General features: G+C 48.4%; 4 protein-coding genes across 6 annotated transcripts; all 4 read left to right on the forward strand.

Annotated features, from left to right (window-relative positions):
- Positions 1 to 24711: 24711 nt before the first annotated feature.
- On the forward strand, positions 24712 to 30410 carry LOC123150091 (O-fucosyltransferase 15). Of its 2 annotated transcripts, none has more exons than XM_044569890.1 (10): positions 24712 to 25175; positions 26046 to 26135; positions 26242 to 26356; positions 26477 to 26538; positions 27144 to 27232; positions 27351 to 27471; positions 27562 to 27705; positions 28062 to 28390; positions 28585 to 28825; positions 29356 to 30410. In XM_044569890.1, the coding sequence occupies exons 1-10, from the start codon at positions 24915 to 24917 to the stop codon at positions 29665 to 29667; spliced, it is 1764 nt and encodes a 587-aa protein (XP_044425825.1). In that variant the 5' UTR covers positions 24712 to 24914; the 3' UTR covers positions 29668 to 30410. The 2 variants fall into 2 exon arrangements, with proteins under 2 accessions (XP_044425825.1, XP_044425826.1); XM_044569891.1 differs by having other exon boundaries at positions 25006 to 25175; positions 26050 to 26135.
- Positions 30411 to 34107: 3697 nt separating this feature from the next.
- Positions 34108 to 38579, forward strand: LOC123149751 (glutathione gamma-glutamylcysteinyltransferase 1-like). Its single transcript, XM_044569472.1, has 6 exons — positions 34108 to 34700; positions 34797 to 34960; positions 35933 to 35984; positions 36067 to 36294; positions 36381 to 36887; positions 38173 to 38579. Exons 1-6 carry the CDS (start codon positions 34230 to 34232, stop codon positions 38251 to 38253), a joined length of 1503 nt encoding a protein of 500 aa, XP_044425407.1. The 5' UTR covers positions 34108 to 34229; the 3' UTR covers positions 38254 to 38579.
- Positions 38580 to 42785: 4206 nt separating this feature from the next.
- On the forward strand, positions 42786 to 47374 carry LOC123151400 (uncharacterized). 2 transcript variants are annotated; one of them, XM_044571123.1, is made up of 2 exons: positions 42786 to 43056; positions 43174 to 43680. In XM_044571123.1, exons 1-2 carry the CDS (start codon positions 42786 to 42788, stop codon positions 43476 to 43478), a joined length of 576 nt encoding a protein of 191 aa, XP_044427058.1. In that variant the 3' UTR covers positions 43479 to 43680. The 2 variants fall into 2 exon arrangements, with proteins under 2 accessions (XP_044427058.1, XP_044427057.1); XM_044571122.1 differs by lacking the exon at positions 43174 to 43680 and adding an exon at positions 46726 to 47374 and having other exon boundaries at positions 42922 to 43056.
- A 3319-nt stretch (positions 47375 to 50693) lies between these two features.
- On the forward strand, positions 50694 to 54510 carry LOC123152646 (uncharacterized). The gene is made up of 5 exons (XM_044572144.1): positions 50694 to 51176; positions 52661 to 52785; positions 52862 to 52953; positions 53901 to 53987; positions 54146 to 54510. Exons 1-5 carry the CDS (start codon positions 50842 to 50844, stop codon positions 54260 to 54262), a joined length of 756 nt encoding a protein of 251 aa, XP_044428079.1. The 5' UTR covers positions 50694 to 50841; the 3' UTR covers positions 54263 to 54510.
- The last annotated feature ends 15429 nt before the right edge of the window (positions 54511 to 69939 follow it).

Raw genomic sequence — 69939 nt, forward strand, 5'->3', positions numbered from 1 at the left:
ACCGAGACTTGCCAAGCGGCCTTGGTTTACTACCGGTAGACCGCCTGTCAAGTTTCGTGTCATTTGGACTTCGTTTGATACTCCAGCGGTTAACCGAGGGACCGAAAAGGCCTCGTGTGTGTTGCAGCCCAACACCCCTCCAATTTGGCCCAAAACCCACCAAACTCTGCTCCATGTCCTAGAGCGTTCGATCACGATCGCGTGGCCGAAAACCGCACCTCATTTGGACTCTCCTAGCTCCCTCTATGCCTATATATACACCCCCATTCCAAATTCCGGATCCCCCTCTCCCTAACCCTAAAAATCCAGATCCGCCGCCGCCGGACACGTCTGCTGCTCCCCGCCGCCGCCACATGGCGCCTACCCATACGCCCTCCGCCTCCCTCCACGCGTCGGCCCGCCGAGCCCAGGCAGGGCCCCCGCGGCCCATCGGCGCGCGCCGCCGCACTGCTGCTCCACGCCGCCTCTTCTCCGCCGCCAGCGTCGCGCCCCGCCGCCCGCCGCCACCGCGCCAGCCACCGCCGCCTCTGCGCCGCACCGCCGCCGCCTCCGCGCTGCGCCGTCTCCGCCTGCCGCCGTCGCCGCCGCCTCCGCGCCGCGCCGCGCTGCCTCCGCCTCCGCCCGCCGCCGCCGCCGCCGCGCCGGCCGGAGCCACTCCGGCGAGCTCCGGGTCAACTCCGGTGAGATCCCGGCCGGATCCGGATCGAGACCAGATCCACTGGTCCCCGATCCAAACGCCATCGCCCATCCCCGCACCGCTCCGTCCCGATCCGCGAGATCCACTTTTTCCGGAGGTTGTTTTTTTTCTCTAAGTCCCAGAATTTTTAGTTCTTATGCCCATGTTTGCGGCTCCGTAAGTTTGCATCCGTAGCTCCGATTCATGCATATAGCATATCAAAATGTCCATCTTAGAGAGTACATCATTCCATTAAATTGCATCATTTTCATTTGAGCTCATCTTGATGCCCGAAATGCTGTTAGAAGAGGGCTACTTGAGTTAATTGTCAGATCTGCTACTCCGTTTAGCACTTTTGTCATTTTTGCCATGATTAATGTGTGCATGATATGCCCGTGAGTTCTTCGTATGTTTTGTTAAGGGTTTTGTCATCTTTCCAGTGGTGCAACCCATGTATTTTTAGGATGTGTGTGGTGACTTGTGCAAGCTTGCAAAGAGGTGCACTTGCTAATTCTGTTTTCAGGGACTTAGTAATTTCACTAAGTCCTGGGATTGTTTAGTTCATGATGCCATATGCTCTTGTTGTTTCCTAGTGATCCGTGCCTCTTTTGAGGATGATCAGTAAGGGAGTTTTGTTAACCTTGTAGTGCTCTATCCATCCATGTATTTGTTTGCAATTGTGGAGCACCCTAGCTTGAGTCAATCGAGCTCTACTTTTGCTTCGTTGCGAATCTGGGCAGATCGTCAACTTGTTTGCGATTTTGCCGATGTTATTGTAGTTGATCCGTGCATGCTATGCTATTGTTCTTGCCATGTCTAGCTTGCATTTTGTGCCTTCTTAAGGGATGTATGCTTGTCTTGCCATGACTTGCACCGTGGTGAGTGCATCGAGCTCGTAAACATGCCTTCGTGAGTTATGTTTCAGCATGTCCCAGTTTTCACTAAGTCTGAAAACTGATTATGTTTTTGCTATGTTCGTGTGCTTGTTAGTATATTCTGTGATCCCTTTTGGCTCAAGGTCACTAAGGGACTTTTGTTAAGCTTGTTGAGTAGCTCCATGCCATGTCTTTCTTTGTCATGTTCAGGTCCTGTAGCATGTTGTTTTGTTGCTCCGAAGAGGGCTATATGATCTGAAATTGCAGACAAGTGTTAATTTCACTAAGTCTGAGATCTGTTTTACCATTTGCGTTTTTGCCATGCTTGTTTGAACCTCCTAATGGATGATTTGGCCGTAGCTCAGTGCTAGACTTTTGTTAAGCATCTTGAATGCTTCCCTGCCATGTATTTTGTTGTCATGTTTGGGTGCTGTAGCATGTTCATCTCATTGCATTTAGATGCCTACTTGCTGTAAATCGCAGACCGGTGTCATTTTTGAATCGCTTGCCATTTCCAAACCGTAACTCCGATTCCGGCGTTCTTTATATCGTTTTCAAGCGATTTCATCTCATCTTTCCAGTGGCACACTTGGTTTCCAAGTTGAGGCCAGGTTCATGCATTTCCTGTCATATCTTGCATTTTGCATCCCGCATCGCATCCCGCATAGCATATCTTCATTTCATCATATTGCTTGGTCTTGCACGTGGTTGATTGTATCCTTGTTGCTTGTTTGTCTTGTTTGGGTAGAGCCGGGAGACGAGTTCGCTAACGAGGAGCCCGTTGAGTTTGCTTTTGAGGATCCAGTCAACTCTGACAACTGTGCAGGCAAGATGATCATACCCTCGAAATCACTACTATCTTTGCTATGCTAGTTTGCTCGCTCTTTTGCTATGCCATTGCTACGATGCCTACCACTTGCTTGCAAGCCTCCCAAATTGCCATGTCAAACCTCTAACCCACCATGTCCTAGCAAACCGTTGATTGGCTATGTTACCGCTTTGCTCAGCCCCTCTTATAGCGTTGCTAGTTGCAGGTGAAGATTGGAGGCCGTTCCTTGTTGGAACATCTTTATTTACTTGTTGGGATATCATTATATTGCCTTGTTATCTTAATGCATCTATATACTTGGTAAAGGGTGGAAGGCTCGGCCTCTCGCCTAGTGTTTTGTTCCACTCTTGCCGCCCTAGTTTCCGTCATATCGGTGTTATGTTCCCGGATTTTGCGTTCCTTACGCGGTTGGGTTATAATGGGAACCCCTTGACAGTCCGCCTTGAATAAAACTTCTCCAGCAATGCCCAACCTTGGTTTTACCATTTGCCACCTAGCCTTTTCCCTTGGGTTTCGCGGACTCAAGGGTCATCTTATTTTAACCCCCCCCGGGCCAGTGCTCCTCTGAGTGTTGGTCCAACCTAGAGCACCGTGCGGGGCCGTCCCTTGGCAACTTGGGTTACGTTGGCTCCCGTACGCTTAGCTTATCCGGTGTGCCCTGAGAACGAGATATGTGCAGCTCCTATCGGGATTTGTCGGCACAGCGGGCGGTGTTGCTGGACTTGTTTTACCATTGTCGGAGTTGTCTTGAATTACCGAGATACCGAGTCTGATCGGAACGTCTTGGGAGGAGGTCTATTCCTTCGTTGACCGTGAGAGCTTGTCATGGGCTAAGTTGGGACTCCCCTGCAGGGATTGAACTTTCGAAAGCCGTGCCCGCGGTTATGGGCAGATGGGAATTTGTTAATGTCCGGTTGTAGATAACTTGAACCTTAATTTAATTAAAATGAATCAACTGAGTGTGTTACCGTGATGGCCTCTTCTCGGCGGAGTCCGGGAAGTGGACACGGTGTTGGAGTAATGTTTGCGCAGGTTGCTCTCTAGTTCTCGCTCGTGCTTTGCCTCCTCTTCTCGCTCTCTTTTGCGAATAAGTTAGCCACCATATTTGCTAGTCGCTTGCTGCAGCTCCACTCATATTTTACCTTGCCATTCCTATAAGCTTAAATAGTCTTGATCGCGAGGGTGCGAGATTGCTGAGTCCCTGTGGCTCACAGATTACTATTACACCAGATGCAGGGCCTGATGATTCCGCTCCAGGAGACGCGTACGAGCTCAAGTGGGAGTTCGACGAAGACTCTCAACGATACTATGTTTCCTTTCCCGATGATCAGTAGTGGTGCCCAGTTGGGGGTGATTGGGACCGTGTCGCATGTTGGGTTCTCTTTTATTTTGGCGCCGTAGTCGGGCCATGAGTGTTTGGTTGATGTAATGTTATTTATGTACTTGATTGACATGGCGAGTGTAAGTCAACTATGTTATCTCCCCTTTATTATTCATATTACATGGGATGTTGTGAAGATTGCCTAACTTGCGACATATGCCTTCAATGCGATTATGTCTCTAAGTCGTGCCTCGACACGTGGGAGCTATAGTCGCATCGAGGGTGTTACAAGTTGGTATCAGAGCCTTCCCCGACCTTAGGAGCCCCATTGCTTGATCGTTTTTAGCGGCCGAGTTGTGTCTAGAAAAATGTTTTGAGTCATTTAGGAATTATATATCGGAGAGATTAGGAATTCTTTTTACTTCCCAGTCTCCTCATCGCTCTGGTAAGGCATCCTGACGTAGAGTTTTGACTCTTCTCTTCTCAAATTTCACTAAAAAAATTTAGGATCACGCGGGTATCTTGGAATCGTTCCGATGGTTTTATGATGAGAACATTGTCTTGGTGCCTCCTGTCAGGGGTTTAGTGGAAGTGTCCCGGGGAGTTGAGCTCTGAGGTGTTGTCATCATAATTTTATCGTTGCAGTTCTGGAATACCTGAGTTTAGTACGCCGACATCGAAAATCTCTTTTATGCAGTTCGTTGGTGAGATAACCTCGACGCCACCCAGTACTGGGGCGGGAGTTCGGGAGTATCGCCATAACTTGTATAACGGATGCTTTTCGAAGGTTGAGGTAGATGGTTTCCGAAGGTTTCTTGGTTATGTGTTGAAGGATGGATACAGCTGGATGTAGGATTTGCTAGTTTGGGTGAGATATTATGCTTCCCCTGTATCCCCAACACCTGATTGCATAACCGGAAAGGTTCGGGAGTTTCATAGGTGGGAATTCTAGTAGCTCTAGTTTTTCTTCCACGGATATTGGTTTGAGATTGGGATTTCTTACCGATTATTCGTTCTTGATCCGTACCTTGTTGATTTATTTCTCTACCTTAATTCTACGTGGCTTCTCAATTTATGGATATGTGACCATTTCAAGAGGAATGCATTCGTTCATTTTGTTCGGATGTGAAGACTATATGTTGCAATTTTCATTCCGTTGGATTCAGCTTCAATATTTATCTGTCAATGTGCTAATGGTGGTCAACCTCTTCAGGATGGCTCCTCCAACGCGCACGACTCCGAATCCTGATCCGCCACCACCTCCACCTCCTCCAGAGGCATGGCAAGCTGTGATGGCCGCAACCAATGCAAACACACAGCTGATCATGCAAATTCTTCAAGAGCGCAATCAAGGCAGTCAAGGGAATCAAGGCAGCAATCAGAGTCACTTTGCTACACTCAACCAGTTCCTTGCTAACGGGCCAAAGACTTTCAGCAATTGTGTTGAGGCAACCGATGCTGACGATTGGCTTGTGGATCTGTGCAAGCATTTCGAGTGCAGTAACGTCAGGCCTGAGGACTTTGTTAAGTTCGCTTCCTTCCAACTCAAAGATCAAGCTGCAGAATGGTTCCAGCAGTACAAGGACTCCAGAGGTGGACGTGTTATCACTTGGGATGATTTCCGTCGAGATTTCCGAGCTCATCATATTCCCCAGAGCGTGGTTGAAAGCAAGCGTGAGGAATTCCGCAATCTGAAGCAAGGCTCTTTGTCTGTCTATGACTACAACAAGTTGTTCCAGAAGCTCGCCCGCTTTGCCAAGCAGGACGTCCCTGATGAGAAGAGCATGATATATCAGTTCAGGGGTGGTCTCAGAGAAGAAATTCAGCTCGCTCTTGTCCTCTTCGAGCCCTTGAGATACGATGAGTTCTACAACATGGCACTGAAGCAAGAGGCTGCTCAGTTGAGGTGTGATGCTTCCAAGAAGCGAGTCAGAGATGCTACTCCTTCTTCCTCTACTCAAGTGGCCAAGCAGCAGAAGTTTTGGCTTCCTCCTCCTCCGTTCCGTCAGCCGTATCAGCAGAAGAGCAAAGGTGGCAGTGGTTCTTCCCACCCACCCAACCCTGGCTTTCAGAACAAGACTTCGTCTCAAGCTCCAAGATCGAGTGCTCCGTATCACCGTCCGCTTTCAGAGGTCACGTGCAACAAGTGCCAACAGAAGGGTCACTATGCCAACAAGTGTTTCAACCAGAGGCGTCTTCCTCCTCCTCCTCCTGTCAGATCGACAAGTACAGCTGTGGTCAAGCATAACCCCAAGCATGCCAAGGTCAATTTGATGAATGCAGCTCAGGCAGAGGACTCGTCAGATGTGATCATGGGTAACTTTCCAGTTAACTCTTTTCCAGCAAAAGTTCTTTTTGACACTGGTGCATCGCATTGTTTCATGTCAAGATCATTTGTTTCCAAGCATGACTTCGTTTCACAAATGTTGGGTAAACCTATGGGAGTGGTTTCTCCGGCTAAGTCTATGAGGGCTACTTCAATAGTCCCGGATGTTTCTATCATGATGGGTGATTTCAAGTTTCTGGCTTCTCCAATGGTTCTTGGTAACTCGGATATTGATCTTATTCTCGGAATGGATTGGCTTTCTAAGCACAAGGCTCAGCTTGATTGTGCAGCCAGGCAGATTCAATTGACTCATTCGTCTGAGGATGTAATTGTCTTTGCCGCTCGTGATGATACTATCCGTCTGTTTTCTCTCAATGAGAAGGGTGAATTGGATGCCATCTCTCAAATTCCAGTCGTTTGCGAATATCAAGACGTCTTTCCAGAAGAGCTCCCAGGAATGCCTCCGCACCGGCCAGTTGAATTCGTTATTGATCTTGAGCCTGGCACGGAACCTGTGTGCAAACGTCCTTACAAGCTCGGACCTGAAGAGTTGAAGGAGCTGAAGAAGCAACTCGATATGCAAGAGAAAATGGGTCTCATCCGGCCTAGTTCTTCTCCGTGGGGTTGTGGTGTTCTTTTTGTGAAGAAGAAGGATGGAACGGACCGACTTTGTGTTGATTACCGTCCAGTGAACAAGAAGACCATCAAGAACAAATACCCACTTCCCAACATCAATGAGCTGTTCGAACAACTCAAAGGTGCCCAAGTATTCTCCAAGCTTGATCTCCGTATGGGTTATCACCAGATTCGCATTCGTGAAGAAGATATTCCCAAGACAGCATTCAGAACAAGCTTTGGTTCATATGAATACACTGTCATGTCTTTTGGCCTCGCCAACGCTCCTCCGACGTTCTCTCGCATGATGAACTTCATCTTCAACGCCTACACCAATGACTTCGTTTTGGTCTATCTCGACGACATTCTGGTTTTCTCCAAGAACAAGGAAGATCATGCCAAGCACTTGCGTTTGGTTCTCGATAAGCTCAGAGAACATCAGTTCTACGCCAAGTTCTCCAAGTGTGAATTTTGGCTTGATGAGGTTCTTTATCTTGGTCATATCATCTCTGCCAAGGGCATTGCCGTGAATCCTGAGAAGGTGTCTGCAATTGTGAATTGGGAACCTCCTCAGAACGTGAAGCAACTCCGCAGTTTTCTCGGTCTCGCAAGCTATTGCCGAAGATTCGTTGAAAACTTTTCTAAGATCGCGAAGCCTCTCTCTAATCTTCTTCAGAAGCACGTCAAGTACGTTTGGTCTCCGGAGTGTGATATTGCTTTCAACACTTTGAAAGAGAAATTGATCACTGCTCCAGTTCTGACTCCGCCTGATGAATCCAAGCCGTACGAGGTCTTTTGTGATGCCTCTCTCCAAGGTCTTGGCGCAGTATTGATGCAAGAGAAGAAAGTTGTTGCTTATACATCTCGCCAGTTGAAGCCTAATGAGAAGAACTACCCCACTCATGATCTCGAGTTGGCGGCAGTTGTGCATGCTCTTTTGACTTGGAGACATCTTCTATTGGGAAGAAAAGTGGACATTTTCACTGATCACAAGAGTCTCAAGTACATCTTCACTCAGCCTAATCTCAACCTCAGGCAAACTCGATGGGTCGAAATGATTCAAGAGTATAATCCGAGTATTGAGTATACTCCAGGCAAGGCCAATGTGATTGCTGACGCTTTGAGCAGGAAAGGCTTACTGCAACAGTCTGATTCTCAAGCCTTATCAACCCGAGCTTTGTGAAGCTTTCCGCAAACTTAATCTGCAAGTTGTTCCTCAAGGTTTCCTCGCCAACCTTCAAGTCTCTCCTACCTTAGAAGACCAGATTCGCCAAGCCCAGCTTCTTGATGCTATGGTGAAAAAGGTGAAGATTGGGATTGCCAAGAGTCAGTCCAAGTACAAGTGCTACCGCCTTGATGACAAGGACACTCTCTTCTTCGAGGATCGTATTGTTGTACCCAAAGGTGACCTTCGTAAAGTGATCATGAACGAGGCTCACAATTCTCTCCTCTCCATCCACCCTGGGAGCACGAAGATGTATCAGGACCTTAAGCAAGCTTATTGGTGGACTCGAATGAAGCGCGAGATCGCTCAATTCGTGAATGAATGTGATGTCTGCAGAAGAGTGAAGGCAGAACACCAAAGGCCAGCAGGTCTCCTCCAACCTCTTGCCATTCCAGAATGGAAGTTTGACCACATTGAAATGGACTTCGTGACTGGGTTTCCAAAGTCCAAGCGTGGCAATGATGCTATATTCGTTGTCATCGACAAACTCACCAAAGTGGCTCACTTTCTGCCTATCAAAGAGTCGATCACTGCAGCTCAATTGGCGGAACTCTATACCTCTCGTATTGTCTCTCTGCACGGTATTCCTCAAGTGATCTCTTCAGACCGTGGCAGCATCTTTACCTCGAAGTTTTGGGATTCTTTTCAGAAGGCCATGGGCACCAACATCCGCTTCAGCACAGCTTTCCATCCTCAAACAAGCGGTCAAGTCGAGCGTGTCAACCAGATTCTTGAAGATATGCTCAGGGCTTGTGTGATCTCCTTCGGCATGAAGTGGGAGGATTGTCTTCCTTATGCTGAATTCTCCTACAACAACAGTTTTCAAGCAAGTTCGGGCAAGGCCCCTTTTGAAATTCTGTATGGCAGGAAGTGCCGTACCCCTCTCAACTGGTCTGAAACCGGTGAACGTCAGCTTTTGGGTAATGACTTAATCACAGAGGCAGAAGAAATGTGCAAAGTCATTCGTGATAACCTCAAAGCAGCCCAATCCCGCCAGAAGAGCTACTATGATAGTAAGCACCGTGATTTGGCTTTCGAGATCGGAGATCATGTTTACCTCCGTGTCTCTCCTATGAAAGGTACTCGTCGCTTCGGTATCAAAGGGAAGCTTGCCCCTAGATACGTGGGACCTTTCAAGATTGTCAGCAAGAGAGGCGACCTCGCCTATCAACTCGAGCTTCCTTCAAACTTTGCAAATGTTCATGACGTGTTCCATGTCTCTCAGCTTCGAAAGTGCTTCAAGACTCCTGACCGCACCGTCAACTTCGAGGACATTGAGCTCCAAGAAGATCTCTCTTATCGTGAGCACCCAGTTGCTATTCTTGAAGAGACTGAACGCAAGACTCGCAACAAGTCAATCAAATTTCTCAAAGTCAAGTGGTCACACCATTCCGACCGTGAAGCTACCTGGGAACGCGAGGATCACCTCCGTTCTGAGTACCCGGCGTTCTTTCAGTCCTAGATCTCGGGACGAGATCCTTTCGTAGTGGTGGAGTGTTGTAACACCCCGGATGTAACTTTCCCTATTTGTACTCCAACTCTTGCCGTTTCCGGCGTTAAGTTATTTTATTTCCTCGGGTTCGGGTCTTTGTCTCCGTGTGTTGTTGTCGTTGTCATGCATCTCATATCATGTCATCATGTGCATTGCATTTGCATACGTGTTCGTCTCATGCATTCGAGCATTTTCCCCGTTGTCCGTTTTGCATTCCGGCGCTTCGTTCTCCTCCGGTGGTCATTTCTAGCTTTCTTTCGTGTGTGGGGATTAAACATTTCCGGATTGGACCGAGACTTGCCAAGCGGCCTTGGTTTACTACCGGTAGACCGCCTGTCAAGTTTCGTACCATTTGGACTTCGTTTGATACTCCAACGGTTAACCGAGGGACCGAAAAGGCCTCGTGTGTGTTGCAGCCCAACACCCCTCCAATTTGGCCCAAAACCCACCAAACTCTGCTCCATGTCCTAGAGCGTTCGATCACGATCGCGTGGCCGAAAACCGCACCTCATTTGGACTCTCCTAGCTCCCTCTATGCCTATATATACACCCCCATTCCAAATTCCGGATCCCTCGTCCTAACCCTAAAATCCAGATCCGCCGCCGCCGGACACGTCCGCTGCTCCCCGCCGCCGCATGGCGCTCCCATACGCCCGCCGCCCCTCCACGCGTCGGCCGCGGCCCAGGCAGGGCCCCGCGGCCCATCGCGCGCGCGCGCCCGCTGCTCCGCCGCGCCGCCTCTCTCCGGCCGCGTCGCGCCCGCCGCCCGCCGCCGCCGCGCCGCCACCGCCGCCTCCGCGCCGCGCCGCCGCGCCTCCGCGCCGCCCGTCGCCGCCTCCACGCGCCGCCGCCGCCTCCGCGCCGCGCCACGCCGCCTCGCGCCTCCGCCCGCCGCCGCCGCCGGCGCCGGCCGGAGCACTCCGGTGAGATCCCGCCGGATCCGGATCGAGACCAGATCCACCGGTCCCCATCCAAACACCCTCGCCCGTCCCCGCACCGCTCCGTCCCGATCCGCGAGATCCACTTTTTCCGGAGGTTTTTTTTAGTCATAGCTATGTTCGCGGCTCCGTAACTTTGCATCCGTAGCTCCGATTCATGCATATAGCATATCAAAATGTTCATCTCAGAGAGTACATCATTTCATTCCATTGCATCATTTTCATTTGAGCTCATCTTGATGCCCGAAATGCTGTTAGAAGAGGGCTACTTGAGTTAATTGTCAGATCTGCTACTCCGTTTAGCACTTTTGTCATTTTTGCCATGATTATTGTGTGCATGATATGCCCGTGAGTTCTTCATATGTTTTGTTAAGGGTTTTGTCATCTTTCCAGAGGTGCAACCCATGTATTTTTAGGATGTGTGTGGTGACTTGTGCAAGCTTGCAAAGTGGTGCACTTGCTAATTCTGTTTTCAGGGACTTAGTGATTTCACTAAGTCCTGGGATTGTTTAGTTCATGATGCCATATGTTCTTGTTGTTTCCTAGTGATCCGTGCCTCTTTTGAGGATGATCAGTAAGGGAGTTTTGTTAATATTGTAGTGCTCTATCCATCCATGTCTTTGTTTGCAATTATGGAGCACCCTAGCTTGAGTCAATCGAGCTCTACTTTTGCTTCGTTGCGAATCTGGGCAGATCGTCAACTTGTTTGCGATTTTGCCGATGTTATTGTAGTTGATCCGTGCATGCTATGCCATTGTTCTTGCCATGTCTAGCTTGCATTTTGTGCCTTCTTAAGGGATGTATGCTTGTCTTGCCATGACTTGCACCGTAGTGAGTGCATCGAGCTCGTAAACATGCCTTCGTGAGTTATGTTTCAGCATGTCCCAGTTTTCACTAAGTCTGAAAACTGATTATGTTTTTGCTATGTTCGTGTGCTTGTTAGTATATTTTGTGATCCCTTTTGGCTCAAGGTCACTAAGGGACTTTTGTTAAGCTTGTTGAGTAGCTCCATGCCATGTCTTTCTTTGTCATGTTCAGGTCCTGTAGCATGTTGTTTTGTTGCTCCGAAGAGGGCTATATGATCTGAAATTCCAGACAAGTGTTAATTTCACTAAGTCTGAGATCTGTTTTACCATTTGCGTTTTTGCCATGTTTGTTTGAATCTGTTAATGGATGATTTGGCTGTAGCTCAGTGCTAGACTTTTGTTAAGCATCTTGAATGCTTCCCTGCCATGTATTTTGTTGTCATGTTTGGGTGCTGTAGCATGTTCATCTCATTGCATTTAGATGCCTACTTGCTGTAAATCGCAGACCGGTGTCATTTTTGAATCGCTTGCCATTTCCAAACCGTAACTCCGATTCCGGCGTTCTTTATATTGTTTTCAAGCGATTTCATCTCATCTTTCCAGTGGCACACTTGGATTTCCAAGTTGAGGCCAGGTTCATGCATTTCCTGTCATATCTTGCATTTTGCATCCCGCATCGCATCCCGCATAGCATATCATCATTTCATCATATTGCTTGGTCTTGCACGTGGTTGATTGTATCCTTGTTGCTTGTTTGTCTTGTTTGGGTAGAGCCGGGAGACGAGTTCGCTAACGAGGAGCCCGTTGAGTTTGCTTTTGAGGATCCAGTCAACTCTGACAACTGTGCAGGCAAGATGATCATACCCTCGAAATCACTACTATCTTTGCTATGCTAGTTTGCTCGCTCTTTTGCTATGCCATGCTACGATGCCTACCACTTGCTTGCAAGCCTCCCAAATTGCCATGTCAAACCTCTAACCCACCATTGTCCTAGCAAACCGTTGATTGGCTATGTTACCGCTTTGCTCAGCCCCTCTTATAGCGTTGCTAGTTGCAGGTGAAGATTGGAGGCCGTTCCTTGTTGGAACATCTTTTATTTACTTGTTGGGATATCATTATATTGCCTTGTTATCTTAATGCATCTATATACTTGGTAAAGGGTGGAAGGCTCGGCCTCTCGCCTAGTGTTTTGTTCCACTCTTGCCGCCCTAGTTTCCGTCATATCGGTGTTATGTTCCCGGATTTTGCGTTCCTTACGCGGTTGGGTTATAATGGGAACCCCTTGATAGTTCGCCTTGATTAAAGCTTTCCAGCAATGCCCAACCTTGGTTTTACCATTTGCCACCTAGCCTTTTCCCTTGGGTTTCGCGGACTCAAGGGTCATCTTATTTTAACCCCCCCCGGGCCAGTGCTCCTCTGAGTGTTGGTCCAACCTAGAGCACGTGCGGGGCCGTCCCTGGGCAACTTGGGTTACGTTGGCTCCCGTACGCTTAGCTTATCCGGTGTGCCCTGAGAACGAGATATGTGCAGCTCCTATCGGGATTTGTCGGCACAGCGGGCGGTGTTGCTGGACTTGTTTTACCATTGTCGAGTTGTCTTGAATTACCGAGATACCGAGTCTGATCGGAACGTCTTGGGAGGAGGTCTATTCCTTCGTTGACCGTGAGAGCTTGTCATGGGCTAAGTTGGGACTCCCCTGCAGGGATTGAACTTTCGAAAGCCGTGCCCGCGGTTATGGGCAGATGGGAATTTGTTAATGTCCGGTTGTAGATAACTTGAACCTTAATTTAATTAAAATGAATCAACTGAGTGTGTTACCGTGATGGCCTCTTCTCGGCGGAGTCCGGGAAGTGGACACGGTGTTGGAGTAATGTTTGCGCAGGTTGCTCTCTAGTTCTCGCTCGTGCTTTGCCTCCTCTTCTCGCTCTCTTTTGCGAATAAGTTAGCCACCATATTTGCTAGTCGCTTGCTGCAGCTCCACTCATATTTTACCTTGCCATTCCTATAAGCTTAAATAGTCTTGATCGCAAGGGTGCGAGATTGCTAAGTCCATGTGGCTCACAGATTACTATTACACCAGATGCAGGGCCTGATGATTCCGCTCCAGGAGACGCGTACGAGCTCAAGTGGGAGTTCGACGAAGACTCTCAATGATACTACGTTTCCTTTCCCGATGATCCGTAGTGGTGCCCAGTTGGGGTGATTGGGACCGTGTCGCATGTTGGGTTCTCTTTTATTTTGGCGCCGTAGTCGGGCCATGTGTGTTTGGTTGATGTAGTGTTATTTATGTACTTGATTGACGTGGCGAGTGTAAGCTAACTATGTTATCTCCCCTTTATTATTCATATTACATGGGATGTTGTGAAGATTGCCTAACTTGCGACATATGCCTTCAATGCGATTATGTCTCTAAGTCGTGCCTCGACACGTGGGAGCTATAGTCGCATCGAGGGTGTTATACTCGGCCAAATTGCTCTTGATGTGGTTTTCGGTGATTCCAAGAATTACCGCAAGGAAAAGTTGACATTTGAAGTTGTGGATTTCCAAAGTGCTTATCACGCTATTTTGGGCAGGCCAGCTTATGCACGCTTCATGGCTCGACCATGTTATGTGTATCTCAAATTGAAGATGCCTGGTCCAAAAGGTGTGATCACTGTTACAGGCAATCGGAAGAAAGCAGAAGAGTGTTTTCAGAAAGGCTCAAAGATTGCTGACGCTCAGATGGCGGTGGTCGAGCTGCAAGAGTATCAGAAGACTGCATATCCGAGTGAGTTGCTACGAGCTAAGAAGCCTGCTTCAGAATCAGCTTTTCAGTCGTCCGGTGAAACGAAGGCAGTTCACATTCACCCGACTGATCCAAACGCTGCTTCGACTCACATCTCAATGACGGTCGACTCCAAATAGGAAGAAGCGCTCATCCAGTTCCTCCGTGAGAACTGGGACATCTTCGCATGGAAGCCTGCTGACATGCCTGGAGTTCCCAGGGGGCTGGCTGAGCACCGTCTACGAGTCGACCCAAAATTTAAACCTGTGAAAGAACATCTTCGACGGTCCGCCGTCCAGAAGATGAAGGCCATTGGCGAGGAGGTGGCTCGGCTCTTAGCAGCGGAGTTCATCCGAGAAATTTACCACTCCGAGTGGCTTGCCAATGTTGTCATGGTCCCCAAGAAGGACAAGTCACTTCGCATGTGCATTGATTTCAAGCATATCACTGACATTGCTGAAACCTTTGCCAACCTCAGTAGGTATGATATCAAGCTCAATCCGTCAAAGTGCACGTTCGGAGTTCCAGGTGGGAAGTTACACGGTTTTCTCGTTTCCGAACGGGGAATCGACGCCAATCCTGAAAAAAATGGTACTATACTCCGGATGAAACGTCCTGTGCGTGTGCATGACGTCCAGAAGCTTACAGGATGCTTGGCCGCTTTAAGTCGATTCATCTCTTGCCTCGGTGAAAAGGCATTGCCTCTTTACCGACTGATGAAGAAGTCTGACAAGTTCGAGTGGACTCCAGAAGCTGATGCAGCGTTTACAGAGCTCAAAGCTCTGCTCTCCACCCAGTCGGTGCTTGCTGCCCCAATCAGCAAGGAGCCTTTGCTGATTTACATTGCAGCCACAGGACAAGTTGTCAGTACAGTACTTACAGTCGAGCGGGAAGAAGAAGGAAAGGCCTTCAAAGTTCAGCGCCCAGTATATTATGTTTCTGAAGTTTTGACTCCTTCAAAGCAAAGATATCCTCATTACCAGAAGCTTGTATATGGGATTTATATGACCACGAAGAAGGTTGCACATTACTTCTATGATCATTCCATTACAGTCGTCAGCGACGCTCCACTATCAAAGATTTTGCACAACAGAGATGCAACTGGTCGAGTGGCCAAATGGGCGATTGAACTTCTTCCCCTAGATATCAAGTTTGAGGCAAAGAAAGCTATCAAGTCCCAAGAAATTGCAGATTTCGTTGTTGAGTGGATCGAACAGCAACTTCCGACTCAAGTTCACTCGAAGCACTGGACCATGTTCTTCGATGGATCTAAGATGCTGAATGGTTCCGGTGCTGGGGTAGTATTGGTTTCCCCCCAAGGAGATAAGCTCAGATATGTTCTCCAGATTCACTTTGATTCCTCCAATAACGAAGCAGAATATGAAGCACTTTTGTATGGGTTGCGCATGGCCATTTCACTCGGCGTCCATCGCCTCATGGTCTATGGCGACTCAGATTTGGTGGTTAATCAGGTGATGAAAGAATGGGACGTCAGAAGTCCAGCTATGACTGGTTATTGCAATGCAGTGAGAAAGTTAGAGAAGAAATTCGAGGGGTTAGAGCTTCATCACATCCCCCGACTGAAAAATCAAGCGGCTGCTGATTTGGCAAAGATAGGCTCCAAGAGAGAAGCCATCCCCGGCAATGTGTTTTTGGAACACATCCACTCGCCATCAGTCCAAGAAAATCCTTTTACAGATGAAGCCCCGCAGCCAAAGAGTGCCACAGATCCGACTGAAGTCGAAATTCCCGCAATGGTCGACCTAATCATGGAAGTTTTGGCAATCACCCCTGACTGGACGATACCGTACATCGCGTATATCCTGAGAAAGGAACTCCCGGAGGACGAAGAAGAGGCTCGACAGATCATCCGTCGATCCAAGGCCTTTACAGTCATAAAGGGACAGTTGTATAGAGAAAGCGCAACTGGAGTCGGTCAGAAGTGTATAACACCAGAAGAAGGTCAGATAATCCTTGATGATATCCACTCGGGGACCTGTGGTCATCATGCATCCTCTCGGACCATTGTGGCTAAAGCATACCGAGCGGGATTTTACTGGCCAAGAGCGAATGAAATGGCAAAAGAGATAGTCGACAAGTGTGAAGGGTGCCAGTTCTACTCCAACATGTTGCACAAGCCTGCATCAGCCCTGAAGACCATTCCACTCGTCTGGCCCTTCGCTGTTTGGGGATTGGACATGGTTGGCCCATTGAGAACAGGCAGGAGCGGTTTCACACATGTGCTTGTGGCAGTCGACAAGTTTACCAAATGGATTGAAGCTAAGCCTATCAAGAATCTTGATGCTTGCACTGCTATCAGTTTCGTCAGAGAGTTAACATTCAGATATGGAGTCCCGCATAGCATCATCACCGACAATGGGTCAAACTTTGATTCAGACAAGTTCAGAGCTTTTTGCGCCTCTCAAGGCACACGAGTCGACTACGCATCGGTCGCCCACCCCCAGTCGAATGGACAAGCAGAAAGGGCAAATGGTCTGATTCTCAAAGGACTAAAGCCTCGGCTGATGCGTGATCTCAAGCACACAGCAGGCGCTTGGGTTGACGAGCTTCCGTCAGTTCTGTGGGGATTGAGGACCACCCCAAATCGGTCGACTAGAAGAACTCTGTTCTTTCTGGTTTACGGAGCGGAAGCAGTCCTGCCGAGTGATCTACTTCACAATGCACCCCGAGTCGAGCTTTATACCGATGATGAAGCAGAACAAGCCCGGCAAGACGCAGTCGACCTCCTAGAAGAAGAAAGAGAAATGGCTATGATCCGATCAACCATTTATCAGCAAGACTTGCGTCGATTCCATGCCAGAAATGTGAAGAGTCGAGCCTTCCAAGAAGGAGATTTGGTCCTCCGAGTGGATCAACAGAAACCACACAAGCTCGCTCCTACTTGGGAAGGTCCCTTCATCGTCACCAGAGTCCTCCACAATGGAGCGTATCACCTTTAGAATGTCGATCGCCAGATCGATGAGCCACGAGCTTGGAATGCAGAACTGCTCCGCCCCTTTCACACTTGAATTCTCACTCGGATGAGATGTAATAAGAAAAACTTCTGTAGTCTATTTATCAAAGACAAGAGTGTTACAAATTTTCCTATAATTGTTGTTGCTTTTGTTTGCGTGTGAAATCCCCCAGTGCATGGCTTAGCTGCGAATCCGTTTCACCTAAGTTTGTAAAAAAATCCTACCGAGTGGTGAGCCAGACTCCCACTCGGAGGCTTAGCTGCAGCTCAGTGCTCGCCTAAGTGTTTAAAAATCCTACCGAGTGGCGAGCCAGACTCCCACTCGGAGGCTTAGCTACAGCCCAGTGCTCGCCTAAGTGTTTAAAAATCCTACCGAGTGGTGAGCCAGACTCCACTCGGAGGCTTAGCTGCAGCCCAGTGCTCGCCTAAGTGTTTAAAAAGCCTACCGAGTGGAGAGCAAACCTCCCACTCGGAGGCTTAGCTGCAGCCCAGTGCTCGCCTAAGTGTTTAAAAATCCTACCGAGTGGTGAGCCAGACTCCCACTCGGAGGCTTAGCTGCAGCCCAGTGCTCGCCTAAGTGTTTAAAAATCCTACCGAGTGGCGAGCAAGCCTCCCACTCGGAGGCTTAGCTGCAGCCCAGTGCTCGCCTAAGTGTTTAAAAATCCTACCGAGTGGTGAGCCAGACTCCCACTCGGAGGCTTAGCTGCAGCCCAGTGCTCGCCTAAGTGTTTAAAAATCCTACCGAGTGGAGAGCAAACCTCCCACTCGGAGGCTTAGCTGCAGCCCAGTGCTCGCCTAAGTATTTAAAAATCCTACCGAGTGGTGAGCAGACCTCCCACTCGGGGGGCTTAGCTGCAGTTCAGTACTCGCCTAAGTTTGAAAAAATCCTACCGAGTGGAGAGCAGACCTCCCACTCGGGGGCTTAGCTGCAGTCCAGTACTCGCCTAAGTTTGAAAAAATCCTACCGAGTGGAGAGCAGACCTCCCACTCGGGGGCTTAGCTGCAGTCCAGTACTCGCCTAAGTTTGAAAAAATCCTACCGAGTGGAGAGCAGACCTCCCACTCGGGGGCTTAGCTGCAGTCCAGTACTCGCCTAAGTTTTTAAAATCCTACCGAGTGGAGAGCAGACCTTCCACTCGGAGGCTTAGCTGCAGCCCAGTGCTCGCCTAAGTACGGAACACATCCCAATCCGCAAGGACAACGAGGTGCAAATCAACTGCTACCTTCTCCTTCGGAGTTGCACCACAAATACAGAGTTATTTCGAGTGAAGAACAAGTTCCACTCGACAGATAATTCATGAAGATATTCAACGATAAATCAAGTTCAGATAAGATCCAAAGGTTCTATACCGCAGATCAAAGTACTCGAGCCTCCAGCTCGACAGAGTTTAACGGTTACAAAATCCACTCGGCATTCCGAGGAGAATTTAAAGTGAAGCATAAAAGTTTTTATTCCTCATGCGGAGGACTGGAAGGGGCGACGAACTCGTCCAAGTCGATATGTCTGCAATGCGAGTGGCAGCAGCAATGGAAGTCTCCATGAAGTCTTGAAAGTTGTGCTTCCTGGTATTGGCAACTTGGATGGCGGCCAACTTTTCTTCTCGCGCCTCCTTGCAGTGGACGCGGACCAGAGACAGAGCGACGCCAGCACCACATCTAGCAGAAGATTTCTTCCATTCCTCCACTCGACCTGGGACTTCATTCAGTCGAGTCATCAGGGACTCGAGGTCATTCTGAAGCGTCGTCCTAGGCCAGAGCGACGTGTCGATCCGTGACATCGCAACCTTCAACCGAGCAAGATAGTCAACAACGCCGGCAACACGAGATTCCAGTCGGAGCACGTTCATAGCAGCCTCGTCCTTCACTGGAGAATTGATGGGGTCCAAGTCTGTCTCCACTCGATTGGTCTCCTCTTCGAAGTTCTGGCAGAATTCTGTAAACACAATTCAAGGATAAGTCAGTGGCTCTACGCAGATTTGGTAACTGGAAGTCAGTCGGGCCGGAGTAATTACCCTCGAGCATGATGAACAGCTTCTTGGCGAGTCCACCGAGATAAGCCTCCAGATCGTTCCTCTTCCCCACCAGTTCACTTGCCTTGTCATTCAGAGCTATATTGCCATTCTTCAGACGGCTGACCTCTCGATTAGCCGCGTCGAGAGCAGTTTTCAGCCTGGAGTTTTCCTTTTCAAGAGTACCGACTGAAGCCAGTTTTTCTTCAGCAAGCTTCGTTTTGTTCAGGGCCTCCTTCTGCGCTTCGGCAAGGTCTTGATCCTTCTTCTTCGGAGCCTCCTCCATTTTGTCTGCGAAACAGCAAGTGAGATCAACATCGAGGACGGCCAGAAAGAAAGGACAGTTGACAAAAGCTCACCAGCCATACCTTTTGCTTCGTCCCTCGCCTTCTGCAAGTTCTCCTGTGCAAGCTTCAAGTCAAGGTTCAGCTGGATCTGTTTGTTCTCCAACTCAGTGTAGCGAGCCACAAGTTCGCAGGATTTCTGCAAAAAAATCAGTCGACAGACATCCAAGATAAGTTGCTTCCGAGTAACCAAGAGACAATGATGGCGTTTCTAAGACTACAGCCAAATCAAAAACATTCGACAGTAGTCTCGGGGACTACACCCAGTGGGTGCACTCAGCGTGCCCCCACTGGTTCGACCCAAAAAAAATCGACTGCCCGCAGCCGACCGTGTACAGTTCCATTCAACATGGCCTGACCAGACCGAGTGAAGAAGTTTAGCTAAAGCAACACAATATAAAGACTACAGTCGACTGCCAGCAGTCCACCGTAGTCTCGGGGACTACACCCAGTGGGTGCACTTAGCGTGCCCCCACTCGTCAAAAAGATTAATAGACACACCCGGTGGGCGTACAGATATAAAGATCTTCGGAAAAGAGATTCTTCAGATAGCATATCCTAACAGAACAAGCGGTGAATCGACTGACCTGGACGTTGCTCTGAAGAGCTGAGCTCGCGTCATAAGCTGCTTGGCTGGCTTCCCGAACCACCTTCACTTGCTCCATCATGATCCCCGCCTGGCGTATAGCCTCTTTAGCGGCACCCACTTGGTCCTCAGGGACGTGGTGTGTGGCAAAAAGCGAAGGCGGATTTGCAGTCAACGTCGAAGGCCGGACACTCGTCAGAGGTTCAGCGAAGGTCACAGAAACCCGAGTGGTATCACCACCCTCCCGGACTGCGGCCTCAGGCGCCGGAGTAGTTTGTGGGGTCTTGCTAGCCGGCGCCCTCCTGTTCCTTCGCGCCCTCAGCGGCACTTCGTCGTCATCATCAGGGAGGTCAATGACATGAGGAGGAGCTACAAGAAAAATCCAATCGACCAGAATTATAAGAAATCATCAGTCGACTAAAAGCAGAGCATCAGTAATCGTACCGGGGTTGGAGGTAACAGCGTCTTCCATCTCTTGATCATCGTCCTTGGCGGAGATCTCCGAGGTGGCAGCACTGCAAATTTCGAAAGTCAGTCAGCTTATTCAATGAGTCGACCAAGAGTCCGTCACGTTCGACAAAGGAAAACAAATTCTACTATTACCCAGAAATGGTGGGGACAGTCATCTTCATCTTGGGCAGAGCCTTGGGTGGCTTGGACGGCGTCGCGCGTGGGTGCTTGGGAGCTTTTTCTGTCAGCGCTGGAGATGAGGTCCGAGGGCGCTTCGACGACTGCCCAACAGGGACAGTCGCCTTACCACGTTCCCGCGCAGGGTCGTGTGTAAGCTTGGATCGCCGTTCTGAGCGGGGAGGTTCGACTTCTTCCTCCTCCTCTTCACTAGAGTCGTCGTCGTCATCCCCCTCTCCTTCGCCGTCAGATTCCCACTCTTCTCCCTCGTCTCCACTTTCGCCTCCGCTCGCCTCTCCTTCCTCGGCCTGCTCCTGTGCTCCATTGGGTGTCGAGTACATCTCAGTAGTGGCCTAGAGGACAACAAACGAGACAAAAGTCAATCGACTGATCCAAAAAGAACAAATAAAGAAAGCAAGATCACAGTCGGAAACGCAAGGTCAGACCTTGTCCACTTCTTATGTTTGGTCGAGTGGAGGAATCCTCCTGGCTCCTCGGGGGTTGTCCTTGCTCCCTGTGATACTCGACAGCCACCCTTCCAACATCTCGTCAGTGACCTCCTCTGGGTGAATCCGAGTGGTGTCTTCGAGACCCGAGTACAGCCACATCGGGTGGTCACGAGCCTGAAGCGGTTGGATGCGCCTCCGAAGGAAGACTTCCAACAAGTCCATGCCAGTCACACCCTCGCGGACAAGCTGAACCACTCGACCGACCAGCACCTTGACTTGCGCCTTTTCCTCCGGCGTCACTTTCAGATAGGCAGGTTTTTGTGCTCGATTCAGAGAAAAAGGGGGAAGCCCAGTCGACTGTCCTGGGGTCACCTGGTCTTTACAGTAAAACCAAGTCGACTGCCACCCACGGACTGACTCGGGAAAAGTGATAGACGGAAAGGAACTTTTTCCCCTCATCTGGATCGCCAGGCCCCCGCACAGTTGGATCACCCGCGTCCGTTCGTCACTCGACTTGGCCTTCTTAACCGACTGAGAGCGGCAAGTGAAGATGTGCTTGAAGAGTCCCCAATGGGGGCGGCAACCCAAGAAGTTTTCACACAAGGAAACGAAAGCAGCAAGATACACAATAGAATTGGGTGTAAAGTGATGGAGCTGCGCTCCGAAGAAGTTCAAGAAGCTCCGGAAAAAAGGATGAGGAGGCAGAGAGAATCCACGATCGATATGGGTGGCGAGGAGGACACACTCACCATCAAGAGGCTGGGGTTCGACTTCTTTCCCCGGGAGGCGCGCAGATTCGTGGGGAATGAATCCCCCCTCGACCAGATCATCGAGATCATCCTGTCGAATCACCGACGGCATCCAGTCGCCCTGGATCCAATCCTTGGGCAGAGCAGTCCTCGAGGAAGATCCGCCCCGAGCGGACTTCTTCCCCTTCCCCTGCACCGCCGCCTTCTTCGCGCGCTCCAGAGCCGACGTCTTCTCCTTCACCATCGTCGCCGGTGAAGCTCAAACAGACCTACGGCACCAAGGTGGGAGCGGAGGTGGCGGAGGATCTTGTGAAGGAAGGGGGAAAAGTGAAGGCGCACTATTCGGGGGTCCCGAGCCGGCAGCTTATAAGAGGTCGCTTTCGAGTGGCTGACTGGTAGGCCCAGGCAATCCCGTCAAATCCCGCAACAGGCGCGCGCGCGGTACGTGGCGAAAAAGGTGGCGCGGGGATCGAGGAGCTTCCGTCCTATCCCATCCGATTACTGCGGCCGCCCCCATCCCGCGCGCTTCCCAAAATTCAAATCCCGCAAAATCCGCGGGCCGCAGAACAACTCGTCAAACAGAAGATCCCTTTCACACCGTCACTCAGAACTTCACAAGTAAAGAAATTCACTCGACAAGAGGCCAAGAATGGATCAAGGTGTCTGAAAGAAGTTGACGACGTCATCCGTGACAATTGATCCAAAACAAGACGTTCATATAACATGAAGAACCAGTCGGAAAGATCCCCAACTCCTTCCCCACTCGAACCTCGATCCATTTGGGGGCTAATGATGAAGCTATGTACCTAGGATAGGGGCATGGACCTGTCCTAAGTACCCTACCCAAGGACATCCCTAGAAGAAATCACCTTTCAATCGACTTGGAGGTATCCCACTCGACAGATTCAAGACACTCGACCACGAAGCAATCACTCAACCAAATTCCAACCACTCGACCAGGAGATCTAAAGTCACCTTGCACGCAAACGGTCGGTCATTAAGTAGCTTTTATGGTCATCATAGCACTTTATTAGGGGCGTTGCCAGTAACCCCCAGTCTTAATGTACTTTAAAGCTTGCATTACTGAGGGCTGGAGGGGCCTGGCGAACTCTATATAAGCCACCCCCTCCTCAGTATCAAGGGTTGGCACCCCTGTTATTCATACACACATAATTCAGTCGACCGCCTCCGGGCACCGAGACGTAGGGCTGTTACTTCCTCCGAGAAGGGCCTGAACTCGTAATCCTCGTGTGCTTACAACTCCTCCATAGCTAAGATCTAGCCTCTCCATACATACCCCCCTACATCACTGTCAGAGTTAGAACCACGACAGTATCCCCCATTCAAATTTAGGGAGGGTTTTTATCCCCTACAATTTCATAGTTCTTCATTGCCCAAATACCAAATAGATAGACCAAACAAGTTCTAACATTAAATAGAAAAACCACAACTTCTAGAAATCAACACCCATATAATGCGCCTTGCTAATGATCTTCGCCCATGGCTCATCGTCCTTTGCCCCTGTCAACACTGCCGAGGTCACAATCGACAAGCAGGCGAACCTAGCTTGAAGAGGACGCTATCCCTACACCATTGCTTTCTTCCTGCTTCTAGCCCGTCATGGAGCCCTTCATGTCTATGACACGGTACAACGGTCTGCTGCCAACTGTGAGGGCATACGAGGTTGGCAGCGTTGACATCGTCACGCGCGACTAGAGATTTTGAAAAGGGGAATTGGGGAATCTGAAGCCGCGTGCCAAGGATTTGGGTAGTGCTACCTAGGAACCTTCTAAAGTAAAACCGGTACACCGTTGGGAGATTTTCTCGGAATTTACCGAGAGAGGGGTGCATGCCGCAAGCCGATGTGGCATGCCAAGTGTCACCATGGGAGCAATTTGTAGGAAATTAAATCCGCATTAGTGTTAAAGGGCCACTTTTCTATGTTTTTAGTTCTTGTATGATTTTGTCCCATGAGTACAAGTTTATGTACCAAATGCGCTAGTATTAACTCTGATTTTTTGACGAAAATTAAGGGCCAGTTCTTTTGGGTGCTGTGAAAATAATATGCCCCTCCCGAGATTATTCTAAAAACCCAACATAAATTTTATTTTTAGAAGTTTACCAATTCTTTTGGAGCTTCCGACCGGCTGTAAAAATAAGCTGCCCCTCCCAAATTTATTCTAGAAGTCAAACATAAAATTTTATTTTCAGAAGCCTGCCAATTCTTTTGAGGCTTAGGACTGGCTGTGAAAATAAGCTGCCCCCTCTCCAACATATTCTAAGCCTAACCTAAAATTTTATTTTAGAAGCCTAGCCCAGAAGAACCATCCCTAACTCTGAATTCATATATGTAGCACATACGACAACACTTTTCTTTCCTCTCTCCCAAGGCATTTTGGGAAAGCCTTCCTCCCATCGATCTCCGCAGGCAATCCGTGGATTGCCTCCCCTCTGCCTGCCACTCCGGCGGCCGGTGGCGGGGAGGAGATTCCTGGTGTCCCGGCTCCTGCTAGTAGATAGGTAGGGTTTTAGTCCTCATAGGGGCGGCGTTTGGACGGATGGCGGCGCTCCTTCTTCGAGTCAGTCTTCTGAGCTCCGATCCTCCTCAAGTTCGTTCGTTAGGATGGATTAGATGGAGCTCCGGCGTACATTCCTGCCAGCTCCTTGGGGCGACAAGGTTAGGGTTTTCTCGTTGAGTGTACGCAACAACGATATTTGCTGTCAGGTTCTTTAGATCTATTCAAGGATTCAAAGACGATGACTGCGGCTCTAGGGCGCTGGTCCTTAAGGGCACGTGCACGAAGACTTCTCGACTGTCATCGACAAGGTCTGGCCGGCTCTGGTATGGGAGCGGCGACAACGACGCGTCGATGGCTCGTTTAGGCGACGGCAATGGTCGCTCCGTGGTCATCTCGATGTAATTTTTATTAAGTTAGAGGTGCTTTGTACTTCCGATGAATCTTTATAGTAGATTTGATCCTTTTCAAAATAAAGAAAAAGAAAAGGAGGAAGAAGCACGCTCACCTCACGTGTCCGTCCGCACAGCTTCCTTCCTTCGGTGCCACGCCTACAGCTAACGAACTTTTTAACCCATCCCTCCCTCCTCCGATCTGCACACAACTCCAGCGTGCAACACACTTTCCATCAATCAATCAATTAAACTAAGCTCGCATTCAATCGCAGCCGCACTCCGCTAAACCCACGCCGATCATCCCACTCCCACCCACGCAGCTCGCTCGATTCCCACTTCCACCAAATCCCCTGCCTCCCCGCGCGCGCGCCTGAGATCCAAATCCGGCCGCCGCCCGCGATGCCGGAGGCGGCGTCGCCGCCGCCGCTGCTCCCGCCGCCGGCCTCTGCGAGCTCCCCGGCCGCCTCCGTGCTGCGGGCTCGGCGGCGGCGCAGGGCGTGGCGCCGCCCGCGCGGGCTGCTCTGCTGGGGCGCCCTGGTCGCCTTCTTCTTCCTCATGAACTGGTGGATGTTCTCCCACCTCCAGGACCCCGCCACGCGCCCGCGCTTCCGCCTCCGCCGCAACCCGCCCCGCGCGACCAACTCCTCGCTCTCCACCCTGGTAATGCCGGTGCTTCTCTTTGAGTGCTTCCTGGCTTTGATCCGGCTTAGGTCCTCGGGTTATGCTTGCTTCTAGGGGACGGAGAACATGGCTCGGTGCTACATTCCGCAACCTGGCTTTTTGGTTAAGAGGGTTTTTAGCCGGCGGACTTGAAAGAGTGCAAAATAGCAAAATGCAGTGTGTCGCGATGTTGAGCTACTATTTCATAAGCTTCAAAATTAATGTTGTGTTCTTCGACAAATACTTCGTAGTTGTACATCTACTATCCGTCAACTTGCTTTAGTACCATTGAGCTCAGAAACCCACTCTCTTGAGGTCATGGAAATTTATGGAGAAAAAGGACAGCATTTTCATGATATGCGCCTACCATGTCAGAGATTTCAAATCTAAATTCGAACTACACATCGAGAAGGAAAAAAAACAATCCTGCTGTCAGTATTGTCTGACTCTGTGGGCTATTACTCACCTGACTTGGATCAGACATTATTCACAGCAGAATTCGTCCTTTCCGTTTATCAATGTGTAGGCCAAATTTGGGTTTGAATTTTTATGTTATTGCAGGTGCATGCTGTGTTAATGTTGATATTTCGTTATTTTCAGAAATTTTCATGACTGTTAGAGGATTTCTCTCTGCTTGGGAGCACCGGGGGTACTATAATCCCAGGACTAGTCAATACACCCTCCTTATTTCCATTACTGGCATACATTATTGTTTTTACGGACAATGTCATTATGGGATGCCATGTAAGGTGCATCTTGCTTGAGGGAATGAAAGCTATCTTCTTTTTTTTGTATAAAGATAAACATGTATGCTGTTGGATATAATATAACATTACCGAGGGATGATTTTGTGTTTTCAAATGTTTCAAGGAAGAGGTGAATGCTACTGAAAAGGGGAAGAGGCCTCACCCGGTCATGCTCACACGCCTGCTCGCTTTGGTGGCCCATGCTTTGGCAGAGGTAGCAAAGCATTCATAAATGCAACTATGTGTTCATCTCAAGTTCAAAGTTGGTTCGGATGTTCATGAAAACTTTTCTTTTTTAATGTGTACTGTTAATCACCTAGGCAGATAATAGGCCAGAACCCAAAGACCTATGGAAAGAGCCAATAAATGCTACTTTGTGGAAACCTTGCTCTGACCAAAGGGATTGGGAAGCATCAGGCAATATCAGTTCATCAGGTAAACATTACTGTTGCTGTTTTGCACATACCCACACAGTATCAATGATCCCCCCCCCCCTCTTTGTTTTATGATTTATCACTCTGTTGTTTTAATTAGCCTCATGTTTGTTAACTACAGAGGGAACCAATGGTTACATCATCATCAGTGCAAATGGTGGAATAAACCAGCAAAGGGTAGCGGTGAGTAGTCCTAACTTGTGTAACATCAGATGCACTCTATTTAGTCCTCAAGGTTTTAGTGTGGAAGAGGTCTGCAGTTGTTACATGCAAATAGACTATGGGAAGAAGACTCTGTTTTCTTCGTTCCTTGATGGATTGGAGGATGGTGGTTTACTTGAGTTCTAACATCATACGAGACTCTGGGTTGTTCATTACCTGAATAATTGTAATCAATATCACACTTTACTTCATTTTAAGGGGTCATAAATTTAATGCATTTCATTTTTAAAGCAAGTTATGACTTATCCAGACTATGTACTATGTTCTGTGTTGAATCCGTATCCTCTTTATAAAAAGGGTTGCCATAAATATGATGTCAAAGCTTGGCCAAGGATGACAAACATCATTAGCATGAATCCCACAAGACTCTCACTTCACAGCAAGTTAGAGCAAGAGGATTGTAAACATTTTATTGTCTTATGTAATTTGAAACATCTTTCAGTTTTGCTGGTCTAATTAGAAGAAAAAATCTTGGAAGGAAACTACAGTTCAAGCTCTAGATTTCTTAACTGCTATTCAAACTTATTTCATTAATTTTAACTGCATTCTGGTTTATCTTCTAACAGATCTGCAATGCCGTTACCATATCCCGGTTGCTCAACGCAACTCTTGTCATTCCAAAGTTCTTGTACAGTAATGTTTGGCTGGACAAAAGGTATATTTCAACATTTCCTTACAAAATAAGTTAATCTTAGTCTTATGTGTTGATAGCTTCTGTCAGTGGTTGAATAATTCTATTATGTTCTAAAGTACAATTAAATTCAATATCGTAGCCAGTTTCGAGATATATATCAGGAGGATTATTTTATCAAATATTTGAAACCTGATATTCGGATTGTGAAGGAGCTTCCTTTGGAGTTGCAATCGTTAGATTTGGAGGCAATTGGTAGCCTTGTAAGTAATCTCTGATTTCCAGAAAGCTCTAGAGGTGGAAAAATGGTTTTGATGCTCATACTGTATTGCCCAACTCTTATTCTTCTGTAGGTTAATGATACAGATGTCATGAAAGAGGCAAAGCCAAGTATATATGTAAAAAAGATACTACCAATTTTACTGAAGAACAGAGTTGTCCACTTTGTAGGATTTGGCAACCGCTTATCTTTTGACCCGATACCTTTTCAACTTCAGGTATTGCCATTTTCTATTGTTTGTTTCCATTTACCTGCAAAGCCATATGCGTGTTAAATACCATGAGTTCTCTTCAAACATTGTTAGTCTAGGTTGCATAAATACTGGTGGTGGGCAGTGTATTTTTTACAAAACGCATACCAGAGCTATGACACGAGTTCCAACCCATAAGAGATACAATGAAGAAGCTATAACTATGTTCGTTTGCCAGGTTTCTTATTTCTCTGTTCCTGATTTAGCCACATATTAAAATTACATACATGAAACATGGATAAAGCATTAGAATTTCACTGTGTTAGTGAGAAATGATAATTTGAAAGCATGTTCTAACTATATATGTGCTAACTGTTCTACAGAGATTGCGATGCAGATGTAACTTTCATGCTCTTCGTTTTGTACACAAAATACAAGAAACTGGTGCATTACTTGTAGAGAGATTGCAAGGCCACATGCCCCATCTGTCGCCTTTGCAAGATAATCTTTTAGGTCATTTTGCTGGGAAATCCATCCCCAGTGGGAACAGGAACGAGTCGTCCAAATATCTAGCAGTTCATCTCAGATTTGAGATTGATATGGTTGCATACTCAATGTGTTACTTTGGTGGTGGGAAAGATGAGGAAGAGGAATTAGAGATGTATCGTCAAATTCATTTTCCTGTTCTGACAGAAATCAAGAGGACAACAAAGTATGTATGCCATCCTATGCTTTCCATTTCCAGTTACTTTTTGATGCCCTGTTTGGGCATTCATGACAATGAAATGATCTTCTTTGTATGTCTAATGTTGAAAAATGTTCCATCCGAATCAAATGCTGTCCAGTCAAATATATTTTGCCTTTCAGAAAAAATATACGTTTCTGAAAGTCCAACTATTGTTTCAGGTTGCCCTCTGCTGCTTTCTTGCGATCTGAAGGCAAATGCCCCCTTGCACCTGAAGAAGCTGTGCTTATGCTCGCTGCTATTGGTTTCAAGCGCAGGACTAGTATATATATTGCAGGTGCTGAAATTTATGGAGGGAGGCATAGGATGGCTGCCATAAGTCGCCTTTATCCTGCTTTAGTAACTAAAGAAACACTTCTGTCCCCATCGGAGCTTGAACCATTCAGAAACTTCTCATCGCAGGTAATTTTTGATAAGATGTTTTATTTGATTCCGTGTATAGGTGGAAAATTATGCAAACAAAGTGTTGTTAGACATGGATGTAAACCATTCATAAGCAAAGACACTTCTTGAAGGCCTTAAGCCTCGGATGGGTATGGACCTTAGATATAGCCTGCAATTTGATTGAAATGTATACAAGTTTGCATGTGCAACACCAGGAATGCTCTAATTGTATGTGCTCCACTCCAAAGGTGGCTCATGTGGGCAGCTTAAGTATTTCTTTTGCCAGTTCCGTACTAAAGGTGACTTATGTGTGAAATTCAAATTCGAACCACTAGAGTGGCACACATGATAAAGAATATTACTAATATCAGAATTTTGAATGAAAGTCTGCACATGCATGATAAAGAAGTGGAACCTTTCGTTTTCGAGGGTCAGCACGAACAACTGTGTTCTAATTGGGAGCTCTGCTCCTTAATTCGAAAAAAAGCACCTTATGCATTCTAATTATACTTGATGAAATAATTTCTTTTTTCTCTTGCCATTTGCAGTTGGCAGCTCTGGACTTTATTGCATGTGCATCAGCTGATGCATTTGCTATGACTGACCCAGGCAGCCAGTTCTCTTCTCTTGTTCAAGGATACCGCATGTACTATGGTGGTGGGGACCTTCCCACATTAAGACCAAATAAGCGTCGCCTAGCCAGCATACTTGTGAAGAATGCCACAATAGAGTGGAAGGAATTTGAAACAAGAGTAAACAAACTCATACAGCAAACTAAGCAAGTCCATGAGAGGCCAATTGCGAGGAGCATATTCAGACATCCGCGTTGTCCAGAGTGTATGTGCAGAACAGATAATTGAGACATTTTGGAAGTTTCTTGAGCTTGTAACTGTATTATGCAGCCAGTGGCCCAGAGCTTGTTTTGGCTCTTTGGCTGATACCTCGACATGAAGCACCACTGGAATCAACTTGGAGATTGGGTGACAAAGCTCTCACTTTAAGCTGAACAACAACCTTGCATTCTAAATATGGTTCCAGCACAGCTGATTGGGATCAAATTCAATTTACTGACTGCTCTGATCAGTTTGACATTGCGTTGGATTTGGATTGTGGTAGATCAGCAACTAATTTTTGCATCTGAGCTACGGTGTTGCTGCTGCCGTATTTTTGATAGGTCAGGCTGGGAACAGCATTGTTACCGCGAGTGTATTATCTGTATATCTGACAGATGGAAAAGCAACTATATTATTTCTGTTCAGAGTTCAGAAGATCTATCATTTGTCAACACAGGCTTCTGGCTTTGTGCGATTGGAGCATGCCATATCAATTGTGGTTTGTCCATCATTTGTTGAGTCAAGTTCTCCAACTCGCTGTACATTTTGTTCTCATTCCTTTTCAGTGGGTAATGTTGTACTATACGAGCCGTACATATTGTAAGTTCATACCAAAGGGCAAAGTTAGCAATGCTGCCATTTTGTGTATCTATACATTGTGTATCATCAAAGTGCAGACTTGCAGTGTCGTGCTGCTGCTATGAGGACGATCTCCATTCTCTTTTCGAATTTCCTCATGATTTTGGCAGAAATACTATTGAAATTTCTTACTAGCTCCTGTTCTTCTGCTTCCAACTTGTACAAGTAGTACCTCTGCAGCTCCCTCTTGGTATGTCATATGGCTGTCTGAATCCTTGATGGCTGGGGCCTATCAATTGAACAGTTGCTTGAGATTACTGAAGTTTCAGTCACTTTGTTGTTAGCTTTGTGATTTGCATCTAATGAAGGTAGATTTTATGGAAAGTGGATGTTTACCTTTTTAAAGGAAGGTTGGCTGTTTACTTGACTGGTCAAAGTACTTTCTTAATGGACCAGCTCATAATATGTGCTACTATAAATCTATCAGCAACCCAGATGGGTTGACTAGGATGGCCTAAAAATGATCAGATCAAAATATAAGAAAGAAGGATTAAAAATGTTGGCACAAAACCCTGACAGAAGTTTAAAATTTAAAATCAACAGACATAAATTATCACAACTTAAATAGAACAACATGTTCTATATACATGGCATGAATCATGCCCTTTTCTGAAACGTGCAAGCACAAGTGAAATATGGTGCGACTTTGGGTTAGAAAGTCAACTTAGATTGCAATAACTTCTGCTGCCTAGGAATTAGCAAAAGTGTAATACTTTTTCTTTTGGAACCGTGCAAGAGAGCTATTACATGTAATCAAATAGATTTAATAAAATGACCGCATGCATCCTTCTTATTGGAGTATAATGTCCGGCCCTCAGATCTGGTTAGGTGCATAAACTTACAACCAAGAGGTTCAGGGTTTAAAACCCAGTAAATACAATAAATAATTACGGCCCGTCCTGCTTCCGCTACCCACGTCATAAGCTCCAAAGGAGCATAGCCGTAAGGGTCCCAGAGAGTCTTTTTCCAGATCCTTTAATCAGGGTTTTCCTCTCTTTTGCCGGTCACTTTGATCGGCGTCTATTTTTTTGGTTTTTCGATCTATGATTGATTTACGTCGCCCACCGTCATTCGTCATCTTCAACACGCGTCTACTTCATCGTCTTCGGTTGGATCCGTCGTCGCACGGACTTAACGCACAGCCGTGGCAGCTGCTCGCGTTGTCCCGCGTCCCACGCTACATGTACTCTGGCTACCTCCTCGAGCGTTGGGCGTTGGCCGATTCTCCGCGTGGCCCCGCGTCCTTGCATGTGCTACATCGGCTTAAGCCTTGATCGCCCGTGCATCCCGCATGGCAACGTGTGCCTAGCCTGGCCGGTTGCATGTAGGTGCTTGTGTTGGCATCCGAGATTGCACCTAAGGGCTGCGCATCTGCACCCGCTCCTGCCAAGTCCGGCCCCTAGCGGACAATTCATCTTCACGGCAATCAGATTGATCATCTGAGTGCTCGTGATTTATTTTCACGGACGTCGTTAAGTACAACGCGTCTCTTCGTTGATCGAGCAACGGGTTGTACCTGCGTTGTTTTTTTAGACCGCAGTGCCGTCGCTCCGTGGTTTTTCTCGTGGCTGCACCGATCTGCGCCACAGCTGCGTCGTTTCTTCGGGCCGTAGTGTCGCGGCATGTGATCCCCGCCGTCGCCCTGAGGCCGTTCCCGTGATTGCACCACCTCGCGCGCTGCCACTGCGTCGCTCCTTCGGGCCGTAGTGCCGCGGCCCGCGGTCAACCGCCGCACCGAGGCCGTCCGCTCCAGGCCGTCCCCGAGGCTGCACCGACCCTCGCGCTGCCGATGCGTCGTCCCGTCGGGCCGTAGCGAACGTGGCACGCGATCCCTGCAACCGTCCTGAGGCCTTCTCCGCTGTCGCCCCGACCTGCCCGCCGCCGGTGCGTCGCCCCTTCGGGCCGTAACGCTACGACCCGCGGTCCACCGGTTCACGTGCGTTGACTTTCACGTGATATGCGCCGCGCCACCTCCCTTGGCGCGGGAACGTCACCGCCCGCACCGGTCTTCGTCACGCTGTCGGGTTCATTATCGTCTACTTCGAGCACCACCGCCACTCTCCTTCTCTAGCCGCCGCCGCCTCCTCCTTAGGCCGCCGCCACCGCTGCTCTTCTTCCGCGGCTCCACGGCGACTACCTTGACACCGGTGACCCCGACTCGACACCGACCATGGCATTCTTCGCATGGCTACCTCGACTACAGCTACACCACCTACGCTCTCGGCTACATCGACAACCGGCACAAAGGGCTACCGCCTTGCTTGAGCAACCTCGTCGGTTGCCACTCCAGCCACGACTCCGCAATGCATCGCCTCTTATGACTGGGGGGGGGGGGGGTGTCCGTCGGCTTCCCTTCGGATTATTCTCCAGTCTCACTGCCTGCGTTGCTACCGTTGTAACCGCGGGAGGATGTTGAGTATTGTGTTTAGTTTGGAAATATGAGATAGACTAGGATATGTCCCAGCTTGTCTTATACTCCAAGTTGTTCAAGTTGACCATGTACTCCTATATATATGCCCATGAGGCTCAAGCAACACAACAACGACTATTCCACCAATCCCTCTCTTCTTTCTAACACTTTCTTCTTTCTTCCCTCCAACTTTCTGCCACTCCTTCCCCTTCCATTTCGTTTTCATGTTCGAGCTTGTTCGTATTATCACCTTCCCAAGAAGATTGGAGGAGATCAAAAGTGATTTTGACCTGCAACAGATTTATATTAGTCCCCCTCAATCATCTTCAATCCCCATCAAACCCAACAAGCCCTTAAGGTGTTGACAAAAGAGCCAACCAAAGTCATTGGTTGTAAGGTTTTTGGCATGATCAGGATATTTTTAAACCCATAGCCGAAGGTGGTAGTTGTCTTATTGTTAATGTTCATCGGTCGTTATGGTGTGATGTTGGTACTCCTATCTCTCTTTTGTTGTAAGAAAATGTAATGTAATTAATTATGGCCTTTTTTATTTTTCCCCTCAGAAATAATCAAGACATAATTATTGCGAAAGACTAGGGATGAATGTGGCACATACTGCGAGTAGTAATAATGATTTTTTAGACGACGTAATAAAAATGAATTTAGGGTGTAACAAATGTCCAATTAACCCCATTAAAGGCCATGATCCATTTCGTTTCACACAGTTAGGAAAAAAGGTTATTCATCCCCAACAATGTGGTTTTGGCTACTATTCATGGTTAAATTTGTCATTTTTCTTCGGAAATGATAAATCGCGAATGTTCGGATTTTAAGCATGGCAGCTCGAATGTTTTTCATGGAAACTTTAGTTCACGCCTAAACCTGATCATTGGTCGGGCCGGGCTTGGGACAAAAACGAATTTAAGCCGGGCTTGGGCCGGGCTTAAATGTTTGGATTTTAAACATTGCAATTTTCTGACAAAAACGAATTGGGACAAAGATGCCATGTCTTAATAACTAAAGTTGCCACCTCGCGTCAACTAAAATTGTCGTGAAAAAACGTTCCGGATGAAATGCTTAAAATCCGAACGTTCGAAATTTATCGCGGTCCATTTTTTTCATGACATGTGGATCACATTTGTGTTTGAAATTCGGTGCCACGGTAGACACACATTCAGTCAACGTCGCGTGCAGAATTTTGTACGAATATTGGAGGGATATTATAAATCCATTTGCCGGCAACCGCAATCCAGAATCGGCCGCAGGATATGTACGAATTCCGACGAAAATTGACAGCTACCAGAAGAAAATACCACGGAAAGAATGTCAACTTTGGGCGAAATTTAAGCATCGAAATTAGGGAAGTGGAGCAGCACAACTGGCGGTCGACAGCGAGGCGCCGACGACGACTCCCAGGTTGAAATCCCATTGAATTTCAGGGGCGGAGGGAGAGGAATAAAAACGAGGAGAGCCGGGCCGACCGACAGGTGGCGAGATTCCCCGAAGCCGTCCGTACACTCGCAGCAGATCGGCCGGCGCGATGGAGGTGGCGTCGCTGTACCGGCGGGTGCTGCCGTCGCCGCCGGCGGTGGAGTTCGCGTCGGCGGAGGGGAAGCGGCTGTTCGCGGAGGCGCTGCAGGGCGGCACCATGGAGGGCTTCTTCAACCTCATCTCCTACTTCCAGACGCAGTCGGAGCCGGCCTTCTGCGGCCTCGCCTCCCTCTCCGTCGTGCTCAACGCGCTGGCCATCGACCCCGGCCGGCCGTGGAAGGGGCCCTGGCGCTGGTTCGACGAGTCCATGCTCGACTGCTGCGAGCCCCTCCACAAGGTCAAGGCCGAGGGCATCACCTTCGGCAAGGTCGTCTGCCTCGCGCACTGCGCCGGCGCCCGGGTCCAGTCCTTCCGCGCCGACCAGACCACCATCCACGACTTCCGCGCCCACCTCACGCGCTGCGCCTCCTCCCAGGACTGCCACCTCATCTCCTCCTACCACAGGAGCCCCTTCAAGCAGGTTGGTACACCCTCTCTCTGTTCCTCAATTCCCCAAAATTCCCCCCTGCTACTGGATCACACACAATGTCTGATGCGGCGTGCGGGGGTGCTGCAGACTGGGACTGGCCATTTCTCACCGATCGGCGGGTATCACGCCGAAAAGGACATGGCGCTCATCTTGGATGTCGCGCGCTTCAAATACCCTCCTCATTGGGTTCCATTGACGCTTCTCTGGGATGCCATGAACACGACTGATGAAGCAACAGGGCTTCTCAGGGGGTACCTTCTATTACCCATCTCTCTGTCTCTTATTATCACAGTTTCCTTGGTCAACATTGTACTCCTGTATAAGATGCTGTTGGAATGTAGTTCAGTTCGCTGTCCTGTTACCTTGTAGTCAAACAGGAGATTTGGGATTAAGCAGCTGCATTTAGGCTACACTACTGTTCATTGATTATCTGGATACACGCTGCTGCTTTGATCTTGTATTGACATGCGGTTTACTAATAGTTCTAAAATTAATATTTGGTTTAAGAAAACCTGCTCTGTATGGTTGGTATTTTTATGTACTTTGGTATCATAGATAGTAAAATTTGCAACGTGCCCTATGGGCTGCAGTTTCATTTTTATTAGGTTCTTGAGCCATGTTATTGCAGGGAGCATCTTGATTTCTTCAGTTGCAATTGTTTAGTTCATTTCCTTTTTGCCTTCTTGATTAGCTCGACATGCTTCATTGGGAAAGACTGGGTGTTTGCTCTAACTCAATGCTACTTGAGGTGCCTGATTATTTTGGTTCTGATGTAATGCTACTCCAGTTGTAGTTTAGTACTCCCTCCGTTCCTAAATATAAGTCTTTTTTAGAGATTTCAACATGGACTACATACGGATGTATATAGACATAGTTTAGAGTGTAGATTCGCTCATTTTGCTTCGTATGTAGTCCATATTGGAATCTCTAAAAAGACATATATTTAGGAACGGAGGGAGTAGTTCTTACAACTAGCTGGCTAGCTGCATTATATCATGTGTCTGTGTAGAGTCGTAGACCTTGACATCACATTACACATGTTTTATCTCCTGTACATTCAGATCTTTCCAGGTAACCGACTGTAGACCTGCCTGTTCATTTAGAGAAAACATAGACTGCAAAATTGAACTGTTGTTCTAGTTCTTCCTATGGAAATTCAAAAATAGGTTATGAAACTGCAGTGTTGCATGCCACCTTATGATGGTGTTGTCTTTATTTGATAGGTTCATGCTTGTATCAAGGCGCAGTTCAGCTCCTTCATTGCTCTACACAGTGGTAACATGCCATTGCTATGCTGTATCAAATGCAAATTGACATCTTCGATTCTCCTTTTCTCATTGCTTCCAATTTTTTGAAGAGTTGCGGCCATGGAAGTTGGAAAAGCATGGCAAAGTATTGTGTGGAAGATGTACCCAATCTACTGAAGGATGAGAATCTAGACAATGTTACAACACTTCTGTCCCGCCTAGTGGAATCTCTCCCAGCTAATGCTGGAGATTTGATCAAATGTGTCATTGAAGTTAGGAGAAAAGAGGAAGGTGAATCAAGCTTGAGCAAAGAGGAGAAAGAAAGGCTTTTTTTGAAGGTCAGTTTCCTTTTGCTTTGCTGATGCTGATTTACCGTTACTGTTTCTCCCTTGCATAACACACCATATACTCTGTTAATTTTCAGGAAAAAGTATTACAGCAAATCCGTGATACTGATCTTTTCAGAGTAGTCCACGAACTGCAATATCCCAAGGGGCTATGTGGTAGTTGCTCATCTTCAAGTGATGAAGATTCGCTTGCCGAGATTGCAGCCACTGTGTGCTGCCAAGGAGCTGCATTCCTATCTGGTAACCTTGTATCTAGAGATGGGTTCTGCTGCCGAGAAACATGTATCAAATGTATAGAAGCAAATGGTGATGGACTAAAGACTGTTATCTCAGGAACCGTGGTATCTAAAGGGAATGAACAGGGTGTTGATTTGCTTTTACCAACATCCTCATCAAAAACAAGCTTATGCAATTCAAACTTGAGGAGCAAGATTGTCAAGTATCCATCAAGCACAGATGTTCTAACTGTCCTACTGCTGGTTTTACAGCCTAACACATGGCTTGGCATAAAAGATGAGAACGTGAAAGCTGAATTTCAGAGTCTTGTTTCAACAGACAATCTTCCTGATCTTCTTAAACAGGAGGTGCGTTGATTCAGCCCAAGTATCTCACGTTTCTATTTACCTTGCTCCTTAGCAACATGTTTTAAATTTATTTTCTCTAATGCAAATTATATCAAGCTTTGTGCTAAATGAATCAGTAATTCAGTATCCTATTAATACTCAGTAGGAAACCTGAGATAGGTATCCGAAACCAGCACCATTAACGACAGACAAATAGAAAGCGCAACTGAATCTTTTTTATCCTCTTTACACTAACGAAGTTAATCTTATGTACTTCCTGTATTGAGTGTGGTAGTCTGGGACTCTGTGATATATTGCAAGTTTTGACTTTCTGTTGTATTTGGGGTGTCTTAGGCAGTGGTAATCTGCTACATGAGTCCATGAATTGCCCACAGCTTGCATAGCCTATTCTAACTTCTTTTGGTTTTCCTGAAATGAATTTGGTTCTGGGTGCATCTTTTTTATGTCTTTTTATTTAAATTTATCTTGCCACATTGCGCTTTGAGCCGGCTAACTCCTACAGATGCAGACATTGGTCTACATGCCATCATATAAGATGGATATTCTAAGTTATAGCAAGTTTTCATATGAATTCAGGAGCTGAGTTGTGTATCAAACTGTTACGGGCACATATGTGAGTAAGAAACGTAAGCGAATAGGTGAAAATGAGATTAAGGGTAAGGATACAAAAAACGGATCTACTATTGCAGCAAGCCAGTACTCGGAACCACGTGGTTATCAGCCGGTTACTGTCTTACTGGTCTTTATGTATTTTCGTCCTCAATGTCTGTGCTCCTTTGGTGACTCATGAGCATTTACGACAAGGTTTTCATTTAATTTGGTGTTAGAACACCTCTTTCCAGATGGGTATCTACTTTACCAGCCCAGCTCATGCTGTCAATTTTCCTGACTGCTCTCTCTCTCTCTCTCTCTCTCTCTCTCTCTGACAGCAGACTGCTACTTTTAATCATCATTGTACCCACATGTTTTTCTTCCTGAATAAGCCTAAATTCCATGGGACAGTCCCATTCGTATTCCCATGAGAGGAAACAATAGTTAGTTTATTCCTAAATGAACTCCCAAAGCCTATTATGTACTCCCTCCGTTCCCAAATATAAGTCTTTTTTAGAGATTCCAACAAGTGACTACATACGGAGCAAAATGAGTGAATCTACACTCTAAAATATGTCTACATACATCCGTATGTTGTAGTCCATTTGAAATGTCTAAAAAGACTTACATTTAGGAACGGAGGGAGTATGAAGTATTATATGTACTGTAACTGGATTCTGTTTCTTGTTAACAGATACTGCATCTAAGGCGGCAGCTCCATTATTTGGCTGGTTGTAAAGGACAGGAGGCATGTCAAGAGCCTCCATCCCCTTAGTGACGCTGCTGCGATAATCTGCTCACTTGATTAGGAGATAAGGCCCTTGGAGATCCCACGAGCATACTATCGAGGCAAAAATATATGATTCAATAAACAGACTTACTTCGTGAGGTAGGAGGACATACTAAGGATCAAGTAATAGGATTTTGAGAGAGTATTGGAGCCAAGATAGCTGGTAACATCCTGGTTACCGGTCTCTTTTGGTTCACTATATATGTAAATTCTTTTGTGTTTATATAATTTTCTTCGACTATGTACCCATTCGGTTCCATTAACCATGAACACCAAGATTTCACTGAACTAGTAAAACACCTGTCAGCCAACGTGGAGACACGGAATAACCTGCTTCTGTGTGGAACTGATAGATTCACAGGAGCAAAATTATACAGATGCCAGATCGCAATGAAATTTAAATTGGTATTCACAACAGATATGCTACTTGGTATCCAATTGTCAGACTAAGCCTGCATGAATAATAGCCGGCCACCTGACAGTGAGTGTTGGTAAAAATGCTACTCCCTCTGTTTTTGTATACAAGGTCACTTCTTGTTTTTTTTGTCAAACTTTGACTTGTAATTTTGGTGTTCATAATATGGGTTATATACTTATATGTCATCAAAAAATATATCAGCAGAAAGTTCTTTGAAATGTGCATCCAATGACATATTTTTTGTGGCACATAGCTCACATTTTGTTGGTAAATTAATAATCAAAATTAAGCATAAATATATGACGTGGTCTTGTATACAAAAACGGAGCGAGTACTGAAATTTGTAGCTACTCAATCCCGACTACTTGGAGTGCAAGCCGCTTGTTCCTCTGCGCTGACCTGTAGCGACAGTAGCTCAGCATTTGATATGTTTCGTGTCTACTATCGAAAGAGACGGCCTTTCCCTTTTCAGAAGCTTGTTTCGCATATAAAAGTGTTTAAGAAGCAACCGCTATAAACAGAACTTGGCGGCTCTAATCCTTGTGATAAGAAATGTTGGAGTGCAGCTATTGCTGACTGATGTGGCAAAAAGGACTTGTTGACCAAGGCAGAGAAATCGGGGAACTGCTGCCTTGTGGAAGGGGGTGTCAAGATCAAACGACTTGTTTTACTTGCTTCCCAAGAAGTTGTTTTTTTTTTCGGGAAAAAACCTCCGATCCATTCATCTACTGTTAAGGTAGTAGAAAGACATTCGAAGTAAAACTCATATTCAGATCCTTAGAACACCTAGCGATGACTATAAGCATAGGAGTGAGTTGAAGACACACCGCCGTTATCACCCATCACCGAAGCCGGCAAACCTTCTTGTAAACAGTCAGAAAATTATCGTGCTAAGACCCCAGAGGACCAACACACTAGTACAACAAGCGGCGATGATGAAGAAAAGCGTATATTGAAAAAAATTCAACCTGTGAAACGCGCGAGCGGAGCAACCAGATGTCTCCTCCGCCCTCTCCTCCCCTTCCGGCGTCCGCTCCCTTGCCCGCGGCGCTGCACGCCCCCCTGCCCGCGGCCTCCGCTCCCCTCCCGCTGCGGTACGTCGACCTGGCTCATGCGTCCCTGTGCCTCTTCCTGGCCTGGGGGAGGAGGTCTGTCTCCCCCACCTCCCTCGTCTACCTGCCTCCTGCTTCGAACCTTCAGACCACCTTCTCTGTCTAGCTGTCTCCTCCTCTAAGCTTTGGTTCGATGAACTGCTCGCTGGAGCCCTTCTTCAAGCCTTCATTGGAGGGGTTGCGCGCTGCTTCAACGCTCGCCTCCTCCACGACCAGACCTTCCTCTTCTCAGTCCCGCAGGCCGGTTTCGCGGCAAATCTCCTTTGTTTCCGTCCTGTCCACCACCGTCTTTTCTCATTCCGTTTCCTTCCAGCCACCTCGCCTTTGTCACCCTCAACATCTTTGCCAGCTGCTCCTTCCTGCAGATCCCTCTCTGATCTGCTCCTCCTGAACTTTGCGGCTGGCCTCAAGTTTGAAAATGTCGCCTGGCTTCGCCTCAAGTCCTTTGTTACCGTCCCCTCGGCCCCCGCGGCACCAGCCTGCCGGCTTCTAATCAGCTTCATCCAATTCCCCCTCCCTCTCTCGCATGTTCTTTGTAATCGCATCCTCCACTGCATGTTTGGCGGGGATCCTCGGCAGTTCCACTCCGCCCCCATTGCGGTCGATGATTTCTCCTTCTCGGTTGCCAACCGGGGGGTGGGCGATCTTCTCATCTCGTTCGGAGACTTCCGAAGACCTGGAATGGACATTCGCTTCTCGATGCCCTTGGCTCCCTACGCCCCAGCATGCGGCGCTCCCTCGGTGTCCCTGTCGGGCATGGCGATCCGGCTGCATCGAGTGACGACTGACTCGTCTCGGCCATCGGTTAAGGTTCGTCAATTACGATTCGGGTTTAAGTTTCGTTCCCATATCCTGCGTAGTTTTAAGTTACCTGTGGTCCCTCCACCATACACCACTCCAGATCCTAATATTCATGCTATCCTCTGGATAAGTTTTTTTTTTCAGCAGTAGCAAAACCAAGTGCATGCATTGTTAAATCGGCCCTGGATCACTTCTTCTCGGGTAGTGCTAGCTTTGTCGTCCTTCGCTTCCAGGCTAATATCTTCCTCGCGCTTGTTTCCTTTGTGGACATTTTGAATGAAATCACTCAACGGTCGCCTGTCTCTCCCCCTGGCATTACGCTAGTTCTCACCCCCTCCTTTTCCGATGCACAGTCGGCCTTGGCCACGTCTTCGGGCCCACCCCTTCGACCAACCTTGGTTGCCAAGGAAACGGGCGCCCCCGCCACGCCCGCGACATGTGACGTCCGTTCCCGTTCGATCCTGGGCTGCGCGCCCCTGTTGCCTCCCCCTCCTCTTGCCCTGCAGCTACTCCGTTTGTTTAACCAAGCCCAGGACAGCGCTGTCGCTGTGACAGTGGCTACGCCGGGCACACGCGAGATGGCGCGCACCGCTGCCATGACATGTCCCCTCCCCAGCTCGAACCCTCACGTCCTAGCCCCTCCACCGCCGCTCGCCACTCCCTCCAACGCCGCATGCTTGCGTGCACCACCCCCCACCGTACCACCTCTCCATCAGCATTTAATGCAAACCTAACTCCCTCCCAGGCCTGCATGCACCCGGTGCATGAGCTTGCCCTCCCTGTTTCCACGTCCCCGGCCTTGGTCCACCAGAACCCTTGCTTCCCGACTAGTACGCCCTACAAAACCCCTACCCCCAAGGCACTCGAGAGTTCGCCGCTCCCCGCTTTCTCGCCGTCCTTGGCCTATGAGCTCAGTCCCATCGCCGCGGCGCCTGCCCCTGTGCCCTCCTATCGTGACGTTCTGCTCTCCCCGCCGTGGATGCCGCTCCTCGATCCTTGTGCCGCGCCCCGGCGCTCCTCTCGATGCCCCTCCCCCGCCCTACTTCAACGCACCCCGTTTGCCCCTTGCCAGTCCATCACCTCTCGCCCTCTCTGCTTCCGATGCTTAGCCGCTGACCACCTAGTCCGAGCCTGTAGAGATCCGGTCCGCTGCTCTCGCTGCGGCGGCTCCGGCCATCGTAGCTTTGCCTGTACCTCCAACCTCCCCCTCGCCCTCCAGCGCCTCCGCCTCCTTTTCCACCCACCCGCAATGGCTGCCCCCCACCCCCACTCGCTCGCTCCTGCCCCTGAGGGCCCTGCCAGAACTCTCCAGACCGGCTCCATCCGCCTCACCGTCCTCGACGGCCACCACCCTCTCTGCGAGACCCGCTCTGACTCCTCGGACGGCGACTCGGCGCCCCTGTCTCAGCGGGAGGAGGCCTCTGACGCAGCCTCCGTCGTCCATGGGCCGCTGCGCCCCCGCTCTCCTTTGTCATCCTCGGCGTCCTCGCATGGCCGTGCCCACTCCACTTACCCAGACATCTTCGTCCCGTCTGGGCTCATCCATGACGTCAGCCGTTTCTGCTTCGTGCACCTTGACGCTGTCATGGCCGAGCCCTTCGACTTCATCCACCAAGCCATCGAACACCATGCTGATAATCCCTCCTTCCACTTTGCTACCACGACGGGCTGTGCGGCGCTCATCGTCTTCGATTGCACCGAAGACCGTGAGGCGGCCATGGCCTTCTTCCCCGCCAAGTTCCTCGGCGTCACCATCACTCTCCTCCGCCCCGAAGAAACTGACAACTGCGCCACCACTCGATATGACCGGCTGGTCGAGATCGAGGACAAGAACTTCCCTCTTGAACTGCACCCTCAGGGGCGAACTTTCTCTTCGGCCACTTTGGCGTGCTCTGTTGCGTCGACCAAAACTCTCTCAGTGCCGGTGACTTCACGGCGGTGCGTGCGTTCATTCGTGTCGAGAGCGACAATGACACTCCTGATGGATGCAGCCTCCACCTCCCCCCTGGCCAGATCGTCGATGTCAAGCTGCGCCGTATCAAGACCTGGGCCATCTTTGAGGACATCTCCGTCCCTCTAGATGATGGCCTAGGGATGGCAACCAAGGTGGCCCTCATGTCCATGGAGCGTGGAGGTGGACCTGTGGTCGCATCGCTCCCTGCCCCAGGTCGCACTCCGTGGACGTCATGCCACCTCCCCCCACTGCTGCTCCGCCCGCCACGTCTCCTTCGAACCGTGGAGCTGATTTCCTGCACCCTCTCGTCGGTGGACCGCTGTTTCCTGCGGCTCGGACCGTCGACAACTCTGCCTCGGAGGACCAGCCTCTTGATCACCCCGACTCCGACTTGCCTGTCGTTTCGGAGGAGATCTCGGCGGCCTCTCCGTCGGTGGGGGTGACCAACTCCTTCTCCTCCCTCGTGTTGCTCGATGATAACCTCAACTCCTACTCCTCCCCCGGTAAGGCCCAATCCCCTGTCCCCTCCATTTCCTCTGCCGCTCATGCTTTGGTCTCTAACCCTCTCCTCGCGTCGCCCCTGGTTGTCGCAACCTCCCTCACCTGCCTGGGCCACGAAGCCACTCTCCAGCGTGCGCGTGGTGCTGAGAAGAGGGCCACTGACGCTGCCAAGGTCCGTAGAAGCCGCCACCTTGCAGAAAAGGAGGGTGAGGCCTTTATGGACATGACCACCAAAGCCATGCGCGCCAAAGCCCGCAAGTTTGACCTGCAGCTCGCCTCTGCTGACCTTGTCGCTGCTCTTGAGGAGTCTGGTCTCACCAACACACCGGAGGAGCCTGTTCTCGACACTGCTGTGCTTGCCGCCATTGCCTCCGCCTGCGGTGCCGAGACGGAGGAAGCTGCTGAGGTGTCCTTCCTTGCGTAGTGATCGTAGCTTGCTGCCCCTGGACGACAGCCCCTCGCCACGGCTGCCTCGTCTCATCCTGCTCCGGCTATATCTGCCCTTTTGGCAATGGTTGCTTTATTTCCCTTAGAAGTTTCGCTGTTAATGCCCCGGGTCTGTCCGGTTGCTGGCTTCACTGCCCTTTCTGTAACCTTAAACTCTTTAAGGTCGTCTCTATTTTGGTCGTCGTTGCCTCTATCTTGTGTCTAGGGTCCCTGTCCTTGGTGGTTCCTAGTGCACATGCGTAACGTTAAATTTTGCTTCTGTTCCTGGAATGTCCGGGGTCTCGGCCAATCGCAGAAATGCTCCGATGTTCTCTCGGAGCTTCTCACCATTAATCCTCACACCTGCTTTCTTCGGGAAACCAAGCTCAATGACATCGCCTGCCTTAAATGTAATAGCTTTCTCCCCCGGCACCTAGATACTTCCTGCTTTCTACCCTCAACTGGCTCAGCAGGAGGAATGCTCTCTGCCTTCTCCTCTGCCCACTTCACATCTCTCACTTCCAACTCCGGTCTATACACCCAAACCTCTACAGTATCTTGTCTTGCCTCTCCCCAAAATTTGACTGTCACAAACGTATACGCCCCGACAGATCACGGCCTAAAGCACTCCTTTCTTCAGGAGCTCGCTAATTGCTCCCCGCCCCCCGGCTCTCCGTGGCTAATCCTAGGTGATTTTAACCTTCTTCGCCATCCCTCTGAAAAGAACACACCAGGGTTTCGCCAGTGTGAGGCTGACCTGTTCAATGACTTTTTCCACTCGTGCGCTCTCATTGAGCTTCCCCTCCTGGATCGTAGCTTCACCTGGTCTAGTAAGCGAGACAAGCCGACCCTTGAGAAGGCTGACAGGGTTTTTATCAACACTGATTGGGACCTTCTCTTCCCTAACACCACCTTGGCGTCCCTTACTCGCTTCGTCTCTGATCATGTCCCCATTATCATTTCGGTCGACTCCGCTATCCCCAGGTCCGCGCTTTTCAGGTCTGAAAACAGATGGGCCCTAAGGCCAGCCTGCCGGCATGTCATCCAATCTGCGTGGGACTCGGCCCAATTGCGATCAACTCACGCTCTCTCCCTGGTGGCTGCGTTTAAACGTTTGCGGTCAGATTTAAAAACCTGGACCCGTCTCTCGATGCCTATTAATACCAGGGAGAACAACTGTCGATCTATCATCACCATCCTGGATATTATCGAAGAATCAAGATTCCTTTCCTTCCCTGAGCTCGCTCTCTGCCGCGTCGTCATCAAAGTCCTTCAGCGCACCCTCCGTGAAAAAGCCCTTTTCTGGATCCAGCTCGGGAAGATTCGCACTACGATTGAAGGTGATGAAAATTCGCGTTTCTTTCACGCCTCAGCCTCGGCTCGTCTCCGTAGGAACAAGATTAGCATGCTCATCTCGAATGGGACGGAATTCTTTTCCCACGCTGACAAATCAGAAATTCTCTCTGACTACTACACAACCCTTCTTGGCTCTCCTTTCCAACCGTCGTGGGCCTTCAATCTCACGGACCTGTACCCCGCGCCCCTCCCTCAGCTAAGATGGCTTGACGACCCCTTTACTGATGACAAAATTACCAACGCCTTTCTCCACATGAAGCAAAACGCTAGCCCTGGGCCGGATGGTTTTGGGCCAGGCTTCTATCGTAAATTCTGGCCCATCATCAAGAGCAAAATTAATTTTTTTTCTTGGAGTTCCATGCTCTCCGCAGCGACATCTCCCGTCTTAATCGTGCACTCTTTATCCTTCTCCCTAAAACCAATGAAGCCCGCTCCCCCTCGGATTTCTGACCTATCTCCCTCCAAAACTGTCCTATAAAAGGCGTCGCCAAGTTGCTAACCAATAGACTTAAACCTCTCATCCCTCTCCTAGTTCACGCGGATCAGACGGGTTTCCTCTCCGGACGTAACATTTCGGAGAACTTTCTCTATGTTGCAGACATTCTTCACTGTTGTGCTAAACGGAAAGCCCCCACCTTGGTGGTCAAATTAGACTTCCGAAAAGCTTTCGACTCAGTCTGCCGGTCTTCGCTCCTGCACACTCTTCAAATCTGAGGTTTCCCTCAACGATGGTGTGATTAGATTGAAACACTCCTTGTGACTGGCTCCACAGCTGTCATGCTGAACGGCATCCCCGGCCGGTGGATAAAGTGCAAAAATGGCCTCCGTCAAGGTGACCCCCTCTCGCCTTATCTCTTCATCATCATCACAGACATCTTACAACAAATGATTAGCCAAGCTTGCCTTGAGGGTACGCTCCTCCACCCTCTGAGCCCCACCCTTCCCTATCCTGTACTCCAATACGCGGATGATACTCTTATCATGGTTAAGGCTACTACAGATGCGGCTAAGCATCTCAAGTCAATCCTCGATAGCTTCGCCAATGCCACTGGTCTCCAAATCAACTTCGTCAAGACTACCTTCATTCCCTTAAATGTGGATCCTGATCAAGCCAATCAAATGGCCTCTGACCTTGCCACAAATCTCTCCTCCTTCCCCCAAACTTACCTAGGTCTCCCTCTCTCACCTTACAAACTCCCCCCGTCTGCTTTCCAACCAGTCATTGATAGATGTGACATGTATTTATCTGGTTGGTGTGCGCTCCTTCTCTCGCGAGGCGACAAACTAGTTCTACTCTCCGCTGTCTTGGACAGCCTTCCTACGTATTTTATGCTCTGCTTCGCTCTACCTATCAAAGTACTTGAGGCCATCGACAAACGTAGACGTGCTTTCTTCTGGTCCCAAGATGACACCTGCTCGGGGGCAAAGTGTCTGGTGGCTTGGGACAAGGTCTGTACTCCTCGGGAGGCAGGTGGTTTGGGTGTCAAAAACTTGCGTGCACAAAACTTTTGTCTACTGCTGAAATTTGCTTATAAATTTTACACTCGTCCAACCTTCCCTGGAAGGATTGGATACTGCATCACTCTCCCCTCCATATTGGGCATGGTGCAAAAAGCTCCTTCCTAGCAAAAACCATTTTCAAGAAACTACAGTGTCTGAGGGAGATCTCCCCGTGCTCCATTGGTAATGGGCACTCCACCTTTTTCTGGTTAGATCGCTGGCTGCAGCCGGAGCCATTGGCTGTGGCTTTCCCGGCCCTCTTTTCTCACCACACTAATCAAAATGCCTTAGTAGCCACCATATTACAGGATGAGATCGAACTTGCTCTTCGTAATCGGCTAACCCCTACTGCTGCCGCATAACTTGTCTCTCTCAACTCTTTGTTGCAGGACGTTACCACCTCGACGGAACCGGACACAAGACGCTTGCTTAATGGAAGCTGCTTGACCACGCGCGGGGCTTACGCGGCGCTTGCCTCGCAGCTCACTGATCCCTCTCTCTCACAGATCTGGGACTCCAAGGTGCCCAAAAAAGTTATGATTTTTGGCTGGCTCTTCTACCTGGACAGATTGAATACTAGGGCGAACCTGCTCAAGAAGCACATTTTACAGACTGCTGTGTGCCCGCGTTGCAATAACCACGTGGAAGACCGGGATCATCTCTTCTTCACCTGCCCGGCGGCTCGACGGATTTGGCGTGCCTTGGGCCTCAAGCCACGCTTCAACCCCACGGCCGACCTTTTCGTCACGGCTATTCCGGCGGTGCTGCCCTCTTCAGTTCGCTCCTTCATGCTCCTTCTCTTTCTTTGGAAAATCTGGGATGCCAGAAACAAAAAGGTGTTTCAAAACTTAGAAATTGATGTCAAAACCACTGTAAAAGCTATTCTTGAGGACCTGATTCTGTGGACTCACCGTCTAAAGACGGCAGCCCTAAAGGAACACGCCGGCCTGTGGCGTGATTTCCTCTCCTCACGTATCTTATGATCCCTGTAAACTCTCTTCTTTTGGAATATATTCAGGTGAGGAGTCTTTCCTCCGGTGACCATTTCAAAAAAAAAAAAAAATCAACCTATAGACATACGAACATAGACGAACGAAGTCTGGATCCTAAGAAATTGTTTCATTACCGATTCATTTAGCTGCATACTAATAATAAATAAAATAACTGATCATGGTCCTAAGGGCATGTACGATGCAGGCTGTTTAAAGAACATAGACGAATGGAAACCGGATCCTAAAAAAATGTTTCACTAGCGATTCATTTACATGCGTACTAGTCAATAAAATAACCGATTATGGGTCCTAATGGCATGTACGATGCAGACTGTTTTAAATAGGAGATTGTAAAAGTGAACCATTTTTTCTTAAAACACCGCTGCTTATTTGTACAACATGTACTTAGACCCCTAAGCTATAGAAACAAGCACCGATGCTGAAGCAAAAATTCTGATTTATTACAAACACCTTTCTAAATATCTTGCATTGTACACGGTCTAAGTCAACAAACGGTGTGTGTTGGTGGTGGCTGCACAACGCCTCAATGAAAGGTGTTTCATTTTAACTTTTTTTATTGTTTTAAGTAGAGCCTAAAAGACATGGTGTTATTTTAGGAATGCCAAATAGGATCACGAATGAGTTAGAAGAGAAATGGAAAATAAAAATTGTCTTTTGTTAGCAAGAAAAATGATATATCTCCAATATTGTTCTAGTTTAACTTAAATCCACTATAATTTTGGGAGCACATACATGAATTGGTAGAGATTACGCCAATATATATTTCATTTTATATCATGACTCATGTCCATAGTTGAACTTTATTGTAATTTTTTTTGTCTTTATAAACCATCATATGCATTGTTGAGGAAATCGTTAACTGGTAGCTGTTCGGTTGACTGACGAGTAGGGAATTAATAAGCTAATCAACAAGTTAATTGGTCATTTAATCAATTAATCAGCCGATTACCCTACAAGGAGGGATTAGTCGGCAAATTAACTAGTTAATTGGACAAATTCTTGAACATGGGTCATATGTAAGAATGCAGGCGGACACATCTACATCTGTCGGCATGATGATGGATGGTCCCGGACGCATCCGCCTGCACCCCTAATTATAACCACTTCAAGGGAGGCATGTGGTTTGTACTGTATAGTAAAATCTTTATTTATTTCTCTAAATATAATGGACATCTCCTATAATCACATATGCAAAATAGAGATATTGAGCGAGAGAACATGAATTTGAGCTGGTTTGATTGCTACAAATAGGATGCAATGTTTGCTCATATCCTATGAATTTTCTTTGGTTTCATAGAGCTATGCCATTATATTCTTCTAGTATTGTTTCAATTATTTTTACCAATGAAATGATCTATTTGTGACAATCACTTACTATTTCGGAAGTTCCATTTTGGGCGTTTGTTTAAACCAAGAAGGATCCAATTTTAGGCGATTATGTTGTTTTGCAAAGAAAGGAGTGGCAAGTCATCAAATTCCCCCTTAAATGACTGCATCAAATGAATATTTGTTATTGTGTCTTTTTACTTGGTCTATATTTTAGCAATTGAAATTATATCTCTAGTGTTATATTTGAAGATGCATAATTTCTTTTACTATCTATTTTTGCGGGTTCAATATATCATATTTCCAATACTTAGATCTTTCTTAAAATTTTCAATTCTTGATCTTTTGTGTTTCAAAATTTCACATTCAGACAAAAAAAATACTCACAGCTTTTTTGATGAGATTTAGAAAAAATAATAAATATAAATACGAAAAATTGTATCTCAAACTTCAATATTGAAATTTTAGTTCACAATATGTAAATAAAATGTTTTCCAGTCGTTGAAAGTCCAAACTACTATACCCTGAATTACTTCATACTCCCTCCGTTCCAATGCGTATAGATTTTTAAAAAAATCAAACTTTACAAACTTTGATCAAATTTATAAAGGAAACTATTTATATCTATAATGCTAAATATTTAAAATATGAAACTACATCTTATGATAAATCTAATGATATATATTTGGCATTCTAGATGTTAATATTTTTCTCCACACACTTAATTAAATTTGTGAGGTTTGACTTAAAAAAAATCTACATTCACTACATTAGAGCATCTCCAGCCGCGCCCCCAACAGCCCCTTTCAGGCGACTTTTCTGCGCCGGCGCCCAAAAATTGGCCCTGTCACATCCCAGGAGCCCGTTCTTCGCCGGTTTGCCGAAACTGGCGCCGGCGGACCCTGGCCAAACCCGGCGCGCTGGGGGCGCCCGGGGGCGCCGGGGCGAGCGGTTTTGGCGCGAAAGAGCCGCGGGCCCGCCGAGTCAGCGACACTCGCCTCGTTGTCCTCACAACGCCTCGGTTTTCCGTGGAGAATCAATGGATGGCCAGGAGGTTCGGCTCCTCCTCGTCTTACTCCTCTCACTCTTCCTCCCGCTCCTCTTCCCACTCCTCCGGCTCGCCGGCGGTGTTCGGCGTCAAAGCCGAGCCCGCATCGAAGATGTCGCTCGGCCGGCGCACTCACATCGCCGGCATCGTCATCACGAGGGCGGCGGGCGCGCCTCCTCCTCGGCTCCTCCGCGCTACGTCAAACCGAAGACGGAGCCATGGCTCACCGCCGTGAAGACGGGGCCAGGGCTCGCCGGTGGCGTCAAGGAGGAGCTTGACGACGCGGCGGTCTTAAAGTGGGCGCGTAACGACTGGGTACAGACGGAGTTGGAGCGCCAGCGCCTCGCCTACGAGCAGTTCGCCGCTTGGCGCCGTGGCCGGGACGAGGGAGGCGTCGTCGTCCTCGACGACAGCGACGATGACGCGTCGCCACCACCGGTCCGCCAGGGCGACGCCGGGGAGGGGTCCAGCAGGGGTGGCCGCGTGAAGGAGGAGAAGGACGACGAGGACAACGGCGGCGGTGGCGGCGACGGCAGCGACTTCGCCTCTCTCAGCGCCTTATTCGGCCTGTAGTCGCGTTTTTTTAAGTATTTTATCTATGTAAGAAACTATTTCAGTTCGCCGAAGTAAATGCACCATTTCGCCGAATATTTGTCCCGTTCGCCGAATTTTAGTCAAATAAATGTTTAAATTTTTTTAAAACAGGCGCCTGGAGACGAACCTGGGGCGTCGGCTAGGAACCCCATCACCCCCAGGCCGATTTTACCGCCGGATCGCCCCCAGACGGCGATTTTTCGAGCCGTCTGGGGGCCAACCGCTGGAGATGCTCTTATCAAATGGATGGAGTATTTCCTTCTAACCAAACATGATAAAACAGAGATGATGCAACAGTCGAGGGTTTCATAATCTCTGTTTATGAACGTTCACTACATTGTAAAATCACATATAGCTCAAGTAGCTACGCGGCCATCCACGTCACTGCTTATGAACGGCCGTCTACATAAGAACTCGCCGCCTCCGACCTTTCTGCAAACCACTGCACCGCACACCACCTGCTCGATCAAATTACCCAGCGCTCGAACAACGCCGCTAGCCTGCGGCCGCCTCCGCCCCTGCCGATGAGCTTCCTCGCCGGGCGCCTCGCCGCCCAGGAAGGCGCCTACTTCCTCCAGGAGTCCAAGCTCGCTGCCGGCAGCCTCGCGGCGAAGCTCCCCGCGTCCGCTCGCGGGCCCAGGCCGGCGTCCCCGCCTCCTTCGCCCGACGTGCTCCCGGAGATCCTCCGCCACTCCGTGCCCATCAGGCCGACGCCGCCTCCGGCCGACCCCACTCTCTACGGCTCCACCCGCTGGGCCCTCCCACAGGGCGGCGCCGAGGCTGCCGGCGTGTCCCCCGACGTGATGAACCCGCTCCGCTCGTACGTCGCGCTGCCGCAGGCCACCTTCGGCCCCAAAAGGTTTGGCTCTGCTGCCTTCAGTTCTGCTCCAATTTTTTTCGCTCACAGTAGCTTTGAAATCGGGTGCTTGTTCGTATATGTGTACGTTCTGAATTGGGGAAAAGTACACCCGATCATTCATGCTTGGATGATCAGCAAGGGATTACGCATTGGTGTCTATGGGTGATGCATCTTTTGATCTCTGAGAGCAATTGTTGGCTGGTTTGGACATATACCTGGAAAATCATATGTATCACTGATACACACATTGGAAGGAAAACGGGCATATATGAGCTTATGTGAGGTGCAGGGTGTGCTTTCATATGGAAACTGTTCAAAAAATTGATTCTATTCACTCAATGCACTGAGCTAGTATATGTGATTTTACAGGATCACTTCAGAATTTACAGGCTATACTCCAAACAGGTTTGCAATATTTTGACCAAATCCTGTCTGGTTTGGCTTCTAGAGTGGATTTCCACTGAAAAAGCTGAATCCCAACCAAACAGCCTCTTCCTGCCTTCAGTTTCCTAGCTTTGACCAAGGCACTTATTTCAGTTGCACATGGGGCGCGAAGCAGCCAAGAGATGCTTCTAGCAAGAAAACTGCCTTCCACGGAGCCCCGTTATGGAAACAAAATACCACCACACCCTCCGATGCTTCATAGAGCAGTTTTGCTGGCACAGCCAACCCAAAGTTGCTTCGAGTGAAGCCACAACCCAACCAAAAGGGTGTTGATTCTAAGTTTCTAACTGAATTTGTATCTATACTTGCTAAATCTCTAGCGACTTAAAGCATGTTGAGCTGAGCTAGAGTGATATAGAGATGTAACTGGAGTAAGTCAATAATACTGAAAAATCAATTATAAATTTCATTTGTAATTATCTTTCACTAGATAGTTGCAGTCAAGCAAGAAGCCAGTCACAAACCTACACTACTAGATCCATTTTATAAATCATGAATTTGAGACAATGTTCTTTTATTTGCAGCCTGCTTTCTATAATGTCGTAACGAGGGGTCGTTTAAAGTGGTCATTAATTTTTTTAGCATGTGCATAAGCACTCATTAATCATTATGAGTCCTCCAGGAATGCAATTTCGTATTTGCACATACCAGAAACAGAACCGTAAATATCTAATGGCTCAACCTTTGTACTAGTTGGTTAGAGAACTCAACTTGATACTAGAGCAAGAGGTTATGTGCTACCTCCTTCATTTATTTATTTTTATAAGATGAACACACTGTTTAAGATTAAAACTTTGCAACGTTTGATCAACAATTAGTTCTACGTACTGAGAGCTGCAAATGGTACCATGAGATTTTTAGCAGGAGTACTGCTTCCTAAATTTTAAAGAAAAACTATCTCTTCTCAGCATACCATATAGTAGTCCTACATACTGAGAGCTGTTCTGCCTGGCCATTCTATGAGATAACTAAGTTAATGCTGTAAAACTTAACTTGATGATTCATTTTCATATTTTTCTGTCTATGTCATGAATTTACAGATGGGAACTTCCAACTGAGCAGCCTTACTACTCGGCGGCAACCGCCAATGAGCGGCGACGTGATATGCATCCTCCTCCCATGGACCCTGAGAAGTTGAAGGCTGTAATTGATGGATACTCACAGGGTATGTAATTTTGCTAGAAATTTTTGTGTTGTAGTGTTGTTCAAGATCTGTTGTTCTCACCTTTTCATTGATGCAGTTGGAAAGGCATTTCTTGCTGGGACTGTTTTGGTGTTTGGAGGAGCAACAGCTGTGCTGTTGTACACGGCAAATAAGCTACAGTTGCATTCAGTAAGTCACGGAACTTGCTCTAGACTGAACTATACAAGAGTAAATATACTTCCCACCTTCAAGAAGAAGAAAAGAAATGCCATATCAGATTGCACTACAAATTCTAGGTTCTGTGGCTACTGCATGATCTTCACCTGTCTTGTTTGAGGTTTATGATTTGTATTCGAGTTTTGTACTTTCATTGTTTTCCTGTCTTTTTTTTGAGGGAAACAGCAGGACTCTGCTGTGTATTTTTATTGATTTTCAAATAATGGGTACAAAGGTTTGTACAAAGGAAATGGAAAAGAAAAACAAAAGAAACTATACAAACCAGAGCCTAGAATGAAATATACAGCGGTTATATACAAACAGAGAAATTATCGGATGGCATCAACTCAGGCTTCAAAACCTGCATAGTTTTTCCTGGTTGCTCTGTAGGTTAGCCAATGGAGCTCTTCTTTAAAGACTTTCCTGCAAGCATAGAGGCTAGGGGGTATTCTTCTGAAGATGAAACCATTTCTAGTGATCCAGATCGCCCAAGCTGCCAAAACAATAATTTCCATGTGGAAAGGTACAGCAAGGAGATCTTTCAAATAACTGATCTCATGCTGGATACCAAGGAAGTTAGGAGTCCATGTAGGGAAGAAGTTTTCCTGTCTTCAGTTTTTCATTGATTAATTTCCAAAATATGTGGTTTTCAAAATTGTTATGCTCCTTCAGCATCTTTTTGTGAATCATGTAGTCATTGGCATACTTAAAATGGTAAAGTACCAACTTGTGCCTATTCATATGTCAGTGTAGATAAAACCAACTTTGAATATTTTTGGATAAGCCGACGTCAACATACTAAACTCTGAGTATTTGCTATGAGCATCCTTGATAATAACAGTGAGCAAGAAAAGATGTGAAAGTCAAGACATCTAACTGGCAAATATCCTCTCTGAAACAGCACTGATATCCTCTTTCAGGTAGACGACGTCAAAGCTAAAGGAAAAGACGCAGTGCAACCACATGCCGATATGATCAAAGAACAAATAGCTCCACTAAGGAAATGGGTAACAAAACTTGGGAACCCATCCTTTGTTTCTGGCTGTTGTATTGATCCTCTTGTCTTTGAGTCAGATTGTACTTCAGAGTTGGTCTTGCTCTGGTTTCTTCTGTTTATTGTACAGTAACACAATTGATATGCCATTTCCACGTACTGAAATTGCAGGCTGAAGACACGTCCCGAAAATGGCATTACGAAGCCGACAGAGAGTCAGGGGAGAAGTCTGTCCTTGTTAGAGAGCTTTCAAGAGCACTCGGTGCTAAGACGCGTCCGACGGATTGATCAATACTGCTGGCGACTGGTTGTTGTTGTTGTTGTTGTTGTTGTTGTTGTTGTTGTTGTTGTTGTTGTTGTTTAAGTCCACCATTGTGAAGCTCCTCACTTGTTTTACGTGCTTACCTTATTTACATGTGCAAGACACCAAGACTACAAGGAATCAAATCAATGTACATATGTTACCCCTATATATATATTGAAACATTGAATAAAGCGGAGTCCCTTTTGACATGGGAAGCCACCCTATAGCCGTATGCATGACTCCGTGTTTGTCATTTCTGGACTATATATCCCTTATTTCAGTGCCAACGGCCAGTTTGCCATGCCACGCAAGTGAAGAGAAGCTGTACCCAAGCCTCTATTTCAGACAAGGTTTTTTTCCCAACATTCATCCACTTGGATGAAAGTGACCCATGGTGAATTTTGGGCTTGGCACATGGTATTATTTTGGTAAATGGCTGTGTACAAACGCTTTGTGGATTCGGTGTTTAATTTCAATTTTTTTGAACTTGTGTGCTGAATTCTTTGGTGCAGTTGGGTGCGGTTAGCGATTTTGCCGCTCTATGGTGAAAAACGGTGCCGCTTCCATCACCTGATCTGGAGGGTTCTTGCGTTTTTTGATCGGTGCCGCTTTCATGTTTCAATCTAGAGTCTGCTTTTTGTTTCTGGTTTGCGCCGCTATAGTCGTTTGATCTCAAAACCTAGCCACGTACCACCATCGCTTACGTCTTGGGGGTTATAAATAGATCGTCCTTCTTCTCATATCATTGTGCTAGGTTTTCTTTGGGTTAGCATATATTGTTTCTATGGTATATCCTTCTTCCTGCCATAATGGACCGCGGCGTCCTGCTCCGCCTCCTCGGTCGCGGGGAGCTCTGGTTGGCCGGTGTGGTGGTCCGGGTTGTCTTGCTGCGTCGGCCGTTGTCTCGGCTCGGCCCGTATGTATGAAGCATGCTTCATCCTCTGATGATCGGCCGTTGCCGCCGCCGCGCCCTGGCTGTCGGCAACTCGCTGTTGCTGCCCCGGGCCTCCTAATCTTCCTTGACCTTCTTTGCAGTGCTGGCGGGCCTGGTGAGGATCAGCCACAGCTTCGGCTCCGGCATCGCCCTGAGTCCGTCCAACCGGCCGTACGCGGCCGACGGTGACTATGTCGAAGATGTTGTCGATTGGTTACGGGTTGCGCGGAAACCGGGTGTCCCGGCGGCCGGCGCTTGCGTATCCCCTTGGCAGGGCCATGGTCTCCGCTCGGACGTAGTAGGACGCCCTGTTCAGGGAGCATAGATCCTGCGGCAACAACCTCTACGACAACGACGTCGACATCACCACCGCCGGATAACGATCACTTGCCAGTGCGAGCGGTGTGACAGTGGCGAGGGCGGATGCTCCTGGTGCAGCAGACAGCAGGTTGCTCTGTGGCGCCGACAAGGGGTTAGGTTGAAGCGTCGGGGCGAAGGGGAGGCGGTGCAGCAGATAGTAGGATGGTCTCGAAGGCGGCCACACTGCGCAGGAGCGACTGGAGCCGGAGTGGTCCGTTGTTAGCCAGGATCGGCTGTTGCTGATGATGCCGCGGACATGTGGATGAGTACGTGGATCTCAACGTGAAACGTCCATCAGCAAGGCACGGCCCGGCGTTGCGCACTGCACTGCTATATGATACTGTTGAACATGAAGTGCACTCAAACCGTGATGCATGCCATCCGCGCTGTATCCCCTTGCATGGTCCGACGAGGTTTCGCGTACGTCCAGGTTCGTGTGATCATCTCTCTCTCTCTCTCATATTTTCTGTGCAGCTCAACAGCGAGGGAGATTTGCAAGTGGTCAAAATTCTGGTGCTATCATGGCTATGTAATAAGACAAGGTTTCTCCTGATCCTCTTTCTTCTTGATAATCCATATAGGGATTGCTTCTGTCGATTATTTTGAAGCCTTTTCTTGTAGACTAAAGGTTCAGAGATGGCCACTAACTGATTGGTGTTATTTAGCTTCAGGTTCATTTTTGTGCTCTTAAGGTATAGTATCCCTTCCATCATTGCTGCAAACATTTACTATCTGTCCTTGGTGCAAGAATTTGCAACCGTTAAACCCACGGCGGTTCCGGTGTGGGATATATTCTTCATGGTCCCGTGTCATTTCCTGCATCTGCCGTTAATTTGATGATATGGTTTTTGGGATGGCCATGATTTACTGCCTTCTAATAATTGTATGTAGGCATCAATACTAGAGATATGGTTTTAACCCCTTCTCATATTTATTTTTTTGAACGACCCCTTCTCATATTTATTGTATGGATGCATCAATCTATGATGAATTTGGATGACATACTATTAACTTACATAATAAGACCCTTACGGGGTGAAAAGCCGGAAGCAATTGCAAGGCATTAACAATATGTTTTTCTTACTGAAGCTGAACAACTTCCCCATATACAAGCTTTTTCATGTTAACTACTGATGTGAACTTCCTCAGCTATCATTTCATTATGAACACAAAACCAATGGGCGGTCAAACAAGGATGCCTTGAATTACCAAGGAATCAGAAATTTATTATGCAATATCAATATGTACTCTCTTTATGTACAATTAATGTACTGACTCTTTTCATTCAATAAAATTTTTCTTTATGAAAGATTATAGCATTTGTACCAATATAATTTTTTTACATACACCATAATATAAAATTTGAAGTGAACACGTAAAAAGTGAATAAAATAATTAAATAGTTGGTATATGAAGTTTAATATTATTGTACATAGAATTTCTCACACAAAGTATCAATAGGCGTGGCGTGCCACCGCACGGGCATGGAAATTCAACATGGCTCGCTAGCAAGTAAGGACCCAAGAGAATGAATTTGCAAGACAAACAATGATGTTGGCAATAATATGTAATGATTTCTCCGACGTGGCACTTCTTCGCATGTACCCCAACGTCCTTAGAGGAATTTGCAAAAGCTCTTGACTACTTCATTACAAACTATCTTACAGGGGGCTACACTAGGATGATTTAACTCAACTAGGCCATCCGCAATCATTTGCTTTCATGCAGTTGCATCATTGTATATGGCATGTTCCATAGAACGGTCTCTACAATGTGCCAATAAGTAGACCTTATTAGTAGCGTGTACACTTTCGTTCATCAGTATTTATCATACATGGCTGCAATAAATGTACTCATTTCCCACATTTTAGAACTTTTTTTGGGTTTTAGTTATGCGATTCTGTCATTAAAAATATAACAATGGCCTTTACGATCCGTATAAATATAATGCATCACCAGGCGCGGCGTGCCGCCGCGCGGGCTATGCTAGTATATTTCCATGTGCTAAACTGGAGGTGGTGAGCTTAGCACTGCAGCAGGCAGCATCGTGTTTCTCCAAGGACGATGATGTTATTTATTTTATTTTATTTTTTAGAAATGGAGGAGGACCCCAGCCTCTACATATCTGCATCTGGATAATCCATGGAGCCACTTTATTAATTATTCACACAAGACCTTACAAGGATGATGCATGCAACCACTCCAAGGATGATGCTGTTATAGCGGAGAAACCTGCCAGCGTGTGCTCTGGAATGCCCCAGTTTCTGCCGCTGGCTCTTCTTTTGTGACCTAAAACTGGAGATGAAGTTTGGAGTTTGGCTAGTCGTCCGCCGAAGCCGCCGCCGTCACCAACCGCGTCCAGCATGTGACCGGATCAGACGGACACGCCATGCTGGAGGTTTCCCGTTCAATTCAGGATGATTCCATCCCAATCCCAGATCACCACGGCCCAGTGGGCCCTGGGCCGGCCCCTTAAAATCGAAATCAACCAATCATTGATCCCTCGGTTTTATGATAATAATGCCGACATCCCACATACAGTATGCCAAGTTTTTCCCTCTAGCTAGGGTTTCTTTCTCCCGGAGGCGATCCAGCCGTCGTCGAGCACTTTACCTCCCCTCCTCCGATTATCCTTCGGATCCTGGCGGCTCGGGCTGATCAAGGGGTGATCCAGCATCACTTCTCGGCCTTGGCTTGTCATCTGGAGGATTACTTGGAGAGTTAGGGTCCGCTTCAAAGCCCGATTTGATAATTTTCTCGGGCTAGGGTTCAGGGTTTCAGTGGTGATAGGATCGAAGGCCTCAGAGGCATTGAGTTCCACCTCCACGTCAGAAGTTGAGAAGATGATGGCCGAACTAGGGATTCAGGAAGAGGACCTGGACGATGTCGTCTTCGACGAGAAGGCGGCACCACCGAACGCGAGATGGATGGCTGTTGCTAGGGTTCACATCGATAAACCCTATAGTCAGTACTGGTTTTTCAAGAACATGCGGGCAGCATGGGATCTGGCGCATGAGGTTAAATTCCGTCCTTTGGAGGATAATCTATACACACTTCAATTTTTCTGTCTTGGTGATTGGGAGCGTGTGATGCAAGAGGGCCCGTGGAACTTCAGAGGAAACGCCATCATCATCATGCCCTATGATGGGATTACCAAGCCGACAGAGGTTAATCTGGATAGTCTGGACATATGGATTCAGATCCATGATGTCCCAGACCTATATGCACATCTCGTGACGCCGCTTGCAGCTAAGGTTGGAGAGGTCTTGTTCATAGAAAACGCTACGCGGGATTTTGGTGGGAATTTTTATCGAGTGTGGGTTAAGATCAATGTGCACAAGCCCTTGGAGAATGTTGTGTCCATGATCCGCGATGGGAAATGCCAGATTTACCGTGTCAAATATGAGCGCCTTCCAGACTGGTGTGCTGTCTATGGACACCTGGGACATGTATACAAGGAACATGGCAATGGAATCCATCCACCCTCTATGTTGTACTTCAAGGATCTCAGAGCAACATGGAATATGAGAGTTGGGACTAGTCCTAGACGTGGAAGAGGACGCTGTGGTGGACGGCGTGGTGGACGTGCTGCTGGTCGTGGAAGGGCCTCTGAATACCCCGAGGGAGACGAATCTGGTAATCCTGATGATGTAGACCCGGATGCAGTTATTGCTGGGGAACGCAGTAATTTCAAAAAAGTTCCTACACACACGCAAAATCATGGTGATGCATAGCAACGATAGGGGAGAGTATTGTCTACATACCCTCGTAGACCGTAAGCGGAAGTGTTATGACAACGCAGTTGATGTAGTCATACGTCTTCTCGATCAACCGGTCCTAGTACCGAAAGTACGACACCTTCGCAATCTGCACACGTTCGGCTCGGTGACGTCCCACGAACTCACGTTCCAACAGAGTGTCGAGGGAGAGCTTCGTCAGCACGACGGCGTGATGGCAGTGATGATGATGCTACCGGAACAGGGCTTCGCCTAAGCACCGCTACGATATGACCGAGGTGGATTATGGTGGAGGGGGGCACCGCACACGGCTGGAAATAATCAACTTGTGTGTTCTAGGGTGCCCCTGCCCCCGTATATAAAGGAGCAAGGGGGGAGGCCGGCCGGCCCTTGTGGCGCGCCAGGAGAGGAGGAGTCCTCCTCCTAGTAGGAGTAGGACTCCCCTTTCCTACTCCTACTAGGAGGGGGAAAGGAAGGAGAGGGAGAAGGAAAGGGGGGCGCCGCCCCCCTTCCCTAGTCCAATTCGGACCAGAGGGGGAGGGGGCGTGCGGCCTACCCTGGCCGGCCCTCTCTCTCTCCACTAAGGCCCATGTGGCCCATTAGTTCTCCGGGGGGGGGGGGTGGGTTCCGGTAACCCTCCGGTACTCCGGTTTTCTTCGAAATCACCCGGAACACTTTCGGTGTCCGAATATAGCCGTCCAATTTATCAATATTTATGTCTCGACCATTTCGAGACTCCTCGTCATGTCCGTGGTCATATCCGGGACTCTGAAATACCTTCGGTACATCAAAACACATAAACTCATAATACCGATCGTCACCGAACGTTAAGCGTGCGGACCCTACGAGTTCGAGAACTATGTAGACATGGCTGAGACACGTCTTCAGTCAATAACCAATAGCAGAACCTGGATGTTCATATTGGCTCCCACATATTCTATGAAGATTGTCGGTGTCAAAACCGGCGGATCTCGGGTAGGGTGTCCCGAACTGTGCGTCTAGGCCGGATGGTAACAGGAGGCAGGGGACACAATGTTTTACCCAGGTTCGAGCCCTCTTGATGGAGGTAAAACCCTATGTCCTGCTTGATTGATATTGATGATATGGGTAGTACAAGAGTAGATCTACCACGAGATTAGAGAGGCTAAACCCTAGAAGCTAGCCTATGGTATGATTGTATATTGTGGTTGTTGTCCTACGGACTAAAACCCTTCGGTTTATATAGACACTGGAGAGGGTTAGGGTTACACAAGGTCAGTTACAAAAGAGGATATATCCATATCCATATTGCCTAGCTTGCCTTCCACGCCAAGTAGAGTCCCATCCGGACACGAGACGAAGTCTTCAATCTTGTATCTTCATAGTCTAACAATCCGGCCGAAGGATATAGTCCGGCTGTCCGGAGACCCCCTAATCCAGGACTCCCTCAGTAGCCCCTGAACCAGGCTTCAATGACGATGAGTCCAGCGCGCAATATTGTCTTCGGCATTGTAGGGCGGGTTCCTCTCCAAATTCCGTGTACCTGTCGAAATAGTGTCCGGCCTCTTGTGAATGTTGCACTCCTTGGCTTCCACGCCCAATAATGGCCACTTTCCACGTGTCGAGCGAATGTGAAGAGCCAGGGTGTTTTTACATTTACCCCCTAGCTATGTGAATGAGCTGCCTATTAAAAAGACAAGGATTCGGATCCAAATCACACCATCCTCCCTTGGCGAGCCTTCATCGGAGCGCATTCGACAGAGATCCATTCCATCATGGCCGGTCGACGTAGCTCCTCCTCTCGCTCCCCTAGCCCCAAGCCTGGAGATTGGGAGAGATGTTCCATCCCGCACAGCAAATTAGTGATGCTTCAGACCAAGGGATTTCTTCCCCCAGCGTACATGGTCCCGGTTCGAGCCGGGCTTGCCACCTATAATGGCGGAGAGCAAGCGGAGAGCCTTTCCAATCCCTCCAAGGGAGAGCGGGTATGCCTTGTCCCTTATATGGTAAGAGGGCTCGGATTTCCAATTCATCCGTTTCTCTGGGGGCTCCTGGAGTTCTACGGCCTCCAGTTGCACAACCGTACGCCTGCCTCCATGCTGCATATCGCGGGATTCGTAGCCCTTTGTGAGTTGTTTTTGGGCTGTGAGGCTCATTTCGCTCTGTGGAAGAAGCTGTTCTGCCTTGTGCCCCATTCTCAGAAGGGGTCAATATATCAAGTGGGCGGAGCCGAAGTGTGGCGTGTTGTCGGGACCGGATACCTATCCGGAACCCCGAAGAAGACGTCCAAAGACTGGCCTTCAGAATGGTTTTATATAGAAGACGTCCCCCTCCCGGATCCTATTAGAGTCGGCCTTCCTGAGTTCGACAACGCCCTTTGAAGAAGCGCCAGAGCTGGCGTCCATGGAGCTCCCTGGAGGAAGATGACAGAGACGTTCTTTACCTGATGAGCCAGATAAGTTTTTTAGCTCGATCCGGATTGACCATGATCGAGGTCATGGCCATATGTATTATGCGGGGGGTGCAGCCGCTTCAATATAGAGGCCACCCCATGTGGGATTTCAATGGGGAGGATGACGCCACCCGCCACGGCCGTAAAGGGCCGGGATCGGTTGCTGATCTAATAAAGATCTTATCCACTTTGTACAAGGGAGAAGAGGAGGAATTCCTTCGTGTCAACCCACAGGGCGGATTTTCTATGTACAATCCTCCGAGCTGGGTAAGCGAAGACTTTTTCTCGCCCATTTGTTTCATATTCCCGTAGTTAAGTATTCAGTCTAGCGATTTTATCGCAGGAGCTGCGCCAGGCTGTAAGGGAGATAAACAACCCCCCTCCACAACCCGAGGACCCTGGATGGTCCCTTGACCCAACCTCCCAAGAGGATCCGGACATATCTGTGGAGCTGATCGATGGGGTATTTTACCAATTGAGCAATGACAGCGCCTTGGTAGCCATTACGACCGATTACCCTGGGCTACTTTCAGCCTCACAGGTGACTGAGATCGAAGTCCCAGCACTTCGAAAAGGGATCCATCCTTGCATGTTTTTGATTGCCGTATAACAGCCGTGTTTTGCAGGGGAGGTCCTCGAGGCGGAAGGCCGAGCCTGCGGCGACTAGCCAACAAGGGGCCGCGAGGCCAGGCAGGCTGAAAAGACCCGCAGTCCGGATTGAGACACCGGCGCAGCGGTACGGCATGCCGTCTTTATTGCAAGACATTATTCTCAGAGGCATATTAACGCCTATGCCTTCTTTTCAGGAAAAAGAGCGCTCGCCGGACTATACCCGGAGAGGCTACTAATCGCGCCTTCACCAGCCAGGCTCCAAGGCTGGATTCGGAGGCGGGAACGGATACGAGGCGTGCGCCGGGCGCTCCTCCGACAGAGGATGTGGATAAACTGTCCGCCACCAATTCCGAGGTGGAAAGTGTCATGAACCACAGGCGTCGCCGGACTATTCTTCGTGACGCTTGTTTCTCCCAAGAGGTATTGGATGCCTTCAACTCGGGAGATGCGTACCTCCGTGCCGCTCAAAATGGTCTAGCCAGAGCCACGGAGCAGTATGTAAAAGACATACGGGTGAGAAAATTTGGTGATTATATATATCAGTAGCCCCTGAGACTTGAAACAGTTAGAATAACTGATTTAAGGATCATTTGTTATGCAGGTTCTTACCAAAAAGAATACTCAACTATCCCAGGAGCTGGAAGAGTGCAGAGCCCAACTTCAGGTCGCACTGGCCACGGCGGGGGATCCCAAAAAGACCCCCTCTGGTAATATATCCTATGAATGATAAGTGTCATATAGGATGCAGCGTATATGCAGATTTGACGATAAAATTGCAGATGACGCTAGAGTAAATCCGGATAAGCAACAGCTCCTACACCAGCTGAAGGCCGGTGAGAGCGTGCTTACGAGGGTGAGGCGGGAGAAGAATGATCTCCTAGATGCCAACACCAAGCTGGGCATGGAACTAAAAGATGTTCGTGCCCAACTGTCGGACTCTGTTAAGGAGAATCGGCGGCTTCGACGTGGCATATTTAGTAAGTGCTTGAACGAACTTTGAAAAAGAGTTCGGCAAGGAAGCTGGCTGACAGAGTTATGTCTGTAGGTATGCTAACAGGTCGTCCTGCCGAGGAAATGCCCGGTTCAACGAGTGACCTTCTTCCCGAGCTCTCACAGCTGCACGAACAAGTTCGGCAGGTGATGCAAGGCGTCGCCCAGGCCTTGTGGCCATCCGTCTCCATACCCGAAGGCCTTGGAGAGCTTGCAGAAAAGCTGAAGGGAGCGCGGCGGCGCTTCCGATTATGGAAGATATTGGCCTGCCGTCAGGGCGCCAGGGAAGCCTGGGCAATGGTGAAGACACGGTACACGAAGGCTGACCCGAACCACATGGCCGAAGTCGGACCTGTGGGGCCCGGTGGGAAGGAGATCCCTGTGAGCTTAGTGTACGGCCAAGTAGAATTGGCCGCAAAGTATTCCCAACAGGACTGTAGACTAGACAGCCTATTGGATGGTATTGAAGAGGAATTCAACCAGTCAAATTGACTATGTAATTTAAAGTGACATGTATAATGCCTTCTAGCCAGATTGTAGATCGTTTGTCGTGGCGGACTTTTCGCTTCAACCTCGGGACCCGACGGTCCGGAGTGTATCCGAATACCCTCTCGGTTATGTAAGAACCGGGGCATGCGTGGAGACCAGGCGTAGGGGTCATTAGTGCTTTATCAGACAAGTGCCCAACTAGTTATGTTATATTACATGGGTAGTAAGAAACATCTTCCAGGGAGAATAGTTCGGTTAAGGGTTCCTTCCCCTGGGTAAGCATGCCCTAAAGTGCATGTCCGGACTGCGATAAGAAGCGCAGAAAAAGCATCTGGGGGAAGATATGGATAATAAATAAAAGTCATCTTTTGTTCACCGACCGAATATTCCCTTAAGAACGCTAGCTTTCGGCTTTACCCAGTCTGAGGTACACATCCGGCTGACCCGGCGGTAACAATCGCAGAGGTGCTCCCCTTATGCCCTAGCCGAATTAACGGGAATGTAGGGCATAAATACAAGAGCCAGGCAACCCAGCTTGGCCAAAACTTAAGTCATATCGATGCATATAATGGTGAAAAAAGGTACATGCGGAAGTATAACACATGTGTTGGGCGTGAGGCCCAGGTAAATAATTTAAGCTTCTGTGAAAGAAGCCCCCAGGTATGGAGAGTGCGGCTAGCGCATCTGTGATGTACAAGTGAGGCACAAGGTGACCCTTGAAGGCCTAGAGAAATAATAGGAAAAAGAAAGAAAGGGAAACAAGACAAATGATGCATATGCGGAAAATGGACAAAGGGAGGGGACTAACATAGAGTCCGGTGCTAGGCGTAGAATCTTCGATGCCTGGCTACGTTCCATGGGTTCGGCTCGAGTCGACTAATCGATGCATCCCGCAGTCGGTATGCTCCACTGGTCAGAACTTGGTCGATAATGAAGGGACCTTCCCATTTGGGCTCGAGCTTGTTCTTTTTCTTATCCGACAGTCGTAGAACTAGTTCGCCAATGTTATAAGTTTTGGCCCGTACTTCTCTGCTTTGGTATCTGCGAGCCTGTTGCTGGTAAAATACGGAATGGGCTTTGGCTACGTCGCACTCTTCCTCCAAGGTGTCCAGACTGTCCTGCCGATCGAGCTCGGCTTCTCTTTCTTCATACATGCGCACTCGAGGTGAGTCATGAATTATGTCACAGGGCAAGACTGCCTCTGCGCCGTACACCATAAAAAATGGTGTATATCCGGTACTACGATTCGGCGTGGTCCGCAACCCCCAGAGTACGGAGTCGAGCTCCTCTACCCAGTGCGTGTCAGACTCCGTTAAGGAACGCACTAATCTGGGTTTAATGCCGCTCATTATAAGACCGTTTGCTCGTTCGACTTGACCGTTGGTTTGTGGGTGATAGACTGAAGCATAATCGAGCTTGATGCCCATTTTGCTGCACCAGAGTTTTACCTCGTCGGCTGTGAAGTTCGTGCTGTTATCAGTGATGATGCTATGGGGGACGCCGTAACGGTGTACAACCCCGGATATGAAATCTATCACCGGTCCGGATTCGGCTGTTTTAACTGGTTTAGCCTCTATCCATTTGGTGAATTTATCCACCATGACCAATAGGTATTTTTTCTTGTGGGTTCCCCCTTTAAGGGGTCCAACCATGTCAAGCCCCCAGACCGTGAAGGGCCATGTAATGGGGATTGTTTGGAGGGTGGTGGGTGGCATGTGGCCTTGATTTGCAAAGAGCTGGCAACCGGCGCAATGTTGGACCAAGTCCTGTGCATCTGCCTGGGCCGTTGGCCAATAGAATCCTGTACGGAAGGCCTTGCTTACAAGAGCCCGGGCTGCGGCGTGATGACCGCTGAGTCCGGCGTGAATTTCTACCAAAAGGTTCCGCCCTTCCTCTTCGGAGATGCACCTTTGAAGGACTCCGGTAGTGCTTTTCTTGTACAATTCTCCCTCATGGACCCTGTAGGCCTTGGATCGCCGCACTATGCAGCATGCCTCATTTTGGTCTTCCAGAAGTTCCTGTCTAGTTAGGTAGGCCAGGAATGGTTCTGTCCACGGGGCAATAATGGCCATTATTTCGTGGGCTGAATGTGTTATTTCGATGGCGGAGCCTTCGATTGTGTCAGAGAGTTCGGTATCGGGTATTTTGGCCGGGTCCGGACTGTTGTTACCGGTGTCCCCTTCCCATGCTACGGATGGCTTGAAGAGCCTTTCCAGAAATATGTTGGGAGGGACCGCATCGCGTTTTGTGTCGATGCGGGCGAGGATATCCGCCGCCTGATTGTTTTCCCGAGCCACATGGTGAAATTCGAGCCCCTCGAACCGAGCTGACATTTTTAGGACGACATTGTGATAAGCTGCCATTTTCGGATCCTTGGCATCAAAGTCTCCATTTATTTGGGATATCGCGAGGTTCGAATCCCCGCGCACCTCTAGGCGTTGAATGCCCATGGATACTGCCATCCGGAGACCATGTAGAAGGGCCTCATATTCGGCTGCGTTGTTGGAGTCCGTATACATTATCTGTAGTACGTATTGAACTGTATCTCATGTTGGGGACGTTAAAACGACTCCAAGCCCCAGACCAACCAACATTTTGGAGCCGTCGAAGTGCATGATCCAGTTTGAATATGTGCCGTACTCCTTAGGGAGTTCGGCTTCCGTCCACTCGGCGACGAAGTCAGCCAAAAATTGCAACTTAATAGCTCGCTGTGGCTTGTAAGTTATGTCGAACGGGAGGAGCTCAATGGCCCATTTGGCAATCCGGCCCGTCGCGTCTTGGTTGTTTATAATATCGTTAAGTGGTACTTCCGAGGCTACCGTTATCGAACACTCTTGAAAGTAGCGTCGCAGCTTCCGGGATACCATAAATACCACGTACGCTATCTTTTGATAATGCGGGTACCGTGATTTGCATGGAGTAAGGACAGTGGACACATAGTAAACCGGCTTTTGAAGGGGGAATTTGTGTCTGTCCACTTCTCGCTCGACGACGAGCACTGCGCTTACTACTTGATGAGTTGCCGCAATGTATAATAGCATTGGTTCACCAATGTTTGGCGTGGCTAGGACTGGGTTTGTTGCCAATATGGCTTTTATTTCGTTGAGTCCGGCCGTGGCGGCATCCGTCCACTCGAAGTGTTCGGTGCGCCGGAGGAGGCGATAAAGGGGTAATGCCTTTTCTTCCAAGCGGGAGATAAAGCGGCTTAGAGCCGCCACGCATCCGGTCAATTTTTGTATTTGTTTGAGGTCTGTTGGGGGAGCCAACTGTGACAACGCTCGGATTTTGGCCAGATTAGCTTCAATACCTCTACTGGAGACAATGAATCCCAGGAGCTTTCCGGCTGGTACGCCGAAAACGCATTTTTCCGGATTGAGCTTGATGTCATATGTCCGGAGGTTATCGAATGTGAGCCTCAAGTCGTCTACTAGAGATTCAACATGCTTGGTTTTGACGACCACGTCATCTACGTATGCCTCCACTATTTTGCCGATCTGGTTTGCCAGACATGTCTGAATCATGCGCTGATATGTTGCGCTGACGTTTTTGAGCCCGAAGGGCATTGTGTTGAAGCAGAATGGGCCGTATGGTGTGATGAATGCCGTTGCGGCTTGGTCTGGCTCTGCCATTTTAATTTGATGGTAGCCGGAGTATGCATCGAGGAAACACAATGAATCATGTCCCGCGGTAGCGTCGATGATTTGATAGATGTGTGGGAGGAGAAAGGGATCCTTTGGGCAGGCCTTGTTAAGGTCCTTAAAATCGACGCACAAGCGCCATGATTTGTCCTTCTTTGGTACCATCACTAGGTTTGCTAGCCAGTACGGATGTTTTATGTCTTTGATGAATCCGGCCTCCAACGGCTTGCCTTCAAACGCCGAAGAGCCTGCTTGACTGGCTCGAATCCTTTTAGGATATTTAGGCTGTGCTCGGCCAGCCTGCGTGGGATTCCTGGCATGTCTGAAGGGTGCCAGGCAAAAATGTCTCAGTTCTCGCGTAGGAACTCTCGCACTGCGGCGTCGACATCAGGGTTTAATTGTGCCCCGATGGAGGCTGTTTTTGTAGGGTCCGTTGGATGGACTTGGAATTTGACTATTTCGTCCGCCGGTTTAAAGGAGGTGGACTTGGATCTTTTATCGAGTATCACGCCGTCCCTGTTCACCATGGAGCGCAGCGCAGTTAGTTCCTCGGCCGCTAGGGCTTCGGATAGTGCCTCGAGGGCCAGTGCAGATGTCTTATTTTCGGCACGGAGTGCTATGTCCGGATCACTAGCCAGAGTGATGATTCCGTTGGGCCCGGGCATTTTGAGCTTCATGTACCCGTAATGGGGTATGGCTTGGAAGATTGTAAACGCCTCCCGCCCTAATAGAGCGTGGTATCCGCTGCTGAACGGGGCCACTTGGAATGTAATTTCTTCGGACCTGTAATTATCCGGCGTGCCGAATACCACATCTAGTGTGATTTTCCCAGCACAGCGTGCTTCCCGACTGGGGATGATTCCGCTAAAGGTTGTGATACTTTGCTCAATGCGGCTCCAGTCTATTTCCATCTTTTGAAGAGTTTCCTCATAGATGAGGTTTAATCCGCTGCCGCCGTCCATGAGTACCTTGGTGATTCGAAAGCCGTCCACAATTGGACAGAGGACCAGTGCGGCTGGTGCTCGGGCTGTTCGGAATTTGGGTTCGTCACTGGCATTGAAGGTAATAGCCGTGTCACTCCAAGGATTTATTTCTGCTACGTGGCAGATTTCGGCCATGCTGCGGAGTGTTCGCTTGCGTCTATTATTTGACGCGAAGGTCTCAAAGACCGTTAACACCGTATTGTTGTCCACGGGATGGTGCTCTATGGTATTTGGGAGGAGTAGATCCTCACAACTTTTGGCCACCTGCCGGAGTATCCAACATGCTCTAAGGCTGTGCATTGGTATTGCATCCGCTGTACTATGAATTTTGCAGGGTCCGTTGAGCCATCCCTCTAGTACGGTTCCTTGCCCCGTAGAGGGCTTTTGCTTTTTGGTAGTTAACCCAGGTGTATTGTGATAATGCACCCTTTTATTTCGGACTGGGTTTGTATTCAGGGCCGGATTATCCCAAAATTTTATTTCGGTTTTCCAGGCGCTTTCCATCGCACAGTACTTTCGTACTATGGACACCAAGTCGGCAAAGCGTGTAATTTCGCGGCGACTTATGGCGTTGAGGATTCCATTGTCCGTGCAATTATTGCAGAAGAATGAAATTGCGTCTTCCTCGCGACAGTCCTTTATCCTGTTCATGACCAAGAGGAATCTGGCCCAGTAATGGTGTACTGTTTCTTCGGGCTCTTGCCTAACTTGGGATAGATCGCTTATGTTTGGGTGGATGGGTGGAATTGAACCCGAATCCTCACCCAATCTGAGACTCAGGGGCCAAGGATTTTCCGAACTCGGAAGTTTGAATTCTTGGATGTTTTCCAATAAATTTAGCCCGCTGCCTGACTCTAGGTTCAGGTCTTGAGTGACGTCCTCCCCTCTGCGGGTATCTGGCTTGGAGGGATCGGGAATCCGGACATAGCTAGTCCTTAAGATAGATGAAGGGTTGCCGCATTGTTCCTCCACCACTGCAATATGATGCGTGACCTGGGGAGAGTTGATCTCTCTCAGATCGGGTTTAGGCCCAATCTGATTGTAGTCTGTAGCGACTCCCAGGGCGGCGATGTGATCCAAGAGCTCGTTCAGGGAAGAGAGCTCCATTGGATCTAGCTGCTCGGCGAGTTCCGAGTTGACGTGAAGATTGCTTTCGATGACCTGAGAAGTCATCGTCAGCGCAGCGACCGAACAGGCGGTCATAAGAAAACCACCTAGCCGGAGAGTTTGGCCGATAGCCAAAGCTCCCTCAGCAACAGTGTCGTCTTTAAAGACGGGATGAGACATCCTTCCTGGTGGCGACGGCATAATGAAACTCTCAATGAAAGCACCAATGTCGGTGTCAAAACCAGCGGATCTCGGGTAGGGGGTCCCGAACTGTGCGTCTAGGCCAGATGGTAACAGGAGGCAGGGGACACAATGTTTTACCCAGGTTCGGGCCCTCTTGATGGAGGTAAAACCCTACGTCCTGCTTGATTGATATTGAT

The sequence above is a fragment of the Triticum aestivum genome, chromosome 7A (assembly GCF_018294505.1).
Source record: "Triticum aestivum cultivar Chinese Spring chromosome 7A, IWGSC CS RefSeq v2.1, whole genome shotgun sequence".
NCBI lineage: Eukaryota > Viridiplantae > Streptophyta > Magnoliopsida > Poales > Poaceae > Triticum > Triticum aestivum.

What these genes read in the sequence shown, in the direction of transcription:
- LOC123152646 (XM_044572144.1), top strand. Translation starts at nt 50,842, where the DNA reads ATGAGCTTCCTCGCCGGGCGCCTCGCCGCCCAGGAAGGCGCCTACTTC. An exon ending in AATTGATGGATACTCACAGG is followed by an intron (nt 52,786 to 52,861) that starts GTATGTAATTTT and finishes TCATTGATGCAG; the next exon opens with TTGGAAAGGCATTTCTTGCT. An exon ending in ATAAGCTACAGTTGCATTCA is followed by an intron (nt 52,954 to 53,900) that starts GTAAGTCACGGA and finishes ATCCTCTTTCAG; the next exon opens with GTAGACGACGTCAAAGCTAA.
- LOC123150091 (XM_044569890.1), top strand. Translation starts at nt 24,915, where the DNA reads ATGCCGGAGGCGGCGTCGCCGCCGCCGCTGCTCCCGCCGCCGGCCTCT. An exon ending in TGGCCCATGCTTTGGCAGAG is followed by an intron (nt 26,136 to 26,241) that starts GTAGCAAAGCAT and finishes TTAATCACCTAG; the next exon opens with GCAGATAATAGGCCAGAACC. An exon ending in TAAACCAGCAAAGGGTAGCG is followed by an intron (nt 26,539 to 27,143) that starts GTGAGTAGTCCT and finishes ATCTTCTAACAG; the next exon opens with ATCTGCAATGCCGTTACCAT.
- LOC123149751 (XM_044569472.1), top strand. Translation starts at nt 34,230, where the DNA reads ATGGAGGTGGCGTCGCTGTACCGGCGGGTGCTGCCGTCGCCGCCGGCG. An exon ending in GCAACAGGGCTTCTCAGGGG is followed by an intron (nt 34,961 to 35,932) that starts GTACCTTCTATT and finishes TTTATTTGATAG; the next exon opens with GTTCATGCTTGTATCAAGGC. An exon ending in CTTCATTGCTCTACACAGTG is followed by an intron (nt 35,985 to 36,066) that starts GTAACATGCCAT and finishes AATTTTTTGAAG; the next exon opens with AGTTGCGGCCATGGAAGTTG.
- LOC123151400 (XM_044571122.1), top strand. Translation starts at nt 43,027, where the DNA reads ATGATAACCTCAACTCCTACTCCTCCCCCG. An exon ending in CAACTCCTACTCCTCCCCCG is followed by an intron (nt 43,057 to 46,725) that starts GTAAGGCCCAAT and finishes TCTTTGTTGCAG; the next exon opens with GACGTTACCACCTCGACGGA.